At 46.9% G+C, this 53,192-nt stretch overlaps 4 protein-coding genes across 8 annotated transcripts; 1 reads left to right on the top strand and 3 right to left on the bottom strand.

Moving 5' to 3' along the window:
* Positions 1-5,874: 5,874 nt before the first annotated feature.
* Positions 5,875-20,487, bottom strand: LOC115393029 (breast cancer type 1 susceptibility protein homolog). Of its 3 annotated transcripts, none has more exons than XM_030097785.1 (21): positions 20,419-20,487; positions 19,167-19,248; positions 19,037-19,090; positions 18,827-18,907; positions 18,633-18,721; positions 18,509-18,545; positions 18,304-18,425; positions 15,790-18,156; positions 15,615-15,688; positions 15,098-15,233; positions 14,662-14,719; positions 13,034-13,134; positions 12,668-12,846; positions 12,452-12,539; positions 10,939-11,016; positions 10,719-10,759; positions 10,089-10,172; positions 8,438-8,495; positions 7,205-7,278; positions 6,806-6,860; positions 5,875-6,093 (listed from the first exon to the last, which is right to left on the bottom strand). In XM_030097785.1, the coding sequence occupies exons 2-21, from the start codon at positions 19,238-19,240 to the stop codon at positions 5,999-6,001; spliced, it is 3,945 nt and encodes a 1,314-aa protein (XP_029953645.1). In that variant the 5' UTR covers positions 19,241-19,248; positions 20,419-20,487; the 3' UTR covers positions 5,875-5,998. The 3 variants fall into 3 exon arrangements, 2 of the variants coding, with proteins under 2 accessions (XP_029953645.1, XP_029953646.1); XM_030097786.1 differs by having other exon boundaries at positions 5,999-6,093; positions 18,304-18,422; XR_003931919.1 differs by lacking the exons at positions 5,875-6,093; positions 10,719-10,759; positions 10,939-11,016.
* becn1 (beclin 1, autophagy related) lies at positions 9,440-25,697 on the top strand. 3 transcript variants are annotated; one of them, XM_030097790.1, is made up of 12 exons: positions 9,440-9,565; positions 21,101-21,229; positions 21,338-21,402; positions 22,255-22,313; positions 22,538-22,628; positions 22,788-22,924; positions 23,009-23,203; positions 23,282-23,428; positions 23,566-23,715; positions 24,094-24,154; positions 24,254-24,396; positions 24,525-25,697. In XM_030097790.1, exons 2-12 carry the CDS (start codon positions 21,103-21,105, stop codon positions 24,691-24,693), a joined length of 1,344 nt encoding a protein of 447 aa, XP_029953650.1. In that variant the 5' UTR covers positions 9,440-9,565; positions 21,101-21,102; the 3' UTR covers positions 24,694-25,697. The 3 variants fall into 3 exon arrangements, with proteins under 3 accessions (XP_029953650.1, XP_029953649.1, XP_029953648.1); XM_030097789.1 differs by lacking the exon at positions 9,440-9,565 and adding an exon at positions 20,792-20,908; XM_030097788.1 differs by lacking the exon at positions 9,440-9,565 and adding an exon at positions 20,792-21,006.
* A 49-nt stretch (positions 25,698-25,746) lies between these two features.
* LOC115393030 (serine/threonine-protein kinase tousled-like 2) lies at positions 25,747-33,852 on the bottom strand. Its single transcript, XM_030097787.1, has 21 exons — positions 33,342-33,852; positions 32,063-32,157; positions 30,974-31,045; positions 30,239-30,308; positions 30,070-30,107; positions 29,775-29,867; positions 29,329-29,436; positions 28,837-28,929; positions 28,633-28,743; positions 28,363-28,499; positions 28,109-28,261; positions 27,928-27,994; positions 27,708-27,805; positions 27,544-27,625; positions 27,370-27,461; positions 27,202-27,291; positions 26,958-27,127; positions 26,738-26,876; positions 26,480-26,591; positions 26,286-26,393; positions 25,747-26,213 (listed from the first exon to the last, which is right to left on the bottom strand). The coding sequence occupies exons 2-21, from the start codon at positions 32,153-32,155 to the stop codon at positions 26,040-26,042; spliced, it is 2,100 nt and encodes a 699-aa protein (XP_029953647.1). The 5' UTR covers positions 32,156-32,157; positions 33,342-33,852; the 3' UTR covers positions 25,747-26,039.
* A 7,077-nt stretch (positions 33,853-40,929) lies between these two features.
* LOC115392863 (integrin beta-3-like) lies at positions 40,930-52,544 on the bottom strand. Its single transcript, XM_030097492.1, has 15 exons — positions 52,424-52,544; positions 51,475-51,560; positions 50,851-51,055; positions 50,524-50,776; positions 49,391-49,553; positions 49,125-49,286; positions 48,945-49,040; positions 48,405-48,494; positions 47,858-47,992; positions 46,410-46,854; positions 43,788-44,010; positions 43,611-43,711; positions 43,336-43,455; positions 42,265-42,431; positions 40,930-41,839 (listed from the first exon to the last, which is right to left on the bottom strand). The coding sequence occupies exons 1-15, from the start codon at positions 52,494-52,496 to the stop codon at positions 41,771-41,773; spliced, it is 2,388 nt and encodes a 795-aa protein (XP_029953352.1). The 5' UTR covers positions 52,497-52,544; the 3' UTR covers positions 40,930-41,770.
* Between the last annotated feature and the right edge of the window lie 648 nt (positions 52,545-53,192).

Genomic DNA, 53,192 nt, shown 5'->3' with positions numbered 1-53,192 from the left:
GTAGAGAGAGGTGAAGTGAATTCAAAAGAAGAGAACATAACAAAACGCCGCACTCTGCGAAAAGGCTGAAGGTAATTTCTAGTTCAAAGTGTGGAGAGGAGGACATGGAATCAGCGTTGGGGCAGATAATGGATCAACTCAGACCTCGGAGGCGGAAGCCGAATATAGAATCCTGACGGCTAAAGGATGGATTGTCCTAGGATTCGGTCTTTTGGCCCTTTTTGTCTCCTCTTTTTGAGAAAGTGCAATAAAACACAGTCTGGCTGTAGTCACACAGCAGAAGGCTTCAATAAATCTTATAGTTTTAAACAACAGAAGCAAGGAGGTTCATTCCAGTGTTGAAGAGAAGTGACGGATGTGACGGTCTGTGATCTGCTTCATCAGCGTATAACTCACGCATAAAACCTGCTAAATCACCTTTAAATGATTTATGTGCGGCTCCCCAGGGACAAAGCCTCCCTGGAGGGGTGGAGGGGACGAAGCCATCGGGTCGACGGCAGCAGAGGAGGTACTTTTCCAGGGATTCTGGGAAGTTTCAGCAGGACTGAATCGCCGCACTCCAGTCAAACCGTCGGTCTCAATCTAATCTGCTAAAGAGAAGGACTTTCCTGGAACTGCGACTGAAAAGCTTCAAGAAGTAACAATTAAAGCCAAGCAGCTCCTTGCTGCCCTGCGTAGTATCGAGACGAAGAAGAAGAAGTCACAGGCGGTCATGTGAAAGATTCACGCGCAATTATAGCGACATGTAAAATTCATGGTTCGTTAATAGTGGAGTTTGTTTTTGTGTGAAACGGGGATCTATCCGCCGCTTCTGCGTTATTGTGATGTGCGCCATCGTCCCGATACAAACAGACGACGCCGGGGGTCCATTTTTCATTTTAATTCCGCCATAAAGCAGCGCTGATCAGTGACCACCGAGGCTCAACCCTTCTGCATCTTTAATGTCCTTCCTGCTTGCTCAGTGTCAGCGGCCATAAAGCTGCAGCCTAATGCTCTCAGGGAGGACGATCGCTGACAGCACCGCTCTATTATCGCCCCGGCTTTACACGGATTCCTTCCTCTCAACATGGCATTTAAAGAAGAATTTAGCTAAATAAGGGCTGGCAACAAGCGGCGAGCGGCAGCGGCGGCGTAATGGCTGCCGTGTCAGTGGGAGAGTGAGTCATGAAAAATGCAGGAGCCATTTAAACAGTATGTAAAATCGGGCGGATTAAAAATATATGTGCCCTGTGTCCACGAGGGGCGAGGCTTCCTTTGTGAACACACACACACACACATATACACACACACATGAACCACACCGGACCCGACGTTTCTGAAATTGAATCTTACAGCCGTGGAACTCCTGCAAATTTAACAAGGAGTAAGCAAAGCTAGTGACAGCCAGCACAGCTGATGGAAGACGACGACGACTGCAGATTCAGCCGGCTTCTCTCTGAACAGAGAATCTGAGGCAATGCGGGAGAGTCTGGAAGGAAAGGAAACCGTTTCCTCACAGTTCATGACCCACGCTTAAGGCCGTTGGTGAAACTGTCAAAATACTCCGGGAGGATGAGACTAATAACACCAGAAGCTAATGAGGACCAGGGCAGCAGGGTGTGAGAGCAGCCAGGGTCATCGTGGACAAGACTCACGATTCACAGAGGACTGAGGGGAAAATCACGAAATAATAACCAGCAGATGATGGCGGAAGCATCGTCTTCTTAAGACGCGGTTACACGACATTAGTCATTCTTTGTGTTTTCATTTCAAGAAAGATTCATGTTTAAATTCTACAAAGGATGTAGTTTTCCTGTACGGCCACTAGTGGGTGCTGTTGTTCATTTCTGGTAATGAAACCACACAATTTTTCTTTCTCAAACTCGCTTTCGTAAGACACTCCGAGCAAAACGGACGCACGGAACTCAAGGGAACTGCTGCCTCTTCCCGTGACGAGGCCTCATCGGGAGTCACGGTCTTCCAGAGTCGCTCTACAGGCTGAACAGGTACGCAGCACAGCTGGCATCCATTCACTTTTTTTTTTTTTAACTCCGTAATAATTCACTGTCTCTTTTTATGAGGCTCACGTTGTCATTAAATCAGTTTTGACATTTTTACAATGAACCTGACATGGAAATAGTTAGTGGAGCGGTGGCATACGACTAAAATCAGCTAATAAGCTAATAACCTTCACTCTGGGTAAAAGCATCGCGAAACGAGTTCATATTCGTCTCTCTTCTCCTCACCACATGGTTGTTGTACTTCTGCTGAATACAATCCCACGAAAACATGGAGTCATGTAATCCAGTGTCACCGTGGAAAAATAGAAACAATCCCTCCGCTTCTGCCGAATTTAGCCGGGGGGTAAGTTAATGCCCTCAGGTGTGGGAAGCAAACGGCAATCTGCTCCGACATGCTAGCATACACGCACACAGATGTGCAGCTCCGCAAACAAACACAGCCCGTGGATATACTCTCCAGATGGCCCGGCAGATTGTCCCGCGCTAATTTCCCCAGCGAAGGAGAGAAACCGTCCACGGCGGGAAGGCCGGCGTTGGCGCCGAGAGTTTATCAAAACGCAGGCGCCCGACCTGCAACCTACATCTGACTCCGTCCTGCACACGTTTTCACTGAATCTCGACGTCGAGCGTGGCGACTCTCCGCCCGTCCCCGGTTGAGAGAAACGATCACGTCCCTCACAGTCAGAGCCCTCAAACTGCTCGCCCGGAGCCATCGCCGGGTCCAAATTGAATTTGTCCGGCACCGCCGCGGTTTATCGCCTAATAACGGCTCCGTGTGCCGCGTCACCTCAACGCAGCTCCACAGACTCATTACCCCCGCTGGAAACGCAAGTCTGTTTATTTTAATTCAATTAAAGTAAATTGATTTTTACAGTAATTGGTTTTTCTAGTCTAGGAATTTGATTTGATTTTTTTTTTTTTTTTTTTTACATGAGCACGCGCAACAGATGAGAATATTTTACGTGAAGTGCTTTCATAACGTGCGGTTTGGATTTTAAGGATGCTCTTCATAAGTGTTGGGAGGATTTCTACTCTGTTTGAGACACATGGGAGAGGAAAATTACAAAAAAATCAGATTGGCCAGCATGTTCGTGTTCACTTTGTTTTCTGCATTTGCTTGATTTGATTTCATATCTGTGATAAGAATTAAATTTCTCATCATCTCATCTTCAAAAAAAATAAAGCATGATTCGATTTAGAAATTCTATCAAACTAATAAATGTGGCTGCCGCATGCACACCGGTCAGTCCATTCAATGGGAGCAGCTTCACGGGTCAGTGTCTTGCTCAAGGGCACTTCAGTATGCGGATTCGAACTTTCAACCTTCACCGATCATCTATCAAGCAACCTGGTTGATAGACGACCGCTCGGCTGAGCCACAGCCAGCCAATCACCATTCAGAGCATGATTCCAAATGCTCATTTAAATGGAAAATGTACTCTTTTAGTCAGATTTCTCCTGAAACCAGCTTTATTTTGGAGGAGCTCCCTCACTTCCTGTCACCTACAGTACATGCCCGTAGTGGCGTTTTAAATGTCAGACTGAGCCCCTCTGCGAACCTCTCTGTCTCCATTAAACAGTCAGCTGCCTGTGCAGCAGAATAAAGCCCAGCGCTGCATTGTGTGTGTGTGTGTGTCCGCTCCGAGGCCCGCTGCGACCGCCGGTCCCACACACAGTAACCGAGCTGAATGCTCGCTCGCTCGCTCGCTCGGCTGCAGGCCTGTGCAGAAAAACCAGCTGACTGAAGGGAAGCGGCGTCCTGGCACGCCGGCGTCTGGCACCGCACATCTGGCATTTAAAAGGCCCGGGAGCAAAACAAGCTGACATTCTTGTTTTGTGTGTTTCCTCTCTCTCTCTCTCTCTCTCTCTCTCTCTCTCTCTCTCTCTCGATTCCCAGCATCCTGCTCCTCGATTCGTTTGCTGTCACCGAATTACAAAACAGCTATTGACATAAACGGAAATAAAAAAACAGTGTTAATGACTTTTACAGAACCGAACACACTTTTAATCAAAGAAAAATAGAAAGAGAATAAAATAACCACCTTGACCTTTAAGCAAACATCCGTATTGGCTTGTTACATGCTGGAGATTCGTGTCCTTCAGGCACGATCGCTCCCGACTCAGAAGTTGAGCGCAACGTTTTCCCGCCACATCCCTGCCCTTCAGAATCAGACGTGGCCTCCCCGGTTGGCCCTACAGTTCCCTCCCAAACTCCGGCTCTGCTCGGCGCATGAATTAACCGCCGCCAACGTTCAGACCACCAACAAACACATCCGGAGGGATCCGGCATCGGCGCTAAAAGTGGAAACATCCATTATTAACACGGCGTCGACGCGAGGAAACAATGTCCGCGTCTTGTAAAAGCGGTTTAACGTGTCAGGGATGCTGGAGGACGGCGATCGCAGCAGCTCGGTTTGTGAAAATTAATGCTATTTCTGTTACATATTAGGGGGGAACGCTCTGCTGGGAATTCCATCTGATTATATCTTTCCATTTATCATAAACATGAGGAGGCTGTTTCGCTTTTTTTTTTTGCACCGAGGCTGTAAATAAGGCCGTGTGACCTGGATCTGTCCGAGAGTGACAAAATGAGATTACACTTGCCTCTAAATTACATTTATTTATTAGAAGAAGTAATATTTAGATATGGAGGCTCGACAGTAGCTCCTTTATTTATTCAGACAGTTTTTCAGATTTGTTCTTTGCATGTAGTTACTTTGGAAATTAAACTGTATTTAATCAAGGAGCCCAAACATAAATTTGTATATTGTAATAATTTGGACAGATAAGCAGGCAAACGTGTGATTTCAAGGAACACCAGCTATAAAGCTTTTAAACCCCTGCAGGGCTTCCGTGTATAATGAAGTAATGTTCCTGGAATTGGCTGAAATTAGTACACGGGTGTTCAGGAGGGATATTTAAAGCACATTTTGCCCGAGGAAAAGGATCTTCCAGGAGGAGGGGGTAAGAGTGATGAGCCTGGGGCTGGAAGTCACATAAACTGGGTTTAAAATACAGGGAAAGATAAATTGGTCGCCTCAGATCTGCCGTACGTCTGAGCGGCACTCAGTTAATTCAATATAGTTCAATTTAATTTATGTGCAGTTCATTATTTCTGTGACATATTGTGGTCATTTCTTGATTTCTCACTAAAACTCCTTCCTCTCATTCTGCCTCAACTGGAAACAAAAAAATAACAATTTAAAAGGCAAACAAACTGTTTCTCATGCTGTTGAACATAAAATCCAGACGTCTTCACACAGGAAACGGAGTCAGGACAGAAGTCAGAAAACCAATTAGCCGTTAAAATCCAGGTCAGATCGCCGAGTTTCGTTACGGCTGCAGCTAAATCTGCTTTTCCCATTTGCACATTTACACTTTTTTTTTTTTGGGCGCCAGCGTGATTAAACTGTTAGCGAGCCGTCTGTCCACTTGAATTGAGCCGAGCTCAGTCATCTGGGCTGCACAGTGGAGCAGTGGTTAGCACTGTCGCCTCACAGTGAGAAGGTCCAGGTTTGAATCCACCGTCTGAAATTTAGATTTCAACAGCTTCCAAAGAAAACAAGGGATTGTGTGTGTGTTTGATTTGATATTGCCCATTCCTGCAAATCGTTCCCGCTGTATTTCTCCCCACCCCGCGATGTCCGTTCAATAATTCAGGACGCTGGCGTGCAGAACGCGCTGCAGCATGCGCACCATGTCCAGGAGTCCTGCAGGAATCGCCTGAGAGCGCGGAGCGGCGGCGGGACGGCTGCAGCCCGCGGACCCGAGACGGCTCATTGTTATTATCTACAGTCTGTCTCCTGTGGCGTTGGACACATGTTCACGTCATGAATGCATCAAAAACAAGACTCCTCCAGAGCGTCTCTGGTGGACTGAACTTTATTCGCATCACTATACAGAGAAAAGACAGAGACAGGTTGAAGAGCTGGACGTTAAGAGGCGACGGCGGCGATGAGGCGACGGCGGCGATGAGGGGACGGCGGCGCCTCCTGGCCTCATGCGCTGTAGCTGCTTGGGTTCTGGAGGCTGTAAGTTGAAACCGAGTCCAGCAGCCAACTGCGGGTCACGACCGTGGCGTGTCTGGAGAGATCTGAGCAGAGAGGATCCTGGGTAAGGACTTCAAAAAGAAACAAATTCTGCTTTCACAAAACCAAAACATGAAAAGTATGTCAGGGTTCATCTCTCAGCTGGAGTTCAGGACCTTTACGAGTCGCAGACAGGGGGGGGGGGGGGGGGGGGGGGGGGGGGTGGAGGGAGTGCTGCTGTTCTACCTGAGCTCTGAGCGCCGCAGGAAGAGCCGCATTAAATATGCAGCAGTGCAAATGAGGCTGCCAGTCGGCGGAGGAAGAGCGCCCGGCGCCACTTGCTCCCTCTCTGTTTCAAACTGTCAGCTCTTCTCGTGCGAAGGCAGCCCCCCCCCCCCCCCCACCCCCTCGCTGCAGTCTGACATTTTCTCCTGGCCGTTTCTCCGCCGCCTAACTGGCTTCACACTTGCTTTACCGGCGAGTCACTCCGGGCGCTCTGGGCCGGGAAGCCGTCTCATTGCGGCTGGCAGCGCCTGCCACTTCACCGCACCGTCACCGAAACCTCGCAGCGAGCGAGCGCCGATCCAGGAAGTAATGGACGGAGAGGTGCAGCGCGCCGCTCACATCCACAATCCAGCCGAGCACTTTGACTGGTTTTACCCCGAACCGGGTGGAACCAGGTCAGCCATCTTTTTTTTTTTGGTAATATTTAGAGAATAATAGGAAGGAGACAAAGAGTAAAAAAGGAGAAAATGAAATATTCCTCTCAGGACTCACAGGATCTGGACGAAGCGTCCAATCTGTGCTGAACGATGACCAGCTGATGGGACTTCTGCGAAACGACAAGCAAACACAAGAGGAGCTAATTCAGCGTTTTCAAAAAAAACAAACAACCAGGCGGGAACAAGATGTTCCACAATGTCACCTGTCTGCAAACAACATAATGATCCAGGCTGGAAAACGCTTTTTAAAGTGCCGCTTTATTGAAGCGGCGTCTATCAGCTGTGTGTGTGTGTGAGCTCGGTTTTTTTTTTTTGAACCATAATTAATGTCACCTCTGCCGAACAACATAGCATTAATCTGCCATTCTGAAAAAAAAAGTGGAATCAAAACCGGGACATTTGTGAAGTTTTGTGAGCTTTCCTCTATACCTCCACATGTTGTTCTCCCACGTACCTGTTTACCGTCGAGGAGCAGCGGGTCCTTCACCACGTCCGCCCCGCACAGCTCCACCATCCACTCCAACTCATCTGTCACACAAACACACACGCCGGAATAAAGTCGACTGTAAACAGTGACGGCCGGGAAATAAATTATCAGTCAAAAAAAAAAAAAACAGTGTTATTCTTTCTGCTTTCATCCCGCGGAGCCCGAGGAGACGGAGAGCAGACTTATTACTGGCTTTGAAGGTGGGGACGGAAAACAGGTCAATACTCGGGTGTTTCTCCCAGTCAACACATATTTACCTCGGGTTACAAATAAAATGTGTTTACACACATCAGTGGAAGAAAACATGCCTTTAAATCAACAACTTCCCCTTGTTTGATATCTTCAGCGAATCGTCTCTGAAGTGGGAGCTGCGTCCCGCTGAAGATAACCTTTTCACGTATCGCAGAAACCTGGGAGGATAAATAAGGAATGAACCGAGTCCAGCCTCGCGTCTGAAGCACGTGAAGGAAAAGTCTCCGAGACGAGCCGGCAGATGTCGAGCCATTAGAAGAGCTCCATCGATCCGGCGGCGGGGAGCGAGCTTTAAGAGCCCCGGGAAGGAGGAGGCCAAGGGGGGGTTTAAGAAACGCGCCCCCGGAGACCTTCACCCATGATCTGTCCGTCCACTCAGCCGTGATGGACGGAGGGAGCAAAGAAAAAAGGATTTCATATAAAGTGCGGCTAAACTCCGTTCGACCTTGAGGAGCCGACTTGACAAACCGGGACGGAACATAAACTTTTAAACGGAGCTAAATGGCCGTCCCACTTTATTTCTCTCTCACACACACACACGAACAGAGACGTGGAAGAAAAACTGCCGGCTGATTCTGTCCACAGCTCAAAGCTCACTTTGTTTTCTTTTTTTTTTTGGGCATCATTTCCGTGCAGCGAACCGAATCCATAGCAACCGCTGCGCCACGCGTCAACGGAAACGTCTCGCACGTATCGGGAGGCGCCCACGTGCTGCAGGCGCTCGCCATTGTTCGGCGGCTGGAAGCGGCGCAGCTATTCTCAGAGTCGGTCACAAAGCTGCTCCTGCTCTCGCCGTCGTTTTGAGGCTGGCGTCTATCGGGGGCCCGCAGGCCCGGGGTGAAAAATAAAAAGAGCAGTCCCAGGAAACACCAGGCTGGATGTTTTTTTTAGCGTTTGTTTTCTTCACGTCTGTCGCTCACTAACAGAGAATCTCCCCTCCCTGCTTACCTGTCGTCATGTCGGTGAAAGACCCCTGGAAGCAGATCCTGAAGCCCTTCATGAGCAGCTGGAGGCGAGAGAGAGGAAACCGGGGGGGAGAATTAAACATCACGCTGCGGAGGAATTCAGAGAGCAGGTTGATTCGGCGGATTTGGCCGACCCCGCGATCCCCGTTCCAGCTGAGTGTGTTTGAACTCCTCACCTGAGTAACTGAGCTGAATCCCGTCTGCCAGCACATCCTGCCATCTACCGCAGCTAACCCCCCCCCCCCCCCCCCCACTTAAAAATAAAGCCTGTAGACCTTGTTCTCTGTAATGTTGACTCAGAGGGAAACGGCGTGAAGACAAAACGACCTGCCTGACGCCAGGGACAAAGGGGTCAACAGCTTTCTAGAAATGGGAATGTGAAGTTCTTCCCTTGAACCACGTCGTATCATACACAGTGTGTCTGTAGTGTGTGTGTGTGTGTGTGTGTGTGTGTGTGTGGAGAGATAAACGTCTGAGCAGCTGGAGACACAGAAAGCTCATTTCTCACGCCTCCCTGTACGCCGCTAATAATCATTAGCCAGAGGTGCCGGGCGAGATGAAAAAACTGTTTCTGTTACAGATTTTTAATTTAGACAACACCTAATGTCCTTCAGGACGTATTAGCGTGATAACACACACACACACACTCACACACACGTCGTGCTTCTTCGACTCATTTCCCGAGCATCAACATTCCGGCCGCCACGCCGGCGCAGGTGACGCAGAGCGAATCTGAACGGGACGATCTGTCCGAGCCACTTAAAGAAGCCCTGGAATGACTCGCTAATTCAATTAGCCGAGGTTCTTCAGAGGCGGCGGCGCGGCCGACGCGACGCCTCGCCGTTTCTAATTTTCCCCCTCAGTGGCGGCGGAGCCGGCCCCGCCGGCCGCACGCCGAGGGGAAAATTACAATTAGCCTCTCGCAGCAGGGCCGGGACTAAGAAGCTGGCGCAATGGGGAGAAACCGGTCTGCGTCACGGAGGGGAGGTCCCCGGTTCAAGTCTGGCAGCCGCTCTGTGTCAACAGGAAGCAGAAAGGAGCAGAAAAATGTATTTTTGCACCGGTTTTTGAGCCAATATCAGGCTGAGCAGTTCGACGTCTAGAACTGGAGGTAAGACCTGCGAGACACAACCAACTGAGAATCCGGTCAGAAATAATGTGACGTTTGAGAGTCTGAACTGAAACAAAAAAGGAAGAGAGGAGGAAGAGGAAGAGGAAGAGGAGGAGGAGGAGGAGGAGGAGGAGGAGGAGATCCAGACTGCAGGTGTTGTTTCTGCATTTTCCCTCCACGGGAGTCTGGAAGTCATTATTCGGTCGTGGCGCCGGGGTTACACTGATTATCACCTCGTTTTCTGCTGCATTTCTATTGATTGGTCGGCGGCAAAAAGGTCGCGGCTGCAGCCGCAGTGTGAAACGCAGCGAGACGGCCGCCATCCCAAACGTTGGACGGTTCGGAGAAAGTAATCTGCAGTCGCAGGACGAATACTGAAGGGACTGTTTCTGTTTTTATGTGCAAACTATATCTGCTAAAGCACATCCGGGGAGGGGGGGGGAATGTAGGAAATGGAGTGTGGAGAAGGGGTTAGAGACCTAAATGCTCATATTTAGTTGCTTTTGTTGAGTTTAGGACTCACGTTGCTGTCCGGAGTGGCTCGAGCTCTGGAGGGGCCCCGGTGGTTCGCTCCGTTCACCGCGTCCCCTCTCACCTCGAACGGACCCTGTTGACAAACCGGAGCACGATTATTACTTCCTCCTGCTGTCTCCGACCAGGATGCCCCATTTCCTCTCAGTGCAAACTACACAGCCACTACAACACACACACACACACACACACACACACACACACACACACTCCTTTAAATAAGCATCAGGTGAGGTCTTCATCGTCCACTCAGCATTTTTCAGTTTGACAAAGTTCGTCTCTTAATTGCTCGGAGTCCGTTTCAACCGCAATTTACGCCGCATGAAGAATGATTAAGAGCCGGCTGGCGTGACGGAGATGTGGGTTTTAAATTAATGGAAACACTAAACAAAGCCCGGCGCGGGGGGAGTGGGGGGGAGGGGAGGGGATGATACGCCGCCGCATCACAGGAGCAGATGTAGGGACTGCTAAGGCAAACGGGCGACAAATAATTTATGAGGTATTACAGCAAACTGCGAGGAGGGATTCATCACGCCGCCTTAATTCAACAGCGAGGCCGGCGCAGATGTAGCCGGGAACCGCAGATCGGAGATCGGAGGGGCGGGCGGGCGGGCGGGCGTACCTCATCCAAGAGCTTCCTCTGTTTGAAGCACTCAGAAATCCCTGCGGGGAGGAAGGAAGAACAAAAACTTATGAGCTTCACTGTCAGGCCCACAAACACGGTTCCAGAGCCTGATGCATTATGTAACGCTCCTCGTTCCACCCCCACCCGCCCGGGGAGGTATTTTCAGTAATTGTCCTTAAGTCATCAGGGAAGGAGAAGAAGAAGAAGTCAGACTCACAGTGGAGGCTCACCACCCACTTCCTGCCCGCGATGCCCAGGAAGTATTTCAGCGTTCGCTCACACACCAGTTGTTCGTCTGGAGAAGAGAGGGGGGACGGGACGGGACATGTGAAAAGATGTGCAGGAGCACATGTGTGAGGAAAACTCTGAGTGTTAGAAATGAGCAGCAGCTGGAGGGGAGCTGCGTGGAGAACATATCAGAAGGAAGGAAGGTTCCTGTTAAAACCTGCTTTACTGATGAAATCAATGCAGAAGCAGCGACTCCATCAGTCTCCGTCAGTCTCTGGGAATTCGCTCCCTTCACCTCACGCTGGGCGTTGAAGCGGAAATAAAAGACGTGACATGAGGAACACGGACCCCGTCAGAGACGACCCCCACGGCTTTAATGTGTGGAAAACAAGCAGCGCCGCCCACTCCTCCCTCCTGCCAGGAACGGCTTCTTTTCATTACGTTATCGTCCGCGCTAATGAAATTTTAATTACTTCTGTAAATCCTATTGGTGGAGGAATTACAAAGAGCTGAATTCCGTCTCTCTGGGCCCAACATGAACACAGCAGAACTTTTCATGATGAAGCTGAAGTTGTGGCCTCGGTCATTCAGAACGACTCCGTTTGACTTATTCCACATCAACAGTCTTAACAAAGCAGCAAAGCTTCATTTAAAGCTAAAAATAAATAAATAAATAAAGTGTTTTCCTGTGATGACTGGAAACAGTAAACAGAGCAGGGAAGCAGTTCGGGATTATAATTAGTTCATGAGAACGCAATGGAGTATTTATCTCTCGTAAATCTGGCGTTAAAATTAAAACACTAAACTAAAACAGCAGCGGAGGGACGAGTTTCGACTCTAATTCTTGGAAGTGTTTCGAGTGAAGCCCGTCAGATGTAATCGAATTACAACAAGCAGGTCAGGACTCGTTAACTGAGCCGGAGTGGAGACGCAGAGCCGGGCGGCCGCCGCCGCGTTCCCCCGATGAAAGACTTTCCCGGCGATTTCAAATCAAACGCTTTTTTAACGGGAGACCTCCGGCTCCTCTCCAGCCTTCGGCGCGCGCCGGCGTTGCCCGGGAAACGGCTGCCATTAGAGCAGACTTCTTAGACAGTGACGCTTCACACGCCGCTCCGGAGACAGTGAGCTTTGAAATTAAAAATAATCTATAAGAGAGGGTAATTAGCAACAAGCGCATGAATAGAGGAGCGTGTGTGTGTGTGTGTGTGTGTGCGAGTGTGTGTGAATGAGAAACAGGGAGCTTATCTTTAAAAGAGGCTCAAAACAAGCTGCGGCCGCACAGAGCGGAGGGAAACGTGCCTCTGGGAACGCCGGCGTTCTCGCTTTGGGGAAAAGAAAAGGTTTGAACCGGGACCGAGGAGCGGCGCCGGGAAAACAAAAACGCCAAGAGTCGCTTTAATTCCTCCGCCGCGTGTGTTTAAAGCGGCGACTGAAGTCCGGAAGATCAATTCAACACGTCTGAACTGAATGACGTGTGTGTGTGTGTGTGTGTGTGTACTGACCCGTGCCCATGACGACATGCGTGACTTCCGGCGTCACACGTGGAACCAGGCGGGCACCAACCGTCCTGGCAAACTTCTTCACCATCATCTGCAACAGCGGCGTGTGATTGGTCGGCGGTGTTCAACGAGCTCGTTCAGCAAGAGTGTGTGTGTGTGTGTGTGTGTGTGTGTGTGTGTGTGTGTGTGTGTGTGTGTGTGCGCGCGCGCGAGAGTCACCTGCTCACTGGAGCCCAGTCCAGACGACACCAGCACCAGCTTGGACCTGCAGTCGTCCTTCGGAGGACTGTTGTTTTCTTTGTTTTCCTGCTCGTCTGACGACGAGGCGCCGCTCTTCTGGGGTTTCGCCGTCGAGGTGAGAGTCTTGGAGGTTTTCACACTCGATCCGGTGTGCTGAACTGTTGATGGAAAAAAAAATGGAAAGAAAACTCATTGAAAAGTAACATATCAACACAGTCATGGCGAAACATGTTGAGTGAAACGCTGGTTTTAAAGCTCGATCATCGAAAACTGTGCAGGAAACAAACTCAGATCAACATCTGAGAGCCAACCATCACATGAGAAACTCGACACACACGGCCGTACCCATCTCTGTAACGCCATCAGGCTTTGGCGGCGCCGGCTCGGCCCGTTTGACACCTGAAGGTCCAGGATGTGAGTCTCCTTCTGCATCGGGGACATTTTTCCTGCAAGGGAGAGACGTGCGTGTGATTTCTTGTACAAAGCAGCTGCATGAATCAACTCGATCTGCAAAGATGAAGATAAAGATGGAGAGAGAGCGATAGCGGCCTTTTGAAAGTCTCAGTGTTTTCTCACCGTCACCCTAGAAAAACTGGATGGGAGGAAAAAAAAAACAGCAGAAAGAGAATCGGCTGTGTGGGAAAAAAATGGCTTGATAATAATACACATCATGAAATGGAAATAAAAGAAAACGTACGGTGTTTGATTGTAGATCGAACAACTGTGCTGAAGCCTGAAGTTTATGAAATTCTAGTTTTTGTTGCAGGGAAAAACAGGAAACACGTCTTTGTTCCACTTCATCCATAGATGACGCGTTATTCTTTAACTGAAATGAGTAAAGTTGTGGTAGTTCTCTGTTTTCTCTTTATCTCTGCAGTGATACTGACGGCTGGCGGCGCGCCGGCCTTTAAATTACCTGTCCCTCTGTGATAGCAGCCAACCACTCTTCCCAGATTCACCACGGCACTCCTGAAATATGCCTTTTTTAATTTAAAACTAAGACAACAACTAAGCCTCCCTCTGTTTAGTTCAGCCGTCTAAACCCCCCCCCCCATCTCTCTCTCCATCTTGCCTGGAGGACAGCAGTTAGAACCCTGCGAGGCGAGGGGTTGAGGGTTAGTCAGGCGGGGGAGATAAATGACTGTGGCAACACCAGCTTCCCTCTAAGTGCTCTAAATGACATATAAGATGCGGTCGGTAATGACTTTTTTATTCTCCGCAGCATAAGCAGATTCGGGGTTCATTAGGGAGATTATCCGCCTGTCCTCTCGAGACGCATCGCCCATTGAGAAGGAGCTCGGCTCACAGACGCCAACCCCCCCGCCCCACCCCCGCCAACTCAGTCACACACTGGAAGAGACCAATTACATGCCACTTGCTCCAGTTATTGTACTGTTTAATAAGGCCGGATTGTAATGCGGCGCCATTTAAAATTTATTTGCAGCGCGCACAATGCTTCCAGGACAAAAACTCCTGCGACAACCACAAACCTGATCAAACGACTTTATCGTCAACCAGACAGAAGCGGTCCTTCCTGAAGCACGTCGAACTGCTTTAAAGTTAAAAATGCTGACAATAAACAAGACATCAAACCGATGACCTGATAGAGCAAGGCGTATCACGCTCTGTATAATCACACAGATGAATGAGGAGGGCTGCCAATGCCATGACTTTTCTTTTTTTTCCCCTCGCTGAAGGAATGTAAACAGTCTGAACTGGTCTAATTCCAGAGAGTCCTTCAGCGGCGATACGATCGGCTCTTCTAATCACTTCCTGTAAGCAGCGTCTGGATGCCGGACGGCGCTCCTGGTGTCAGGTCGGGCCTGAGCCGGCGTTCAGGGATCTGTGTGTGCCATTTTTCCACTGTGCTGCTGGGGATTGAACTCCTTTCTTCTCTTCAGACGACGCACCATCTATGTGACTTGTGTAATTCAGATTATGAAGCGAAACACATCCTCCTCGCCGAGGCGTACCTGCCGGAGCCGTGGCCTCCGTCCTGGCTGCACTGAGGAGGCTTCGGCGGTTCTGCGTCTGAAAACAAAGTTCTCATGTTTAAAACTGAATTCAATACAAACATGAAGGATTTCACAATGCTGGAAAGTGAAAAGCGGGCAGTTCTGAGCTGACATTTCATCAAATGTGAACACTGAGCGAACCTCGCTGTGCTCTGCCACTCATGCCTCCTTCGTAAATCATGTGCTGGTTATCTTCATTTTGTCCATTAAATGTCAGAATATAGTGAAAAAGCATCTATCACGACTCCCTGCAGTCGGAGGTGACGTCTTGTTTTTCCCCAGAAACAGCCCAAAACACACCGGCTTTAAATCAGAGGCAGCGAATAAAACCTGCAAACGTTCAACAAGCTGAGAGGCTCTAAACCGTTGTTCGTTTCTTCTGAATGAGGTTCACCTGAAGCTCTGCTGCACTGACGGGTGTCTGGGGGGGCGTCTTTCGGGGGGCTGCCCTCCTTCTCCTGGAGCACCTCGGACACCAGAGCCATCAGCTTCTCCAGCCTCACCAGCTCCTTCTGCATCTCCAGCTTTTGCTGAAACGGTGAGCCAACGGGCCAGAGTGTTAACCTGCTTCTAATTCATGATCACAGCCCGATGACGGCGGAGCGCCGTGTAATCCGGGGCCCTTTATAAGCCCCCCAAGGTGTGAAACTTGAACTCCCCAGTCAAATTCACTGGACTGATAAAAGTGAATGCGCGAGAAGATGGATGAGGCAGAAAACAAGAATCATCTTCTCGGCGGCATTTCCTCCAACGTAAATGAAATGCAATTTGGAAAGCTGCTGAGGGGGACATTTTTCACTGAGCAGGGTAGTCTGTCATCCGCAGCCTGACAGGCCGCTCCGGGGAAGAGCGTTGGCTGCCCTCTGCTGGCCGCGAGATGACAGCACACCACTGGAAAACCAAAAACGTACCTGTGTAACAAGGACTTCGCTGGAGAACTGAGACGACTCCATGGAAACCTCGACGTTGTGAGCAGGAGCATCGGCTGCAGAGACAGAAGTATTAAGCTCTCTAAAGATCAATGATTAAAAAAAACAGAGGAAGCAGATACTGTTAAGAGTTTTTCAAACCAGAGAGGGGACTTACACTCGTCTGGGGTGCCGAACAAATCCACAGATCCCTGGCTGGGACTGATGCAGTCGGGGCTGGGGCACGGAGAGGGGCGGTTCAGCGGCTCTGCTGCACCCTCGCCGGCATTTCCTTCTCCCGGATCCTGATGATCCGCAGGGGGGCAAGCTGAGGTTCCAAAAATCTGAGCCAAACTGGGTAAGTCCTCGTTGGAACCGCTGGTGTCAGACCCCGAGGACTCCAGAGTCTGAGCCCGTCTCTTCCTCCTGCTGATCGGGACGGAGGAATGACTGCTCACCTCGCCGCTTGCTTCCTGGACGTTCTGGGCGTCTGGAGGCATCAAACCATCGGGGGTCAAAGAGGACTCTGGGAATAAACCGTGCTCGTTCGTGTCGGCTGAAAGCTGCTCAGCGGATGAGTCTTTCCTCCGTTTCCCTTTTCCGCCGTCCTTCACCTCACAGCTGAGCTGACTCTCCGTGACGTGGGAGAACCTCGAGGTTTGGTCCACGTCTTCGTGTTCCACGGCTGTGAAGCGGAGTCCTGAATCGATGACTTGCGGGACAAAGGAGACGTGCAGACTTTCCACATTGCTTCTTGGCACTTGGTTTGGAGGAAGGGCTCCACTGCTGAGACTTTCCTGACCTGAGCAGCTGCCATCAGGGATCAAACCTTCCACTGTCACCTCATCTAGATTTCCAGAAACCGTCTTTTTCATCTGGATGGGTGAGATGGACGGGGAGATCAAATCGCTGCCTGTTGACTTCTCAGTGTCTCTCAAAGCCTCCCGGTTGGCTTCAGAGTCACCAGAACTAACTTGATGCTTCTCTTCGTCTTGGTCTGGGGGACGTCTCTTTTTCGCATCGGCACACCCCAGATGGAAGGATTTCCTCTTGGTGGCTTTGAAGCTCTTCATCAGTTGCTCGGTGTTCACCTCACAGTCGTTCTGCTCCTCTTCATCATCAGCTGCAGAGGTTTCCAGCTGGGTTTCCCTCAGGGAATGATCGGTCGGCTCTACCACATCTGCATTGTTTAGGCTCGTAGACTCTGGGACCACGGAGACGCTGGGAGCCGGACTGACCTCCGGACGTTCGGGATTCGACCCCATTTCAACTGAACCCTGGTGATCTTTGACTGATTTGGATATGTTTTCGATTTCTGTTATATCTTGGTGATAGACACATCCATTCCTCTTGGCGGCTCCCGGCTTCTTCACATCCTGAACCTGAGCTGCGTCACTTTGCTTCGTAACACCGTCTCGCCCAGACGTTTTCTCCGTCGGGCTCGCCTTCCTCTGCCCCCCCTGGACTTGCTCAGCAAAGACCTCCAGTCTTCTGCTCCTCCTGGTGCTCCTCAACAGAGAAACGTCTTGGTCCTCACTGCTGGGGTAACTCTCGATCTGCAGCTGAGCTTCTTCGGGTCGTGCTCTCGGCTGAGGACTGCTCTCTCCCTCCTGGACTCCAACCAGAACCAGAGGCTTTTGCACTCTGCCCGACGTTGTGATTCTACCCTTCCTCCTGTCAGGTTTCTTTTGCTCTTGCCCTTTTAAATCACTGTCCACCTGCTGCAGAGCGCTACGAGTCCTTTTCCTCGTCTTCGGTCCAGACTCGGAATCCGGTTCGTCTTTATTTCCTTCACCTCCAGGCTCATTCAGCTCCTCGACACATGTATCATTTCCCTCTCTAACCTCCATCTGCCCTGCCTCTTTAAAAAAGTCGCTGCCGGTGTCATTTGTTGCTTCTCCCACTTCGTGCCATCCGTTTGTAGTGTCATCAGGACAGTTTTCTTTCCTTTCATCAGCCTGAGTCTCTCTGGTTAATGAAGGTTCGGCGACACTGTTGGGAGGAGCTGGAACAATCCTGCTCGATCTCCGAGTATAAGTGACTCCAAACACCCGTTCTTCCAGAGCTTTAGTTTGATTTTCTCTCTTTAGAGTCATGTCATTAATGTGTTGCTTAATGTCAATAGTTGAGGAGGAGGAACAACTATCAGAGTCGTCTCCGTTTTTCTCCAGTTCCTCCAACTCCAGAGTCCCGTCGGTTGGAACCGTCATGAGCCATTCAGCCACTTTTTCTAAACTTTTCTTCTTTTTCTGCTTAAGAATCTTCGACTTCTTTTTCTGCTTCTTTCTCCAGGAATTAGGTTCGTTTTCATCTGGAACTGGTGATAAACTCAGGCTTTCGTCAAAGCCTCCTTTGTGTGTCGACGCCGCCTCTTCCACATCCTGCGACGCATCGAATTGCACTGGTTCCACGTCATCTGCAGGGCTGGATATTTTTTTGTCGGAGGTTGGCGGCGCGTCGCCCAGGCCGCTGTCCAGCCCTTCGTTTTCAGTCAATGAAGGAGGCAATTCCTCAAATCCCATCAGTTTAGCAAATCCATTCTGGGCTAAAAGGAAAAGGTGAAGGGATAACAAATAAGAAAGGATGAGGGCGGATACATTTAAACTGAGTTTTAATACCAAAACCCTGCATTTGTTGAAAAAGTGGTTTTCGTTAACTTCCATTAAAAAGTTTAAGGGATGAGTGGCTTTACCTGCTATAGTAGACGACTGGGACTGCGAAAGATTATTGTGGTCGGAATGTTTCTCGTGGTCGAGGTCAGCGTCACACGTGTCTCCAGAAGATCCATCATGAGCCGTTTCAGCCTGCGTGCTACTGGGTGCCAATAAACACATAATACCTTAAGAAAAGACTGAATGAACAGGTGGTCATTGCAGAAGAAGTTTAATTTTACTCACTCTGAGTCTTTAAATGGCCAAGACAGTCCAGTAAAATCTGAAAAACGTAACAGATATCATGTTAGCAGATAATATTAAGCAAATTTAATCCAAAAATACAAGTGAATCAGTGTGTAAATCTTACAGTTTGTGCCAGTGTCATGTTCATAAGCTTTTATCATATCTTGCAGTCCTGCTACAAGTCTCTGAAATCCAGGACTCTCCTGCAAGCTCCTGTAAACAGACACATACATTATAATATAATGATGCACACGTTGTACAATGTGACACTGTCATCTTAGAGAATCAGTAAAAAAAAAAAAGAAAAATCTTTCAAACCTTCTGGTTATCTTGGCTTTACACACTGGACAGCTGGCCCTGTTTTGTTTCGAGTTATCCAAAAGTTTCGTCATACAGAATCTGTAAAGAAATAAACAGCGATGGATGATTTCAAGTTGGAGATTCTACTAGAGACAAAATAAAATAGGAGTTTATAATGAAGAGAGGATAATGGATTGTTTCAAGGAACAGAAAACATCAGAATCTTACTTGCAGAACTGATGGTCACACTTAGTGGATACAGGTGCAGTCAGTAATTCCAAGCTATAAACAAAACGACACACACAGTTAATCACATATGATAGCAATGTGACAGGTCAGTAAACAACATGACACTCACCATATCGGACACTGCAGAGTCTCCCAAAGAAGTGAAATCCCCTTTTTGACATCTGTAGCCTTCGGGGTTTCCATAGTGATTTCTGAAGACAAATAAACGGGCAGGACACATTAGTTTTTGACTGCTAGACTTCCCCATAAGTTTCTAACACAAAGTGAGATCAGGTCATGATTTACTTTCCAACCACCTCACTGCTCTGGAAGCAGACAACAGAGGAAAAAACCGACACACTGACAATGAATAAAAGGGCCACTGTCTTCGTTAAACAATTACTGACTACATTACTGATTAACCACACGGGTCTTTGAAGTGTCCTCTTTGTGGACTGACGGCTGAGGCTCACAATCTAACCTTACTTGATGTAGAGGTGTGACAAAAATTTTTTTATGAACTTTGATCAATATATTGAAACGATAAAGTATATTCTACTACCTGAACCTTTTACTTTTATCCTGATAGAGACGTGGGTACTTCTCATAGCCAAAATGTAAATATTACTCATAGTATGTAAAAGATGCATAAGAAAAACTGTCAAAAAGTTGAGGAATTGAATTTTGTGTCCATAAACTAATCATTACAGAAGCAGTTACGACTTTTTTTTAATCTAAAAAGACAGACAGATGTCTCAATACAGTCATAAACAGGCAGGAAGCTTGAAAGAGTAGCAGGTATTAACGTTTAAGCTATGTTGCAATAACAGATAAACTACTTTCAGTCACTGTATCGTCACAATCCTACAGCTTTAAAATAAAGAATAAATGGAATTTTATGTACAGTAATAGTAAAACGGGGTGTTATGAGGGTATATTTGATAGCACACTGGAAGCTAACACACACCAATCCGTTGAACAAGCCGATCACCTTTGATCAGTTGTGACTAATTCCATGTAACATTCATGTCAATGTGTTTTTAATGTCTTAAAGACGGTCTGGTGAAGCAGATGCGCCGACAACCTACCGAGACATATATTATGTAAACAATATAAAAAATAAGACCATTGTTTGTCGGCTCCAACACCTGGAATCGTAATTTAACACTAGAAAACACGGATAACAAAGCAGAATAAGTTAATCCAATAAAAAAAAATCTGTTCGGGTTTTGTTTTGGATAGTTAACGGGGAAAACGTGGGTTTTCATGGCATTCGAGAAAGCGACAGCGGAAGGAAAGATATCAAAAGACAAAAGCAGACAAATAAGAGTGCATCGCCGCACAGGTTTGGCTTGAAGCGGATGAATATTGTATATATTTACCGTGCCTTCTTTAAGCTTTGTGGTTTCAACATGGGCGTCACTGGCTTCAGTTTTCCCGCAACTATTGTCTTCTTCTGCATTACGTCACTAGGTTATGTGGCAGGCAGTGGTTACAGCGCCCCTCCGGTTGGAGGACAGAACTACAAGTATGGTATTACAAATTTCTTTTCAGAACTGCTCTTCTACTTTGTAGAGTTGTTTTTGTATAAGTTTGCGATTCCACTGTGAAATAGATCTTTATTGAACATTTTTATTTTGTATATTAGTACATGAGTTTGAGGTTAGGTGAATCTACATCTTGACGCTGTCGCTGACCTCTCCACGTGACTTTCACTCTTCTGTCCCTACGTCACTGCCGTCATAAACAACAATACGGAAGTGAAACAGGAAGTATCGAGGTGCAAAATGAGACAGTCACCCAAAACAAACCAAGACTGAATTGTGATATATGAGATAACGATGCAGTAGTTTTATCTTCACAAACGCGAGAGTGAGTCTATTTAATGCTTGCATGCCGTGTTTGTGAGCTTTGCGCGACGTAGCTGCGAAGCTACACGGAGCTAGTTTAGCCAACGGGGCTAACAAGAGGTACATGGCGGATGCTAGTCTTCTGTTTGTTTGTTTTATTACCAAACGCCATGCTGCTTTACATCTACTAAATCTACAAATGTTTTGTCGTTAGCGATGGAGGGCTCCAAGTCGTCGAGCACAACCATGCAGGTCAGCTTCGTGTGTCAGCGCTGCTGCCAGCCGCTCAAACTGGACACATCCTTCAACGTGCTCGATCGGGTCACCATCCACGAGCTGATCGGTACGTAACGCGCGGCGCATCACTGCGATCGATCTGCTCTCCGTTTCGCGTAGTGTCACTGTGATGGCTCTGCCCTCTGAAGCTCCGTGTGATCTATCTCCTCCGCAGCCCCGCTGGTCACGGTGACACCGAGCAAACAGGCGGAGAGCAGCGAAGGCGAGGCTGCTCCAGAGGTAAAACACTGCTCATCCAGTATAATACACACTGATTCCCACACATTTCACCCCACATTCCCATCTTATTCTATTGATTTCAGCTCCTTCAATGCTGGGGATCTAGATTATAATGTGATGTTGTTGAAGTGGCAGAAAATTACTGAATAGAATAGAAATACTCTTACAATCCCAGAGGGAAATTATTGTAGAGTTACTCCACAAAGAATAGAACACAAGTTAAAGCATCAATAAGATAGATTGAACATGAAATAATATTCTCAATATATATGCAATGCTTAATTGGTGACTATAAGCTTAGAAAGAATTGCATTATAGAGAACAAAACAAACACTTCTTGCATAGAGTTATGGAGTTATGAAGGCCAGAGGAAGGAAAGATCTTCTGTGGTAGCCTGAGCCTGCTGCTGACCAGAACATCGTGGGTGTGAGACATTGGTCAGGATGGACTTCAGTTTGAACCGTATCCTCCTCTCTGAGACCACCAGCATGGAGGATGGTGCTCACCACCACAGACTCATAAAACACCAGTTTATTGTCTTTATATACCCCAGATATTTATACTCCTCTGCAATGTCCACTCTGGCCCCGTGGGTGGAAATGGGAAACAGTAGCATTGTGTGTATTAGTCCTATGACAACTTTACCCCTGCGTCTTCACGTTATATGATGTTTCATGATACTCATTATTAAAAGTAAATTTTAAAATAGACAACATAAGAGGAAAATACAAAGTTTAGGGTAATCAGGAAAACGCTTACAAGACCAATACAAGTTATTTTTGTCATTCAGTGGTACGATGTTTAGTTAGCAGATCCTTTTCATTCTCAGATTTATATTTTTTTTTCTTCCAGGAGACTTTTGTGGAAAACAAGCAAGATGGAGTGTCAAGAAAATACATCCCTCCTGCACGGTGAGTCTTCAGTTGGAGGAACTGCTCATAATTCAGTGATGTTTTCTCAATGTGGCCTTTTTTTCTGGATAAAAAGTGTTTTATGTCCCTTCTGTGTTCTCCTCACCCACTTAAGGAATTAGGTTCTATCTGATAATGATCCACTCATCCACCATCAGCCCCATTGATTCATCATCCGTTTACTTGAAGCAGGCGTGTTGAACTCGTGTTGTGTCTTTTGGCAGAATGATGTCAACAGAAAGCGCCAACAGCTTCACTCTGATTGGAGAAGCATCTGACGGCGGCACCATGGAAAATCTGAGCCGCAGACTGAAGGTAGAACTCTGCAGTTTTGTCACTTTCCATTTACATTTTGAGTTTTTTTTTCATTCGATAATTGAGTGTGTGTGTTCACATGTGTGTGTGTGTGACAATTTGTTGCCTTTAGGACAAATGAAAGTGTCCGTTTTTAACGTGTGCTGCTGTGTCATCCAGGTGACCAGTGACCTGTTTGACATCATGTCCGGCCAGACAGATGTGGACCACCCGCTGTGTGAGGAGTGCACGGACACTCTGTTAGACCACCTGGACACGCAGCTCAACATCACTGAGAACGAATGTCAAAACTACAAGTGAGCCGAATCAGAAAGTTTATTGTACTCGTTCCTGCAGGGGCTGGTAGGACGGATTTCAAACGTGCGCTGATGTCTCTTCAGGCAGTGTCTGGAGCTGCTGTCACACTTACAGGTGGAGGAAGAGGAGACTCTGCTGGCAGAGTTGCAGCAGCTGAACGAGGAGGAGAAGGCCCTGGTGAAGGAGCTGGAGGCGGTGGAGGAGCAGCGGGCCGCCGTCGCCCAGGACCTGGCGCAGAGCCGGACCCACTCCCAGCAGCTGGACACCGAGGAGCTGCAGTGAGCGCCCGGGCCGCGACGTGGAGACGATGCAACAAAATACACAGCCTGACGGCTCCTCTGTGTCTCCTCTCGAAGGTACCAGAAGGAGTACAGCGAGTTCAAGCGGCAGCAGCTGGAGCTGGACGACGAGCTGAAGAGCGTCGACAACCAGATGTGCTACTGCCAGATTCAGCTGGACCGCCTGAAGAAGACCAACGTCTTCAACGCTACGTTCCACATCTGGTGCGCAAAACGCCCACACATATGTTTTTCCTTCCACAAATCGACCGTGACTTTGCAAATATTCAACGTAGGCTTCGAGACAGAAGCAGATCGACGCTATCGACCGCAGTTCTCAGGGGTTTTTGTGATTGTGGCAGGCACAGCGGCCAGTTTGGGACCATAAACAACTTCCGTCTGGGTCGGCTGCCCAGCGTGCCCGTGGAGTGGAACGAGATCAACGCGGCCTGGGGGCAGACGGTGCTGCTGCTGCACGCTCTGGCCAACAAAATGGGCCTCCGCTTCCAGAGGTGCTGGCACACACACACACACACACACACACTTTAATTCACCTGCACTCAGCTGTGACCGTTAATCTCGTTCATCGATACTTCAGCTTTTATTTAAATCAACATCTCTGAAGAGACTTTAAACATCTGTTCTCTTACACACACACACACACACACACACATCCTCACAGGAGCAGGAATCTGTTAAATCGTTTCCCAGCTTGTTTTGGTTTTGTCACGGTCGAATGAGTCGCTGTTATTGTGTCTCAGCGTAAGATCTTAATCTTCCTGCTGTTTCCCTCAGTTGTTCAGCTGTAATGAATCTCTATGGCTTTATCACAAACACGTTGTACTTTTTGTGAAGCTGCGAGTCACCCAGACCTCGTCTTGCCTCTGCAGATATCGTCTGGTCCCGTATGGAAACCACTCATACCTAGAGTCCCTGACAGACAAATCAAAGGTAACACACGCCGGAGCTCTAATTTCCGAAATTCTCCCACTGCGATTAAAGAAGAGAAATCCGTCAGTTCACCTCCCTTTCCGTCTCGTGTGTGTCCAGGAACTTCCTCTGTACTGCTCTGGCGGTCTGAGGTTCTTCTGGGATAATAAATTCGACCACGCCATGGTGGCCTTCCTAGACTGCGTGCAGCAGTTCAAAGAAGAGGTGGAGAAAGGAGACACCGGCTTCTGCCTCCCGTACAGGTCCGACTTCCGCTGTAGTTTAGATTTTAATGTTTAATGTCATGAAAGATCACAATTTACAGTGATTTCTCAAGCCACTTTAATGGTGTACCCTTCTAACTGAGGAGTTTTTCCTGCCCGTGTCTCAGGATGGACGTGGAAAAGGGGAAGATTGAAGACACGGGAGGCAGCGGAGGCTCCTACTCCATCAAAACCCAGTTCAACTCCGAGGAGCAGTGGACCAAGGCGCTCAAGTTCATGCTGACGAACCTGAAGTGGGGCCTGGCTTGGGTCACCTCGCAGTTCTACAACAGATGAACCCGCTCCGACTCCGTCACCCACATTTCTGATGAATAGATCTATTGTGACTGTTTGGACATGTAACCAAAGGAAAAATAAATATGTCAACATCACTTTTGCAAGACTTTACAGTACAGAACCGCTTTTAACTGGTTACAAAGGGGTCATTTAGTGTTTTGTCCAAGATAAGTGTCATGTAGTATGATTTTGTTGTCGGTTTCACTGATTCAGAAATGGTGTTGTCTTCAGATTTGCTTTAAAGATCTCCGTCACAAATGGGTCAGACCTCCTGCAGTTCAGTTGTTTGTTTCCATGAACACTAAATGCTGGTATTAAAAAAGTGTTTGAGTTCATTTATTCATCTCCGTTGTGTTCGCCCTCTGCAGCACCTGCAGTTCCTAATGTCGATTGCATTGATTACAGTGGAAGTAGCTTTGTGTTGTTGGAATTTCATGAATGAAACTGTTTCTAAAAAAAAAAAAAAAGTGATAATTTCAATGAAGACACGTCACAGTTACCCAAATCTTTTTTTTAATGGTTTCATTAATCATTTCAGTTGAATCTTACCTCGCATCACAACACTCAGTCAGTCAGTCAACCCCCCAAACCCCACACCCCCCCTTTCCAGGTTAGCACAACCATTAGAGGGGGTAAATCTCATGGAAAAATATGGACTTAACAATTAAAATAATACGCTGACTTCCAGTTATCAAGTAAAGTATTTCAAATCGGCCGACGCCGGTCAGTCTTTCCAGAATCAGCTCTCCTCTGTGTCTCTTTAGAACCTCGCATGGCGCCGTGAACTTTGGTCATCGGTCGCTCCTCGCCTTTCACGGGAGCGCGTCCTTAAAGTTCCAGGTTCAACCAATCTACTTCTGGAAATTAAAAAAAAAACAACAAAAACAAAACTATAGTCTGATAGATGATGTGTTTCAAGCATAATGGAATGAAGTTCATTGATTCCTCTTCTTAACGTTTCCAGAGTATAGGCAAGTGATCTTCCACACGCGGCGGGATTCTCCGCCGGTCAGTTGTGCAATTTTTCAGGTGCTCTTTAATATTTCTCAAATAAAAAAGCTCCTTGAAATGAGCCGGAGTCGGTGTTAGTGCATGCATACGGGCGAATCTTTGGGTTCTATGAGCCCACGGCCGGCGGCCGGCCCTTCCTTTCCTCTACCTGGACGACGACGGCGGCGGCGGCGCCGCGTCGTCCAGCGTTTTGGTTCCGTTCACGCTTGATGAGCTCCCTCCTTCCCATCATGCTCTCTGCTTTCAGAAAAACCGTGAGAGCGACGGGATCGGAGCTTCGTCAAGCGTGCAGAAGACTCTCCACGTGGCTTCGGTTCCGCGTCTTTCGGCTTGCTTCAGTTGGAGGCACTGCTGTTGAAGCAGCTGGAGGTGGAGGGGAGGGGCGGGGCCAGCGGCGTGGCGCCGCCCAGGGCTTTCCGGATGTGGGGCATGAGGAAGGGGTCGCTGGCCAGCTGCTGCACGTCCACTCGGTCCTCCTTGTGGTAAGCCAGGCAACGTCGAATGAAGGCCTGCGGAGGACGAGAAACACGAACTGAGGAAACCTGTTTCCTGCGTGGCGAGTTCGGCGCAAAATACGGCACCTTTGCTTCTGTGGTGACCACAGGTTTGGGGGGAAACTGCACTTCAGTAGCTTTCAGGATGGTGTTCTCCTGTAGGATGTCCTGCTGGGACTGATTGTGACCGAACGGCTTCAAGAACACAACGTTTGGTGCAGTTAATGGTCCGTTTCATTTCATTCTGACGGTCTGTTTTGTGATTGCGGGTGCGCCGTTACCTTGCGTCCGTATAAGCTCTGATAGAAGATGACCCCGACGGACCAGACGTCCACCTTGTTGGATATTTTGGGCGGTTCTTTGCCCACGACGAAGCACTCGGGCGGGAGGTACCTGAGAAAAGAGAGAGCATGAGAGCCTGTCAGACTTTTAAGATGAAAGAAAACACAACAATCGAGGTTGTTACAGTCAGCTTGTCATGTTGGTTACTGCCGGCTGTGAACCGTGCGTGTGTGTGTGTGTGTGTGTGTTTGTCGCACCAGTAGGTCCCGGCTCCCTGCGAGGTCAGCTCCATGCCGTCTGCGGAGCTGTAGCTGTCGTCGTCCATAATCTTGGACAGGCCGAAGTCGGTGATCTTTATCTCCCCGCAGGCGGTGCCGTTAACCAGCAGGATGTTTCCTGAGGACGGAGCACATCCGGAGTTAAGCAGAGCTGTCATCAATATCGACGCGGAGGCGTCCCAGAGGTGGGCGGGGCTACCGGGCTTGAGGTCGTAGTGGATGATGGGCGGCCGGATCTGGTTGAGGTACTTGAGGGCGTTGACCAGCTGCATCACGATGGAGCGGCCCTCCTTCTCCGTCATCAGCTTGTTCTGCTTCAAGTAAAAGTCCAGGTCGTTGCCTTCGCAGTACTCCAACACCGTGCAGAACCTGCGGGAGACGGTTCCGTTCAGTGACCCGAGCGACTCGAGGCGTCTGAGCGACGTTCGGCGAGCGGCACTCACGAGTCTGTGTCGAGCGAGAAATAGTCGTAGAGTTTGACTATTCTGGGATGGTCAAGTTCTTTGTGGATTCTGTACTCTCTACAGGCGTGTCTGAAGAGAGAAAGAACTCAAAGTTAACCATTAAAACACTAAATACTCGCTGTAATATTTAATAAAGTTTAGACTGACTTGTGGTAGTTTTCTTTCTTCTCCTCCCTCCAGTTCTTGTTGAGTTGATGGATCTTGATGGCCACATACCTCTGCTCCGTCAAATCAAAAGCCTGCCAAGGAAAAGTGACCCCAGAGTCTTTTCCATTAACCAGGCAGACGGCGCTCAACGGTTTCAATGGGGCGTCTTCTTACCTTGAAAACTTCACTGAAGCCCCCTCTTCCCAGCAAATGTAATAGAAGGTATCTGTCGTTGAGTGTGGGGTGGTCTTTGAATCTGAGGAGACGATTGAATGAATTAAAAAAAAACCTTGAAAAGACGCAGTGAGGCGAGTGAATGAAGCCAGGTGGGTACGTACTGCGAGTTGTCCTCATTGTGGATCCTCTTCAGCTCTCTGATGTGCAGGTTCCTCACCCGCTCCAGGTGCTCCAGCTCCGACTGGATCTCTGCTTCTTCCTGCACCCCAACACACACACAAACACACACGTGTTTACCTCCCTCAGCCGTTGGTAGACCAGTGCCCTCACAACAAATTCACCAAACGGCACAAAAGCAAAGTGCGCCTGCTGCTTTGGTACCTTTTTTAGATGACCAATTCGAAGTTTGAAAATTTCCTCCTGCTCATGATATTCTGCCAGTGACAACCTGCAGGAAGTAAACAGCAAACAAAACGAGACAAGTGAATAAAAGTCAAAATGTTCCTGCTCAATAGAAATAATAACATTAATACGCGTGACAACAACTGGAATGGGATCTTACGTTTCACTCTCCTGGCCGTTGCTCCTGCTCTTCCGCCTGTTCTGTTCCAGGTTGGGTGGGGGCGTCTGGGCCATGGAGGGGGGCTTCCTCTTCCCAAGCAGCTTCCTCTGCCTTTCAATGTCTTCCCGCTGCGAGTTGATCCGCTCCTGTTGCCTACAACAAGTAGGGGAAAAAAAAGAGCATTTCTTCACAAACCTGGGACGAGCATCAGTACCGAGACAAAAGGAAACAAATGTTGGAGCTGATTTGCTGACTTGATGAGGTTCTGGAAGGCGTATCCGTCCGTCCACTGCTCGGTGAAGGACGCTCCGTGACGAACGGTGGTGAAGTGGCCCAATCGGAGGCGGTCCTGCATGCTCTTGTCCCTGCAAGCCATCTTCTCCTGTTTGGACTATAAAAACCAAAAGAAAAGAGAAAAATGACCCAAAAGCTCAAAACTGCTGCTGACTTCCACCATGAAACCACTCGACCTCTGAATGAGCCAAACAATCAGCAGTGACTGTGGCATCTGAGCTCGCACCAACCTTCTCAATGAGCAGCTTCTTGCTCATGGTCACACATTTGTTCAGCCGTTCCTTGTAGCGCTCCAGCATCTTCTGCTGCTCGTCCACCTGTCGCCTCAAGTCACAGTTGGCCTGTCAAAGGAAACGCCGTCAGGTAATCAGACGTCCCGTCTACACGGAACTGTGAGATTTACGTGATGGGTCACAAGAAGTGGCTCATCTCACCCTCAGCAGGTCATCTATCCTCCCCTCCTTCTTCTCCAGGTCGGAGTTCTTGTCTTTCTCCAGAGCTTTCAGTTTCAGCAGCGTCAGTTCCGACTGCAGACAGACCACACTCTCTTAATCAATCCCCAACAAGCCTCTCCGGGTTTTATGTTCAAACATAATTAGCTGCCTCGAATATAAGACGTAAATTTAGACTGCTGACCTACGATTATACAAATGAAGGAAACGCGTTTTCTGGAATCAGAGGAGGAACGGTGCGGCAGGATATTCCGCCTGACCTTTAATTCAGGCTAGCCGATGTGACTTTCTAAATGGCAGAATGAGGTTCACAGCGAAAGTTTAGTGAAACTCAACAGAGCGTGGTAAAGGTGATACAGTTTGGGGAGCGGAAAAGGGCAAAACCGCTGCTTTCAGATTACAACACCGTCCATGGAGAATGAGTGTAGTTTGTGCAGTGTTGTGGTTGGTTGTGGGGGGGTGTCAGACCGTTACCTGGATGGCTTTGTGTGAGCAGGAGTGTGCGGGGGCCGCTTTAACGGAGCTGCAGGATGAGGAGTCTGTGTGGGCCGAGCTGGTGGACGAAGGACTGCCGTGCTGAAACTGAGATCCAGAGAGACGTCGACGCAAAACACAGAGCAGACAAGATAACGTGAACAGATCAGGGAGGAGGAAATAACAGAAACAACTATTTTGACAAGAAAGTAACATTTTTTTTAGATGTAAAAACAGTGATTAAAATGCTTTTGTGATGAGGACTAATGTTAACATACGATGAATGGAAATAAACATTTAAAGTCACAGACGAGACCAATCAGAACCGGCTTTAGTATCATCTTTTTCCTCTTCCTAAAACAGTTAACGCTAACGTTGCGGTGTCTGTGGCTGGTAAACAAACAGCAGGGAGGCTGAGGAGGATGGCGATGGCTGCTGGTGCTCACCAGAAGGTTAGACAGTGAGTGCTGAGGAGAGGAGCGCACCAGCAGCGGGATGCCCCGGGCCGGACTGGTGCCGGAGCCGCTGCTGCCAGCAAACTGACCGCGGGGCGGTTGGCGGGGGTGTGGGAGACAAGACGGAGAGAGAAGAACAAGAGCGTTTTTTGTTTGGAGAAACGTTTGATGAGAGACGAATCGGCACGAAGAGGGCGACACGTCACACAGCGCAGCCTGGAGTGATTTGGGAGAACGTACACAAGAAGAACCGACGACAAGTCAAGTCAAGTCAGTCTGGACTCACCTCGAAATAGTCGCTGATTTTTTGTCCTCTTCCCTTCCCTGCAAAGGAATATGACAGACATGAGCTGAAACTGCAGAATAATTTCAAAACTCTTGAAATTATGACTTGCGAGTGAAGGAAGTGAAATGTGTGGCAAGTGAACGTGTGGAAAACGAAGAGCTGGACTCACCTTGGCTGTTGTTGTCAAAGGTGTCTGCTTTTCTCTTCCTGCTTCTGTCAGTGGCCCTCTTCTCCGGCGTCTGGGGAGGAAATGATGCAATGAATGACGATCGATTGCATTCTGACACTGATCCTCTTCATATAAATCAGGGAGGAGGAGGAGCTGGGAGACGAGTTCTGACAGATCTGAATTATTTTCATCAAGTTTATTTCACAGAAAACGGTCTCCTGGCAAACATGCTTCCACATTGCAGGCTATCTATAGCACCTCCCTGTGAACATCATTTGCTGTATTTTCCAGTAATGCCATCCTTTCTGTGCTTATGTAAGTCACCGTAATGTAAGTAATATTTAATTTTAATCTGCTTATTTGATATTTAATATTAATTCTATTTATTCTATATGAAGCAATGCTTTATAATTATTTCCCAGTGTGATTAATAAACAGTTTGCATTCTATTCAGATGAACTTTTTTAAAAATAAGTAAAAATGTCAATCAGATCAGTATCAGTTTCAATATTTAATAATGAAGTCTTTGATCCAGTGCACACTTTAAAATATCCATTAACTTCATGATAAAATCCGGTGGCGGATCTTTTCCTGAAAGCTGAAATGCCCTCTATTGCTCATTTTCTCATCGTGCACCTCTTTATTCAACATAATGACGTATTTGTGAACACTGCGGCTAAACGGCACAGGACAGCTTGTGACTTTCATCCTGCTGGTCTTCCTTTATCAACGAACCTCGAGCTCCTTGTCACTGAGCGATCCGGCGCTGCACAGAGACTGGTTCGATGATTCGCTGTTGGCTGAACCCTGAAGTCAGACGGGAGAGGCAGAAAGAGCAGGTGACATGCTTTAACCTGTTTTATGCAAATGTGTACTTCTAAACTTCAAAGACAAGAATTCCAGTTCTGCTAAAATAATAACTACTGATGAAAAAAAAAACAAAATGCTCAGGCTCGCTGCTTCAGTGGGGGCATAATATGCGTCTGGCTGTTAATCTGCGAAGCTTCAGTTCACATCCAGTTGGCAGAATCAGCTGGTGTCATTCATGGCCAGCTGCACCGCCTGATGAGGCTAAGAAGCAACGGCGGGCTTACTGGGGAAGGAGGCTAATGCTTTTAAGGCCCGCTGACTTTCTGCTGCTCAAGGTCAAAAATACAGCAGAGAAATTCACTTTTTTTTTTTTTTTTTAATCCCTCAACATCCCTATGCTGTGTTTTCATTGGCTACATTTACTGTAGTCATCATTCACACACTGGTGCCACAGTGAGCAGGCCGAACAATCCATCTCTGAGCTCGGCATACGCCGGCGCACCAACGGCAGTGATTGCCATTTTCTCAAATGCTCACACACACACACACACACACATAGTAATACCCAGTTCGGCAGCAGGGTTGCAGCAGAGCACGCGAGCCGATGCTGTGGGCTTCAGCTGCGGTGCCATTTCAGTGTCACTGGTCTCCCAGTGAAACAAAGAGCTGCTGGCAGGCTCCCACGTCAGCTTAAACAGAGCCCGTCTTGTTTTACCTTTAGCTCGTGAAAACAGATCATTTCACAGGGGGAAAGCCCTCGACAGGAAGCTCGCTGTCGATCGGGAGGACTTTCAAGCTTTTCTTAAGTGAAAGTAACCAATGTAGGAAAGCTGCGCCCGTGGAATGCACGCCAGAACGAAAACTACAAGCTACTTATTTGCATCTCTAAAAAGATTTCAGTAGCAACTAAAAAAAAAAAAGCAACCATCAATTTAGTTTCTCAAACACATACTGCATCTGCTAAATCAATCTGTAGTTTCAATTAGAGACAGAACGCTTTTAAAACATGCCAACCTTGGCCACACCGACTCCAGTGAAGCGAGCCTCGAGCAGTTCCTGCCTGCGTGGATCCAGGCTAAGAGCCTGGCTATGAAGTCCTTCCATCATGCCTGGAACGAGAGACAACAAACAGTTGAGATGCTTTTAGTGTCAATCATTCTGCCTCATTCACGCAACCAACACGTCAATCTGAAGGTCTGATCAGCAAAAAAGGTCATCAGAGTGACACATCAAACTCCACTTACCTTCAAACAAGCAGAATAAAGTGAAATTCAAAGTGGAATAACACAAGTAATTTCTTATCAGCTCTCCTTTCCATTGGTAAACAACCACAGAAAAGTGAGGAGTAAAAAACAAGCTTGTTGGTGTTTCTCCCAAAACATCTGATTAAAATAACAAGATAAAGTTAAAAAATACCGCTACTACACACAAGGACAATCATGAGTGGAAAACCAACTCTGTATTCAGTCTCTTTTAGCTCTATTTTTGGTTTCCACCAGCTGCTAAAATAAACCCTGGCCCAAGAGTCAAGCTGCATGTGCAATATCATTAGTGGCCATTATGGTGTGTCTACTCAATGCACAACAAAGTGAATATGCATATTGTCATTTAGAAAATCAGTATCTGGATCAGTAAACCAAGTGGGTTAGATCTGATCAAAAAGTAGACAACTGTAATAACAAGATCATTACGAGAGGAAATAAATCTATTCTGGTCTCCAGTTCCTAGAAGGCATTTTGACTTTGTGGGACATATATATAGATGAATTTAACCAAGGATATAACTTTCTGTTGGTGTGACAACTGTCCAGAAAGATCACAAAATTAACCAGGAACACCACAACAATTAAAAAAACAATCACACTGTGACATTTTCAGCACAACCAAACAAATCAACATGTTCTCAAAACGTTACCTGTGGGCAGAAAGAATGTCCAACTATGTGTAAATCTCAGAGCAGTGGGCTGAGTGCGTTTTAGTTTGATGTTAGTTAAATGTCAGAGGGTCTGAATGAATGGAAGTTGGTGAAACAGTCGTCGCGATCCTGTTGACTGACGTGTAGATGAGGAATGCCAAACTTGGCTAGCGCTAACTATGCTAATCAGACCCCTGTTGACACTTGCAAACAGGGAAACGAAACACTGTCATGCAATGTCAACTCATTCCACCTTAATAAACAGTGCCAAACAATGACTTGCAATAACAGCCGGGCTTTTGATGGCTGCTGAATAACAGCTGCGAGGCAGCTTACTAAAACTAGCTAGCGGTAGCATTTAGCTTCACACAAGTCTCACCTGAAGAACCTTCAGCAGTTTGGACTACCGCCGCTCGCAGCCCTAGAGACGTCCTCCGTCCATCCGGCGACAGAAAACCCCTTACCGGCTCCCTCTCCCACGCACGTCGGAGAAAGTTGTCTGAACTGAGTTATCCATTTACAAATAGTTCAAATTCGGGGAAGACATCAGTTTAGCTTAGCCGATGCTAGCTGTGACGGGCGGCGCGGCCGGCTGCGGCTGGTGTCATCCGGACAGCAGGCCGCGATCCTCGGGGTTTCCTCGTCCGTGTCGGTGCCGCTGCACGGGCGCACCGCGAGCTGTCAGCGCTCTGAAGCCTCCTGACAAGTGTTGTCACATTCTGGCTTCACTCGCCCCTTCTTGTGTCATTATCTGGCGATGTAGGCGATGCACCGGGAGGAGTCACCTTGCTACGGTCCATTCTTTAGGCGGTGGGCAAAGATCATCACCCCCAAAGGAAAAGAAAATAAAGGAAAAAATAAAAAAGGCCCCGCGAAGCTCCGGAGAGAGCTTTAAAGGATGCTTCTCTAACAGATAGTGTGAGCTCCTGAAACACAGAGAACACCTGCAGCTGGGACTAATGGAGACTCAGAAAACCCTGAAAACATCAAACATCCAGCATGTCTGCAAAGTTCCCTGTTCACTGCAGACATTTATATCTCACTTTGTTTTGACACGAAACGACAAGATTTACTGACAAAGTTCAACTCAACTTTTCTTTCACAATTAGGGTTAGGGTTATTTACTGGTTGTTTACTGTTTTTTTTCACTAATTCATTTCAAAAGCATACAAAGAAGAGATAAATAAACAAAAGAATATATATATATATATATATATATATATATATATATATATATATATATATATATATATATATATATATATAAACTCAATACTTGGTATCAACAGATAAGGATTGGAACTTGTACTTAACCTTTAAAGAATTGCTATTAGTGCATTCCCACTTTTATAAAGCAAGCCATCTTTGGCTTTAAATGACAATTAAATTGATGTTAAATTATTTACTCACTCCATAAGAACGTCATACGTTAATATAATCACCAACAAATTAATCTCATTAATCTCTCAAAACAAGAGCTGCTGGAGAAAACACACAAATGCACAGGGAAAACATGCAAACAGATGTCCAATTTGAGTTGTCACTTTTTGCATTAGCTGTGTGGAGAAAAACTAGAGTCGCTGGAACAAGCATTTCTGTGAGGCTTTTGATGGAAGTTACAGAAAACGTAGCAGCCATCACTGCTTTTTTCTTAGCTTCAGAAGCTCTTCTGACTGCCAACACTCTCACTTCTCTCTCCAGGGTGTTAAATGTGATTTATGATGTTCATATTGTCTCGGAAACCATCTGAAAACCAGTAATTTAATCAGTAAACCTTTTTTTCTTTTTCTTCATTTAAGGGCAGCAGCATCTTCAGAAGCACATGCTGCTTGTTGACCAGTTCATATTTTGATAGCTCACGACTTCTTTAGAAACACCTGAGTCATTTTACATATTTTCTGCATTTCCAACCTGTTTGTAGAGTTGTTCAATCTCCTGTTGTAAAGTTTTCTTGCGCTGGATAAAGGCCTTTTTCGTCTACCTCTAATATTTTGAAACTTTGATGCTTTTCTTAGACTCTGCAGTTCCTCTGTCAGTTTGGGCAATTTACTCTTTTTTCAATTAATCAAATGGAGATCGTCTCCCCCAAAAAGCTTCATTTTGTGATTTTGACTCCAGGCTCTGAAGTCGTGTGTCAAATTCACGTCTTCATTTGTAAAGGCGGCTCTCTGGGCTCCATCCTGGTGATTGAGTGTGCCGAGGTGCTACCTTTGAAGACTTTTCTCAGGGTTCAGAATTTCTTACTCCGGAATGTGATTATCACCTTTAGGAGTAATAATTTTCACTGGTTCACTCATTGAATCAGAAGAACCAGGCTGTTCCATTTTAGCGCCGAACAATTTGTGCTTTTCTACTGGTGCAGATGATCTCAGCTCAAAACCTTCACTGAGCAAATCCAAATCCACTGATATTTCCTCTTTTCTTATATCAGAGTTTTAGAATTTTGTTTATGTATTTTGACCAATAATATGCTGGGACTATACAGCGTAGAGGCGCATCCCCTGGGTGGCAGATAGGGGTGCCCTCCTTTGGGGGGGTTGCACCTGAATAAAACGGAATAGGGTGCCGTGGACCAACATAGCCTAGGAGAGGGACAACTCTCGAGGACACAGATTCAAAAAAATGCAGTGCACCCCTGGCCCCCATGTGCAAGCAAGTTGTAAGTCATGTTTCTCGTTTCCTTTCCAGAGTTAAACTGACACCGGACAGGCTAGCATTGCTAATATATTGGAAGTAGCAATCTGTTGGACTTGGTGCTGTAATGGCAACTAGCTAATGCTGCTATTCGGCTGGCTAATCATGCGTGCAAGTTAGCTTGTCAACCTGACGAGATCATTATTACAGGTACCATAGAATACATCCAGCAGCTGCTTTCTCTGCCTGTGGTCTGTACAGTCCAGGCATGATTCGGCAGCTTTTTAACTCTTTTACCGCCTTTGGTATGTTCCTGAGAAATGCAAATTTGCAAGCTATAGTTATTTAGCATCTGTGTTAACCTAGTAATCCTGCATCTGAGAAAGCATTGCAATTCATGACGCAATCATCTCATAAACTGACACTTTTCTTCCCTCCATTTTCCAAAATGACTGAGCTCACACACCAGCACGACAGTGTCAATGGAGGCGGAAAGCCGGTCTCCATTTTTCTCTGCTTACATGCAAATGCCAAAAACACAGTTTTTTTAAACCCTCCACTTTTAATGCCGGAGTGGAAGCATTAAATCTTTTCCATTAGCATCCTCAAAACGAATGAACAAATTACAATTGTTTACGTTATATCTGTTCTTTTATTAGATAGTTATGTGGACCAACCAAGACACATTGTATAAATACATTTATCATTTAGATCACAGTTTCTCTTGTTTATTATTGTATATGTTCATTATTGTACTTAATATTTTTGTGACCAAATTTTGCATTCTGATGCACAAATGCATTGGGTGTAGAAAACATATCTATGAGTATAATAAATAAAATGCTGAGTATTTAATAAAGGTAGTGATTTACATAGTAATGAAAATATTTGTATATTTATGTTTTCAGAGGAGACATCCATCAAAGCTGAAGGCCTTTGGTGACTGTATGGTACCACAGAAACGAACACTGGAGCCTCCAGAAATGCTCCCCAAACAACCTAAACTGGATGACCTGATGGCAGGCAGAGACAGACGTGGGCCACAGGCAAAAGTGGACAAACTTCAAGCTTCATTTGTGTTGGGCTCCATCCATCTTCAGTGGTACAGCAAGTATATATTCAGACAGTTCTAGTATATAATTGAAATTCCTTCACTGTCTTTAAATAAAACTGTTTAATTAATATATACGTATGCATGCCCTTGTTTCCTTTTTGCACAACACAATAGAGGCAGAAAACACCTGTTGTTAAAAAGTAACTTTTTACTTTCACTGAAGTACATTTTGAATCATTTACTTTTACTTGAGTAGATTTTTTGACTGGTAACTTTACTTAAAGGTGCATTAAGGAGTTTGCACGTTTCATGCGAAACAGCGGCCCCTGCAGGCCTTGGACATAACTGCAGCTTAGTGAAACACTCGTGCCTGTGGCTTGCGTCCATGTATGTGCACGGAAGAGGGGAACCCCTTCCTCGCTCTTTAAGTAGCGCTCAAGTAAAATGTAAGTTTCTTTTGCCTGGTGGGGTCTGTGCTGGAGCTGTGGCAGTGCTAGAAGCCAGTCTTTTCTTACTTTCTGGAAGATCCATCCTCAATACTGCTCAGTTGTTGCTCGCTAAGCATCTGGCGGAGTAATGGCGGACAAAACGAAACCTAAGGAAATAAGGCCAACAGGAGCATGCATTATGTCACATCCTCTCAAATTCTCCTCAAAAAAATTCTGGTGCCGGACCGGCACTGCAACTTTCAGGTGACAATTTAGCGCTGTAGGTGGTACTTGCAATGAATATGTCAGGGCACATTCTACACATCATTGAATATTTGTAACATATTTATGGTAGAAAATAAGTATTTTTAAAGTTGAAAAACTCCTTAATGCACCTTTAAGAAAATCACATCAGAGTAACAGTACTTGTACTTGAGTATAATATTTTTGTACTCTTTCCACCTCTGGTAAACAGTCTGTCTAGGTCCTAGACTCCTGGCCTGGCCCCTCTGTCAAATTTTAGAACCCAATGTGGCCCGTGAGACAAAAAGTTTGCCCACCCCTGGTCTAGGAGAAGGACATCTCCGACTACAAACCCCAGCATGTCGGTATGCTGTGAGGTGGCAACCCCACCAACTGGCTATCCTGCGGAGGGCCAACAACCCACCCAGGAGAAACCCCATTTGTAACTGACCAGAGAAAGAAGCTGGACTGACTCACACGGTAACGGACCCCAGTCTACCCCTGAACAACGAGTACGGTTTGACCTTGGTCGCAGGGTCACATGGAATGTCCAGACCCTCCTTCGCCCCGGAGCTGCTACCTGCTGTCCCGAGAGCTCTGCCGCTACAACATCTCCCTGGCAGGGCTCTGTGAGGTCCGACGGCAAGGTAATGGTGAAAACAACAGCAGGCGATCATTGTTACATCTGGAGTGGCCCCGAGAGCCGGACCAGCCTTTATGGTGTGGCTCTTGTCTTTCCAAAAGCCCTCCGGAGGTCCCTCATCAGCTGGACACCTCTAAGCGACAGACTACTGTCTGCTTGCTTCCTCCACCACCAAGGCAAGATGACAGTGGTTGTCGCCTATGCCCTCACGGATGTTGCTGATGAGGATGTGAAGGATGCATTCTTTGACCAACTCCACCAGGCTGTCAGCCAAGCTCCACCACAGAACATCGCCACCATTCTCACTGATGCCAACACCACTCTATCTAGCAGCGATCGGTCCCCCGGCTCACCTGTCGGCACCACCTTCATCGACAGGAAAACAAATGACAGTGGCAACCGCCTCCTTCTCTTCTGCCACCATAACAGCCTATGCGTTGCTGATACCTGGTTTCCTCGGAAACAAATCCATCACTGGACGTGGTACAGCCCAGATGGCAGAACCAGGAAGGCGCTGGACCACATCCTCAGTCCTCGACGCTGGAAGACATTTGTCACCAACTGCCGGGTGTACAGAGGAGCACAGCTTGGCAACACAGACCATCGTCTGCTGGTGGCCCAGCTGAAGCGAAAGCTCCAAGCCAACCAGCACAAGACTCTGCCTCGCCCCGACTCCTCCCGACTCAACCACAACATCGCCACAGACTTCAGTCGCTCCATCTGCCGCACTCTTGATGCCCTGGCTTCCGACAAAGTGACAGATTGGGTGACATTCAAGGAAAGTGTCCTCCAGTCTGCTCACAATGTCCTCGGACGTTCACGATCATCCCTGAGAAAGCCCTGGATATCAGAGAGGACACTAAACATCATTGACCAGCGGCGTGAGGCCCGGCTCCGAGGCGACCTCATGGAGTATTAGCGACTGAACTGCCTGCGCAATGTGGCCATCGGCGTTCGACGTTCAGAAACATGGCCCCTGAACGACACTCTGGCCGCAAGAATCGATGGCTTTGATAGCAGGGCTCTTAGAACCATCGAGAACATCTGGTGGCCCCAGCGAGTTTCCAATGAAGTGCTTAGACCCCTCTCAGGCCAGCACCGAGCATCTTCCTTGGTTGCACAGCGCCGCACCCGCTGGTTCGTCTACCCCCAGAACATCCGACACGAGCCATTCTCCAGTTTGACCAAAAGGCCACAAGCTGGAGACAACCACAAGGGAAGCCCCGGACCTGATGGCTCGACGTCGTAGTGGGCGACCTCCAACAACACGGAGTTGCTGTGGAGGATGCAGAGCAACTGGCACAAGATCGCCAGCACTGCAAAAACCTGGTTCATCTGGTCGGCTCAACGCACTGGGATGGATACCCTGACCCTCGCTGGAGCACTAAATAAGTAAGTACCAATAATAATCAGTGAATCAAAAATATAATGTTTGACTGTTTTTTCATTGTTTAATAAGCATTACAATATTGCCTCTGTCAAACGCCATATTTATAGACTCAATTGATTAGCCCTGGATTTGAATTAAAACTGCGGCTGTGGAGGTAATGTGTGGAAGGCAATGCATATTAAAAAAAGTAAGTGAATGCATGGAAATTGTCTCATATCAGAATTATCTCAACATCAAGAAGATGCAGAGAGTCAGGAACCCACAACTTCCACATGGTTTCAGAGGAGGATGCAAAAACAAATACTGAACAAATAATGGAAGATTGTAAAGATTTATCAGATCAGTTTTAGGAAGCCGCATGTATTCCTAAACCAACACTGGTTTGAGGCCACCAGAGGTCAATGTTTGTCTTTTTCAACCAGCCGCAGACAAACTGATAGGAAGCCTTTAGGAAAAGTCAAAATAAATAGGTTAATTGGATTAATTTTAGCAATCTGAAAGATCACAATTCATTTCTTTTTCCTTTTTTATTTTATTTTACAATCTTGGATTTTGGCTAATTTAATCATGAAAATTGAGTGGTAATTATCCTTCACTGTGATCCATCTGCATAAAAATCATAATACCCTTCATGTCAAGCCTGTAGCGGAGTCAGAGTAGGGGCAAGGGGGCGGTCGCGCCAGGGCCCACAAGGTCATAGGGCCCCTTTCATGTGATGTGTTCACATTTACTCATAAATAAATTATTATAATAAAATGTGCAGTGTGTGTGAGAAGGTATACTTATGATTGTGGGCTCCAATTTGCCAATTCTTACATTACGACTGTCCGTGAATGCATCAGAGTTTTAAGCCAGCTTTGTTTGGCTGTGTGGCATGAATGAGTTTTTTCTGTTGCACTTGATCTGAACTCTTTGGAGGGAAGTTAAACAGTATGCTAAACACTATGCTAGTCGCTAGCGGTACTACCCAAAACCTAACATCGAAGCCATTGGTGAGTCAGTGAAACCTTCAAAAATATTATCTTTATCAGAAAGCTGTGGTCTTAAACACCTGCCTGTTTGAATGTGCCTTGTGTTGCTCTCATAAGAGACCGCTGAGTCTATTTTTTTTCTAATATACGTGAATTCCAAAAGATATAGATAGCTGTGTCTATATCTATCTGAATAGATTGTGTAATTTTAGACCAGCTGTGTTCATTTTATATTTAAGCTGTATTAAAGATGGTACAGATTTAGCCAGTGAGTTTTTAATCTGAATTTTCAGCACCATGGACAGCGAATGCTCTGAGATTGACAGCTGTCAGGCTGCAGTTGTGTGTGTGTGTGTGTGTGTGTGTGTGTGTGTGTGTGTGTGTGTGTGTGTGAGACCCACGCTCGGCTTCTGTGTCGAGCTCATGGATCTAAAAGACTCCTGAAGTGGATTCATGTCATGTGTTCTCTGTTGGACACATCCGCTCCTCTTCAGAGGGAATCAAGCTTCACTTGCAGCTGATGTCCAGGAGGTGGCAGTGGTGTGTAGCTTGTGGAACCACTCTCCTTTTGTCTTTAAAACAATAACCACAAAAGAATCACAACGAATGACAATTTTTTTTTAATATATTTTCAGGTTCAACAAAAGGCATGAACACACTCACAAACAATTCTGACACAAATAAAGTCCATTTTTAAATACAGTTCAGTCTAAACCACATTGTATCTGCAGGATGTCGTTTGACAGGGTTAAAGACACTTTATCTTTGAACAGGAAGGTTCAACACTGCGACCGGGAAGCAGAGATGACGTTGAATGACAGTATCTGCCCTGCGTTTCCTCCACTGACTCCCAAAATTAGTTAACACACGTCCATCACATATATACACATTTTTTCCTGTTTCGACTCATGGGCAAAAAAAAAAAAAAAAAGGATAGATTTGTGTTTTTCCCTATAAATATTTCATCATGCTTAAATACAGTATTTTTCAAAGCTGTTTTCTCCTAATTGGAACAGTTTCAACCTGCAGTGGCCGATGAGATAAATCATACTTACCACGTCTTTAATTCTCCAAAAGGTGTGTGTGTTCTCATTGGTCCTGTTTCTTTTTAAAGTGTTTAATTTCTTATATAAAGGATTCTGAGTGCTGTGCTCTGGTCGATACTACACCTCAACATGTGTTTGGGTGAACCAAACCTTTACAAAAAATAGATCTGAGTCGATTTCACCCACATCTGATTCACCAGTGTAGCATTCATGGGATGTTTTCGGCAAAAAACCCTGATAAATTATCTCCTTGGAGTCAATTCTACATATTTACACAGAAACATTGATTAATTATTGCCTTGTAACAGTAGAAGCCTGCACATGATTCGCTGCCTTCGCACAGAGGACGGCAGGAGTCCGTCACTTCACCCCTTCTCCTTTCGTCTTCGCTCGGCGGCGTCAGTCTTTTCCTCTGTATGTGATGTTCGTGAAGGTGGACGTCGCTCCTTTGTACAGAGGATTGTGCCCCTGTTTGTCAAATTAAAAAAAAAAAAAAGAATGAGGTTAGTTTAATAGGAAAAAAAAAAAATAATTTTATTTCAATTTAATTGAGGATATTTTCTTCCTTGTGAGTCAGACGTGTCACATTGAACATGTGGTTGTCACTTGGGTTTTTTGGCGAACGCTGCGGTTCTCTGCGGTTTGGAGCCGCTGGGATGTTTGGTGTGTTCTGAGGCCACAGAGAGGCCCATTACGGATAGAGGCTAATGCGTTCGCCCATTTAAACGCGGCACTTCCGCTGGCTGCCCTTTGTTCTGCTGGCAGCAGCAGCACGCCATAAACATAATAAAGAACATCTTTGGAGAACAGCAGCGTGTGTGGCCTGCTGGGCGTGTGTGCTGATGTGTTGATGCGGATCTGAATGTGTTCAGATACTGGAAAGTTTCACTCACCGTGTCCCACTTCGCTCGGGCGCGCTCCTCCTCGAACTTGGCGAACTCCCGCCGGTCGTGGATGGTCACCAGCAGCTTCCAGATGAGCAGAGCGGCCAGGCCCAGGAACAAGATGGCTCCGGCCACCGACAGGAGCACCACCAGGATGTCGGGACCCTTGGGGCAGTCTGGAGGGGGGGAGGGAGGATATCTGTTTGAAAGGGTCAGGAAATTCACTCGCATGCCTCACAGTCTCTGTGCTGGAGTGTGTGGCTGTTTGCACATATTATATAGGTGCACGGGAGAGCTGAGCGACTCGGCGAGGAAACCGGGGTCGACTTTTACAGCCGACATCAAAGCCGGCCTCCTCTTTCGTTCTCCTTCATCCCTGGTTTGCTTCATTTCCTGCTTTTCTGCAGCTCCTTTTGATCCGTGCACCTTGACCATTACAGCTTATGCACGGTTTATTTATTTATTTATTTTGCAGCATTATTTATTAAAAAGGAATATCCGTGATCATTCAAGGGCATGTGCTTTCCTCTTCTTGCTCTCCTTCCTTTTTGTCTTTTGTTGTGTCTTCTTTTGCTGACTGGAGAATCTGTCAGATCAGCGGGTTGGTGGAGGAGCCGGGCAGCGGTTTACAGCGCTCTGCGGCACAGCGGGGATCCCCATGTTCAAGGCCAACGTCTCAGATACCCAGGTGCGCCCAAATTACACACACACACATTCATTAAAGGCAAAACCCCGCGCACGCACTTTCTCTGCAGGCAATGGGAGCCAATAAAAGCGTCTTAACCGCCCCACACTCTTTCTGTTCGGCTGCTCAACAAGAAGATGAAGAACAGGCAACAGGGAAGCCTCAGCTGGTCCTCAGGTGAGGCAGAGACAACTGCTTCAAGTTAAACAATACAGTGATTTCTTCTCATCTTCTGTAACTCTGATACCTGAAACTTCATTTTTCTGAAATAAAGTTCCATATTTTCGTAAAACTGCTAACACTCCAGCAGCTACATCCCGCCACGTTTGATCTACAATCATTTTCTTCTGCTTCGCTGAAGGTTAAATAAATAAAACTGGCGTAGACGGGCTTACCCGGCTCCCTCACAACAAACAGGATGGATTTTCCGTTGGCGTCCTCGTAGTACTGAAACCTCTCCACGCAGTCGTCCTCGTCCTTGTAGGTGCAGTTCACAGCGTTGGTGTCATTGAGCTCTGTGTGAAAAACATGAAGCAGCTTCACTTCGGTGTTTTACCACGAGTTCAAGACAGTTTGCTCCACGAACGTGCTGCTGGAGGAGAGACTTTCAGGAGTGTTACTCGTTCCATTTTTAAAGCTCTTCAAGCATTTTCTCATTCCTGTGTCTCACCTAATTTATCCACCAGCACGATTTCATCCTTGCAGATCCGACTGCAGGTGTTGTCGTCAAACAGTCTTCCTCTCTTGAAGTGCTTACACTCCACACACTCCCTGCAGCGGGAGAACAAAACTCGTCAGTCGACGTGTAAACGTCTTAAAAACAGCGTTTGCACGCTTGCGGACTCACTTCTTCATGGTGCAGGCGTCGGGGCAGGTGGGGCACTTGTCGCACGTGGCGCCGTAGGCGCCGGGCTGCGTGCACTCGCAGGCGCCGCACACGCACTGGCCCCGGCCGCTGCACAGCAGGCCCAGGCTGGACATGCAGGTGTCGGTGCGCCGGGAGCAGTTGCAGTTCTCCCCCTGCCAGTCCGGCGCGCACTGGCAGAAGCCGCAGTTGCAGACGCCGTGACCTGGGACAGACGAAACGCAGCTTCAAGGTTGCTGGTTGTTGTGCAAGAGTCTCAATAGTTCAAATAGTCTTTAAAAAAGCCGGAGATTTTAAACCAGAATAGAAAAAAAAAGGCTCTGTGGCTTTGAGCGTTTGGTTTGTCAGCATGAATTTGCAACCGCTGGCTGCTGCTTGTTAAGTGGTAATGACTGAACGACCGCAGGCCTGTGTCACGTCGGCCGGCCTGTTTTTCTCCAGCTTCTTCTCAGCACCTTTGTTTTGCTTCAGACTCTCAGATATTCGACATCCACGTTGCCCTTGTAAAAATCCCGCTACACGGTGAACGCAACAACGTGTTAATGTTCATTCCGAGTGTTACAAGTATAATTTTCCGATGCGAACAGCGGGCGCCATGTCTTGCAAAGACACTTAGTGGGGTTTTTTTTAAGTCTTGAGAATTTAAAAGAAACTGGAAAGCAGAAGTGGGAAGTATGTTTGTTGACCTATTCCTGAGGTGTCTGCAGCGCTTTTATTTTTGAATGTGTGATTCAGAGCACGCGGCGTTATGTTCTGTGTATCACAGAGTGACGCTGCATAAAACGCCGCGGCCCGTCGCCGCTCAACGCAAAGCCCAGATAAACAGGGAGGCGGGAAGCCGGCCGGGAAAGGCTGACTGGATAAAAAGTTGACGCGCGGATAAGCTGTCATTACTACTTGACCACAAGGCTGCAGACGATTACACAGCCCGCTCTGCGGCGACAGACAAACGGCCGTGCCAGGGAAAAAGGTATTTCAAGACAAGAGCGCGACGCATTCTGCACACACACGGCCTGAAACGAGTCCCAGCGTTCTCTCCCGCTCGGCCCTTCTCTGACCAAACATGGGTTTATTTTTAGCCTCATTACACCAGGCCAGTCAATGAGTAAGCACAGAGGTATTTTCGTGTTACTCTATGGGCTTCGGGGAGTACAGAACAACATTTTTCTGTGAGAGTAAAAGGGGCGGGTTTGAGTGATATATGAGCTTCTACGATTTATCAAAGCACAATCAAGAAAAACACTCGGTGCCAAAACCTCACATTATCCAATTAGAAGAGCTTGATTTAAACATCCTTAAAACAATTGTGTCCTGACTGCTATTACATAATGAAGCTGAGCGCTGCAGATTTCAGTGTTTATAGCTTGTCTCATCCTCTTCTTGTCCCATCTTCAACTATACTGCCTGACATTTAGGAAAACCTTCATTCAGTATCACGAGGAGAATCTGAAGTGAGATTTTTCTTACATAAAGAGGGAGTCTGGAGTTAATTTACTGAGCATTAAGACAGGAAAGGTGGGCAAACTGCAAGCTCGGGTGTTGACAAAATCTTTCTTTCTTTGGAATTCTTGTTGAGTAGGTGGAGTTTTAATATAAAGCAAAACTATTTAAAGGCAATTTTCTCTCAGACCCGACAGATTCCCGTTAGTTCTACCTTTATATTGATTTGCTTTTGATTTTATAAGTAAAGAAAGCTTTCAAGTTTTGCAATAAAGTTGAATTCATAAATGTAATTAATTGCAATTTAGAGTGACTCTGTATCCCGAAATGCATGTTTGGACCGTGGAACGAAGCTGCAGAGAAAACCTCCTCAGGCATAAGGAGAACATGCAAACTCCAACTCCATCCAAACTCCATTCTGAAATAATTGATAGTTTTGCCTTCAGTTCTGTTTTATGACCTCTTCAACAAAACAATGACTGTGCAGGAAATTCTCCACACTTTGACGAAGACTGTTATTTTATTTCTAGAAATATTTATGACTCTTTTGGAGGAATTTCTCACTTATTAATTCAACGCTGGTGAAAAATCTGAGTGAGAAAACAGTGAGACCATCCAATCCCACCATGAAACTCCACTCATGGCCATTTACAGACATCTGTGTTGTGAGGCTGAATCTTTAAAAAGCAGCAGAAGACGCTGAGAGGCTTCACACACTCGCCAAACACAGATTCATAATCACATCCACGGCTGAAACATGCAAACCGCAGCAGAGAAACTGCAGAGAAATCCACCGTCCAAGTGGAAAAACCGTTTCTGTGCATGTTTTGTAACTTTGCGGTGTAAAAGCTGGGTTTGGCTGACACAGACACACAACCTGAGCTTCACACACACGCACACACACACTGGTATGGTTATTGTGATGAAAGCCCATGTCACGCGGCGAGGGGAGGGTTGTTATTCTATATAATTCTTCCCAGATGAGTTGACAAGTGGGAGTGGTGGAAGGGACTCTGCATGCCTGTAACACATTCAGACAGTGTTCATGATGGCTCTAAGGTCGACCGTCGACTTGTTTTGCTCTGAAAATATAAATTATTTCATTTAAATGTGTTAATGGAACTGTTAAATAAGGAATGAGAGGTTAATCTGCCGTGAACTCACCTGAGCAGAGCTCTCCTTTGTAGCGCAGGCAGTTGAAGTCGTCGCACTCGCACAGCTTCCCCCAGACCTTGCCGAAGTCGCTGCTGTGGCACACGCACTGGCCGCACACGCAGTCGCCGCGGCCGCTGCAGACGGCGGCCTGCGGCCCCCCGGAGCCGGCGGGGCCGCTGCAGCGGTCCTGCTCGCTGGGGTTGTAGTCGCCCTCGGCGCACTCGCAGTGCGGCCCCAGGCGGCCCGGGTGGCACAGGCAGATGCCGCACTCGTAGGTGCCGTTGCCCTGGCTGCAGCGGGCGCTGTCCGGCTGCGCCTTGCTCTGGCACTTGCAGTCGCACTCGAAGGTGACGGTGATGGACAGCGAGTCCTTAAAGCCCACCGGCTTGATTACGAAGGTTTTCTTTTTCTGCTTGGGGCAACCGCGAGCTCGAGCCTCCACACTGAAGGAGACCTGGACCAAAGCAGGGGACAACATCGACATGTTTGAGCTTTTTCTCATGGCGTAAAGATTCTGGATGTTCGCTGCGCGGGTTTTTTCATCGTTATCTAATCAGTGTTAGAGGAAACAGCCCCAAGAAGCAGCGCAGAGGCCGCCTCCAAATGCATTTAGTCAAAGTTCAGCAGTAATGGCTCATTCAGCATTGCATCCATATCTGGTGAATGTCCAAAAGTGGGCTGTTGCTACATCTGGAGAAGCAGCCATATATGGGAATAATAAAGCGGAGCTGAGGCAGAGAGAAAGAAATGGTGTGGAGGCCAAAAAATGTCACCTGGGGTGAGGAGAAAGAGAAGCTCGAAACAAAGACAGATGCAGAAAGAAACCGAGAAAACTCAGAAAACAATGAGCTCTAATGGAGACGCAGATCAGCCCTGAGCATCACGGACCATGCAGACGAATTTCTTCCATCACCTGCTCTTCGATACCATGAAGTAAAAGAGGAAATGTCACTTTGAAGACATATAGATAGCAACAACAAGGGAAATGGAAAGACGCCTTAAAAATAGCGAGTGGAAGAAGCTGATGTGTGGCTGGTGTGGTTTCATACAGTACACACTCAATACGAGCGGGCCAAACAGCTTTCAATGTTCATTTAAAATGACTGAATACAGTCACACAATAAACTTTTCCTTTCTAATAGTATTGAACTCCAATTAAGATTTTTGAATTTGAATTGATCTAATCAGTTAACTTTTCTTCTCTACATGCAAATGCAGACATATCATCATCTACATCCTCTTTAGACTCTGGTTTCACCCAACTGTCCATAAATTTGCATTTGAGGTTAACTGGTACCTTTGAATGGCACCCAGGCATGACTATCTGTCTGTCTGTCTGTCTGTGTCTGCCCGATGGGGCGGAATGAAGAGCTGTATAAGATAGATCCTGTGTTCCTCTTTGAACATTACAAGGCAGGCCTCCTCTCACTGTAGGTGAGATATGTCTAGCCACTAACCGTGTCTCCTATTTTGAGCCCGGAGCAGGATTTGAGGCCGGGGATGAGCTCTCCGTTCAGACAGGTGGCGTTAAAAGACAGAGACAGCTCCTCCGGGACGCCCTGGAGCTCCAGCTCCACCTTGGAACGAATTTTCTAAAGCAGGGACAAAAGACGCGAACAGAAAATCACATGCAATTATAAAGTTATTTTAAAGGACAAGAGGTTTCAGTTTTTAAATTTGCATTTGCCACAGACTTGTGTTTTTGTGTGCATGCACCTGCTTCACCGGTTTTCTGTGTAATAAAGTCAGATTAAAGCGAGACAAAGAGGAAAGAGCCAGAAGTCGCCCACGTTTGGTCAACTTCACACTTCAGCCGCTGCGGAATTTCTCCTGAGGCCCTGGCTCGACTGTGTGTGTGACTCACACTCGGTGGGTGGATGTCAACAAACACATGTCATCTCCTCACACACTGTCTGGCCTTGTGTGTGTGTGTGTGTGTGTGTGTGTGTGTGTGTGTGTGTGTGTGTGTGTGTGTGTGTGTGTGTGTGTGTGTGTGACACTTACAGCGTACGCCTTCAATATGAGCTGAATGACGTTGCCCGAGTCGTTGGACAGCGTTCCCACTGTGGTGCCAGGAATCAGCTCACTGTAGTTCTACAACAACACAAACACACTCACACCTGTTGTCGCGCCAATACTGACTCAATGCATCAGTGGCCGCAAGAACAGGGGTGTTATACACATAGCTATGAATTAAACTTAATAAAATTCCATATTAACTAAGAGAGAGAGTAAAATATTGAAGTATTCGGTCTTCTGTTTGGCTCTAATAATTATATTATCTTTCTTTTTTTGCATCAATATCAATAGGCAAGGCAAACATGTTTTTTTTTTCCAGTCCAAACTCCCAAAATTCAAAATACATGTGGAAACATTGAGAAGCAGCTGGTTCTAACAGTGTGTATGGTTTTGGAAAGACTGAATTTTAATTTGTCTGAATGTTTGAACAATGATTAGAACTGAGTTCCTCTTCTTTCCAAAGGCGGATCCAAAAATCCCTCCTCGAAACCCAGAGAGGTTTGGCGAGCTGGAGGCTGTCCTGACCTGGTACAGGGGAACCACCGGGCTGGTGACTGCGAAGATGAGGTTGATGTTGTTTTCCGACATCTTCTCCGTGATCAAGGCGAGGGACGGGTAATCCTGCCGAGCCAAGCCACGAAATGATCACAAAAATATGTATTTGTCCATGATTTCTGAGGACTGCTGTTCTCTGTGGATCGTTACCATGGTGGTAGACATGCTGTACATGTTTTCAGAGTTGAGGTGGCATTCGCCGTCGTTGGGCTGCACGATGCCGGCCAGGCGGCCGTCCAGAGCCACGTGGGTTTTAGCATCTGAGGTGAAGATCAGTAGGTGGGACGCGCCGGTCCGCCAGCCGATCTGGTCCTGTTCTCCAACAGAGCAGATAAATTCAGCAATACAAATCCAATGAAGCATCTTGAAGCACCTATGTGATCCAGACGTGTGCACGACGCAGCGTGTCTCGGCACCTTGCACACGGCGGCCTGGATGATGGCGTCGAAGCCTCCCTCCGGCGCGTCGCGGTTCCTGGACACGATCTGCTTCTTCAGCTCCTCGGTGAAGCGGCCCACCTCCTCCGTCAGAGTCAGGACGTGCTTGTAGCCAAACTGGGGCAGACAGGTGGTATTAATGCTGTCAATTAGACAAGAGATCAGCTGTTTAATTTAGCAGTAAATACCAAGGTTTACTCAAGTTTCTACATGTGGGAAAGTATAGAGTCCTGTATAAATTAGCTCTACATGATATTGAGGTTTTAATACAGTCTCTTATTTTTGTTATGTTTTACAGATAAAATAGGTTATTAAATTCACTTTATTGAAATATCCTATAATATGTTAATCCTAATAAAGGAGTGTCGATTTCAGTTCATGTTGACATCCACATCTGACCAGATCATTAGGTGGATGATTATATTACAAATACTGGCACAAAAGTGAAAATTGCATAAAAACACATGATAGAAACCATCTGATTTGCTGCGTACGCCACTATTGTAAACTCTAATAAATGTTCTGGAGGAAAATTCAGCAAACAGCAACATTTATTATGATGATCAGAACTGTGTCTTTTTCTCCAAATGTTTGAAACAAGTCACCTAATCGTTGATGTTTCAGAGATCAATAATGTGATCATCAAATGACTGAGCTACTCCTGAGTCAATCTAACATAATAAAAAGGAAACATTTTCATGAATTTCTGTTTTTTGGGGGGTTTGTGATATATATCCAGAATGCTCCCCCTCAGTTTCTATAAGCACTTCAGACTAAACCCAGATTTTTCACTCGTCTTATCTTTTATCCAAACATTCCTGTTGTCTGGATCGGCCAAGAAGCCGGAACATAAATGACCCCGAGAGGCATTAGAGCACCAAAGCGCCGGTGGGCGGAGTCCACGGCAGCTTGTTTTGGGACACTCTCGCCTGCAGCTGAGCCAGCAGCCACTGTGAGCCTTTAACAAGTGCTGTGACTCGCAGGTTAACCTTCATCATTATGGGGCAAACGCTGTGTTTAAAATGCCCTCACACACATGACTTCATCTACATAATGCCACATGAAAAAACAACAAAAAAACTGCCAAATTCGGCTCATGTTTTCCTTGTTACCTGTAGCAGGGGTTCTTCACGGCCTCCTCGGGCGAGATGTACATGTAGGGAGACAGCGGCTTGTCCACGAACGCCCCGAAGCCCATGCGCAGGTTGCTGGTGGTGCGGTTCATGGCCTCGGCCAGGCTCTTCCCCAGGGTGCGCAGGCGGACCAGGTCGTCGTTCATGGAGTAGGAGAGGTCCATGAGGTAGTAGAGGTCCACGGGGTAGTCCTCCACCTGGCGCACCTTCACCGTGAAGCGCTTTGCATCGTCTGGGAAGACGGAGACGCCGGCGTGAGGTGAGGAGCTCAGGGGATTTGCTCCACCCGTCCTCCGCCTCTCTCACCTGGCCTCAGGGTGATGTGCAGCCTCTGGGGCTTGATCTGGGTGATGTCCTGCGTCGACCCGGCCGCCTTGTTGCTGAGCGGCCGGTCCTCGATCACCTGCAGTCGGCTGGCCGGAGACTCCAGGGCCGACGGGGCGCAGCCCGACGCCAGCAGGTTGGCTTTCAAGTCGCAGCGGGACGAGCTGGCGACTCCCTGACCGAAGTCCTGAAGGGAGCCACACGACAAAGACATGGAGCAGACTGACTCGACATGGAAAACCATGTAAAACTTTTACGACCGACTTAAAGGCAGAGCGGACTGACCGGCTTCCAGACTCATGAGTTTGTGTCAGAAAATATGAGCGTGTCCTCATGCCCGTCACACACACTCTGCCCACTCACCACACATTTCCATTTGTGCTGCTGTTGTGGCGTTAAAAAGCAACATGTGCTGCTTCACAAATACAGTAATGAGGCACAACGTCTCGGCTCTCCGCGGGGGTCCAGGCTTCAGATAAATACCAACAGAGTTGTTCTTTCTCAGCAAATTAGAGCCGCTTGACGAGCAGAGCCGTACCAGCCGGTACCAGCCCGGTGGGCAGAAAATTCATGGCCTGAAGGAAGTGAAGTGGAAAAGGAGCCCACCTCTTGGAGGCACCACGCACAGCTGGGGTGCACGGCCAGACACTGCTTGCATGTGCTGGCTCCTCTGGAAGTGCAGACGTTTGAGCCTGGGAGCAAGAAGACGACACTTTAAACTGAAACTGAGGCGACTTTTCAGTGAAAAGACTCACATTTCAACTGGAGGAGTCTTTGAAGAGAATTAATTTGTCTCTCAATTTGAAAGATAAATATCAAGTTGTAACTCTTTACAGGTAATCTGTGTAAAATCTTCACTCTACAATAATGATGAAGGATATTCCAATCCCTCGTGGCTTTAAAGTCAAGATAAAACACACCAAAACATACCAGATATACACTCAAATCTCTTGAATAGTGAGAAATACATATATTCCAGCAATAACAGTGTAAATTAGTATTAATCGCCCACATTTCTCATATATTATTTACAAAACAATTACAAGAAATATGACTTTTTGGACCTACTGGGTGTATTTTTAAAAAAAACTCATTAACACCTTCAGGTATTTTCTGAGTACAGTTGTTCAACCACAAATGTCACATTTTTAGGTTAAATACATCAATCAAGTGCACTAACCCTAAATCTGAGATGCTTCTTCAAAGTAATCGGGGCAAAAGCAGTCGATGCTTCTACAATTCAATTCAGCTTTAAAAAGTGCCAGTTACAACATCTCGAGACCCAACAGAACCACATGAGCAAGCATGAGCGTCTGAGGAAAGGAAAAACTCCCTTCCAGGCTTTCTGGTGTGAAATTATCCAAAAACATCAAAGAGTACAGTTCAGTTTTTCCCCTTCAAACTGCATCCAATATTTCCTCCAGTATGCTTTACGCGCTGTTTCTGCAAAACAACTTTGTTTATGAGTGACTAAAACTATTGCTCCTCTTTTATAAATAAGCTAAATATTCAATCTGATAGATGAAGGATATATAAAAAAAGTGACTGGACTCACTGTAGACTGTTGCTGTTCCCAGCAGGAGCGAAGCGCACATCCAGAAGACGTTCTGCGTCCGGAGCGCACCCATCCTGGAGAGGACGCAGCCGGCCACTGAGCAGCGCAGGGGCCGGGGGAGGAAAGAGCAAGAACAAGAGCGAGAACAAGAAAAGGAAGAAAGAAAAAAAAAAGTTCTCGTGTAATCCAGACAACTCCAAATAGAGTCAAATGTGTGAGGCCCTCCCCTCCGCTCCCATCCATTCACACCTCTCGGAGGGCGGGAGGAGAGCGCAGCATCTTCTGAAGCTGGGCTCATGGTCACTGGTGAAATACATTTGAAAAAAACTTACCTTTGTTTTTTTATAACAACAAAAGAAAAGCATCAAGATCAAGGCAAACTTGAATTCCAACATTTTGTTGACGTTTGGCGGATTTACTGTGCGAACAGATGACAGTTTTAGTGCAGAAGAAAGAAAGAAACAAGGATCAAGACTCAAATCCCTGTTTGCATGAGTGGCTGTACACTGCCCTCTACTGGCCCGCAGCTGTAAGGACGTGTGTGGCAAAAGGTTTGAAGATAAGCCTGAATGTTGTCACATTTACACGAAAAAAGAAAAAAAAAAGAGTATTTTAGAATAACCGTGGGCGCTCCACACGTCCTTCTTTTAAAATAACTTTGAAATAAAATAGGTTAAAATGTTACTATTGACTTTGTTGCATTTGGACTCTCTCATGAGAAAACTAAGTTTGCTCATTGGATTATTTTGACTTTTAACCTCTTAATTTA

This window comes from Salarias fasciatus, chromosome 8 (assembly GCF_902148845.1).
Source record: "Salarias fasciatus chromosome 8, fSalaFa1.1, whole genome shotgun sequence".
NCBI lineage: Eukaryota > Metazoa > Chordata > Actinopteri > Blenniiformes > Blenniidae > Salarias > Salarias fasciatus.
Note: the sequence above shows the minus strand (reverse complement) of the source record. Positions and strands in the feature narration are given on the sequence as shown.

Excerpts from the sequence above, each read along its gene's own strand:
- LOC115393029 (XM_030097785.1), bottom strand. The coding sequence starts at position 19,240 with ATGGAAACCCCGAAGGCTACAGATGTCAAAAAGGGGATTTCACTTCTT. Across the intron at positions 19,091-19,166 it reads ACTCTGCAGTGTCCGATATG|CTTGGAATTACTGACTGCAC; the intron begins GTGAGTGTCATG and ends TTTTGTTTATAG. Across the intron at positions 10,760-10,938 it reads GTGGGTGGTGAGCCTCCACT|GGATTTCTGAGTGCTTCAAA; the intron begins GTGAGTCTGACT and ends TCCTCCCCGCAG.
- becn1 (XM_030097790.1), top strand. The coding sequence starts at position 21,103 with ATGGAGGGCTCCAAGTCGTCGAGCACAACCATGCAGGTCAGCTTCGTG. Across the intron at positions 23,429-23,565 it reads AACGCTACGTTCCACATCTG|GCACAGCGGCCAGTTTGGGA; the intron begins GTGCGCAAAACG and ends TGATTGTGGCAG. Across the intron at positions 24,397-24,524 it reads GGCTTCTGCCTCCCGTACAG|GATGGACGTGGAAAAGGGGA; the intron begins GTCCGACTTCCG and ends CCCGTGTCTCAG.
- LOC115393030 (XM_030097787.1), bottom strand. The coding sequence starts at position 32,155 with ATGATGGAAGGACTTCATAGCCAGGCTCTTAGCCTGGATCCACGCAGG. Across the intron at positions 30,309-30,973 it reads TCAGTGACAAGGAGCTCGAG|ACGCCGGAGAAGAGGGCCAC; the intron begins GTTCGTTGATAA and ends TTTCCTCCCCAG. Across the intron at positions 26,877-26,957 it reads CCACTACGACCTCAAGCCCG|GAAACATCCTGCTGGTTAAC; the intron begins GTAGCCCCGCCC and ends CTCCGTCCTCAG.
- LOC115392863 (XM_030097492.1), bottom strand. The coding sequence starts at position 52,496 with ATGGGTGCGCTCCGGACGCAGAACGTCTTCTGGATGTGCGCTTCGCTC. Across the intron at positions 46,855-47,857 it reads GGCTCAAAATAGGAGACACG|GTCTCCTTCAGTGTGGAGGC; the intron begins GTTAGTGGCTAG and ends GCTTTGGTCCAG. Across the intron at positions 42,432-43,335 it reads GTTTGTTGTGAGGGAGCCGG|ACTGCCCCAAGGGTCCCGAC; the intron begins GTAAGCCCGTCT and ends CCCCCCCTCCAG.